At 36.7% G+C, this 72,089-nt stretch overlaps 1 protein-coding gene across 1 annotated transcript; it reads right to left on the bottom strand.

Annotated features, from left to right (window-relative positions):
* Window positions 1-21,209: 21,209 nt before the first annotated feature.
* On the bottom strand, window positions 21,210-54,893 carry LOC108675301 (alkaline phosphatase). Its single transcript, XM_018163301.2, has 11 exons — window positions 54,234-54,893; window positions 49,104-49,349; window positions 46,725-46,951; window positions 35,964-36,138; window positions 35,134-35,212; window positions 30,815-30,914; window positions 29,091-29,298; window positions 28,095-28,235; window positions 27,567-27,761; window positions 24,965-25,127; window positions 21,210-24,165 (listed from the first exon to the last, which is right to left on the bottom strand). The coding sequence occupies exons 1-11, from the start codon at window positions 54,562-54,564 to the stop codon at window positions 23,679-23,681; spliced, it is 2,352 nt and encodes a 783-aa protein (XP_018018790.1). The 5' UTR covers window positions 54,565-54,893; the 3' UTR covers window positions 21,210-23,678.
* Between the last annotated feature and the right edge of the window lie 17,196 nt (window positions 54,894-72,089).

Raw genomic sequence — 72,089 nt, 5'->3', positions numbered from 1 at the left:
CGTTTTTTTGATCGATCCCGCAATCCAGATGCTCGTGATCTGTATTGAAAATATAAAGCTCCTATCGCTAAATCTTCCCCCAGCCAAATCTGCAGGAGCGGAATTAGTTTTCTATCTCCTACTGAACTGGAGCTCGAACTATCGGCTGCTGTGGTAACTTTTTTCCCTGCAAAAAAAGAACGCAGGAAACATATGACATTAAGAGAAAAATGAAGCCAACGTGACTAGGAAACTTTTACAATTAAACGGTAATGATTTCGGTGACCGTTGGTTCTTACGAGGCCATATATTACAGTTCCATGGTAATTAAATTTCATCCATTTTCAACGTGAAGAATTGAGAAATAATCCGTATTATTTCAGAATTTTTGTTATTATTATGTTATATTATGTTTATCTCTGAACATTAATCTAGCTAGCTGTTTATAAAATTTCTTTTTCCGAATTAATTGGAATTATTTCACGCAAGACTGATTTGTTCAAGTTTTTGTGACACTGAACATTGCACATATTTCATTTCTATATTTCGTTTCTATTGTTTCCTCTGCTCTTAACATTTTAATTTCAGGTCCTACAATAATATTGTCATTAATAGTGCAATGTTAAATCCGCATACATTTCACTCCATATTCAATAAATTGATTCAGCTTGGTCCGGTGAGAGTGAGACTCTGTAAATGACACAATATGTCGGCCTTGGCAAACTATCCGAAATGGCTAAGGGTTTTTAATGTCCAGAGGCCGTTCGTCATCGTTACTTCATACCTTTGTTTATATTCTCCTATGTGGCTCACGTTTGCTTATTTTATTAGTGGTTAGATTTATCCTCAGAATAATTTGTGAAGTCTCGAGGAATTACAACAAACATTGGAGTGAATTGCGTTGCAGCTTGCTTCATTCAGTGAAACTTGCAGCCGTTTAAACAATGATGCATTAAATTGCAGGACAATTTATTTCTATCGCATTTGTTGTCCCATGGAATATTCAACCAAACATGATTCCGAATCATGTTTATGTGTTAAATTGTATTTGATTCTTCATAGACGTTAATGATGAAACGGGGAACTTTGACACCACGGTATCGTAATTTATTTCGTTTGTTATGATGCATGGCTATATTTTCGTTAGATGATATACATGATTGTTAAACAATACAGGTTTGGGCAATGATAAACGAGGATGAATATAACCAAACTTGATCATTGAATATTGTGAGACTGAAAGATTTTTAAAACAGCAGCAAGAGCCTCATTAATCTTAAGGCCACAGATGTTTTAAGCTTGACAATTGCGAGCTGCCTAACCCGCAATATATCATATACGGCACGAGAGACGAACCCATATAGAAATTTTTATCCAGAACCAGGGACTTACAGATGTCAATTCTCTATATTTCTCAAATGCGAACCGCTAAAAGCTAAAATCAGTCATTAAGTTGTAAATCTAAGTAGAAGAACTATTTTTGATAACTTTCATTTGACCTAGAACCTTGAAGGGGAAGCGACTTAAGAAAATATGTTTTAGATTCGGCTTAATTGGAACGTCACTTCGATCAATAATAAATGTTCACTCCATAAATTAATCATCAAGCGCTCACTCCTTGTGTCGGAATTAGCTGCAAAACATTAGCACTACAGCCCTGTTGGTGCGTGAATTTCCTTCATATTTTATTTATAAAATATTCATATTATAAATTGTATTGTTCCTGCAAGTTTGAACGCAGCCGTACTGCAGAATTCATTGCTGTTTGTTATCCCTTATTCTCGCGTGAATTTTTTTCAGCTAAGCTAGAGTTGTGCTTATTGCTTATTAATAAAAACCTTCCGTCTCCCATTGGGGTTTCCTCGAAACTATTTCATCAAGAAGTTAATGCATCCAAAATACGCCGCGGGATTGCAGTGGGAAATAGTGCTAGAGCAGGAAGTTAGTGTGTGTAATGACGGTTCATCTAGTGACTATATTACAACAGCCTTGAAGATTTGCTGGTCTCTTGAGACTTTTGAGTCCAGGTTTCGGGGAAATTACGTTTAAACAATGTCTATTACGAGTTGATTGCGTTAAAAAAGCATTTAATCTCCGTTAGTTCTTGTGGGTTAGAAACTGCATGAATATTGCTCTTCTCTAGAATCACCTTAAACTCGCGATGCGATGGACTATGGTAAAGCAATAAAACCTCTTATGAGAATCAAAACCTCGATTCGAATGCTATCTGTCGTAAACTTGTTTTTTAATGCACCAATTGTGCAGGAGTAGTCATTTTTTCAGCGTTTAGTAAAAATAAAAACTCTTTCACATCCTAATGTCAGTGACTTCTGCCTTTCTTTAAACTAACACGCGATAGAGCTTTAGTATTAGTAAATTCTATCCAAATGATAACTTCGTCAAAAAGAAAAATAAAATCTGAATAGATTTTTCTTCATTAACTATTTCCAATTTACGGCTAGAGGGTTCATAATATCTTTAGCAATTTCTGTTTACCCAATACAAATAGGCAAATCAATTCAGGTTAAAAGTATATATTTGATTGTTACATGATTATACCGAGTTCATTTATCATTAACCCCTGCGGACATGATCACAAGTCTGTCCTTCGCATGCTCTGATTTTATGGAATCTCCGAGCAGCTTGGGCTGCGGTGCTTCCATATCTTTCCAGCGATGATCATGTCGAAAGTTTGAAGCGAAAATTAGCAACTTCAGCGTGGGTTTTAAAGCCGTTTGAAAAATGCAGGTAAGTTCTGAAGATGGATGAAAAATGAGCGGCTTAGCCTCGTCAACCGCGGCTGACAAACGAGAGGTCGCTGACATCCATTGCTCGGGGATTAAAGCATCCTGCGAGCCAAAATTTATTCTGTGAAAATTACGGCCTACTTAACAACGCATTAAATTTTATGATATATTCACGAAGAAAACGTTGAGGGAAGTGGCGTTGCATCGAAACGTCCACAAAAAAATAATTTTAAGTAGGATAATTTTACAAGAACAAATATCATTCAAAACTGACAACTGAGAAAACCCTTAGCAAGTTCTTACAAAAGTATTTCTCTTAAAAGTTCGTTTCTCCAAGTCTGTTAAATTGTAATAAAATTCGGTAATATTCCACCCGTTTCTTATTTTCGATGCGATTTTATTTTGTATAATCCGTAGTATTCAGGAAGCTTTTACGAATTTTGATTAGTAGACTTCACGCTTGCCATTGTAAATACTCTACCTCTACAATTTTTTTAACCTCGTATATACGTGTTGTTTTTTAACCTCGTATACGTGTTTTTTTTACCTCATATGTATAAGTGCTTCTCACATGCAGGGCGCTCCAATCAAATAGATATTTTCTTCCTGCGGCGTTCTGCGCCATTATCTTCAGTTCGGTGGATCTGCGGCTAAACATCGAACGCTTGATTATCCGCCAGAATAACTGGTGTCTGTGAAGCGAGGAAAGGCGCTTCACCAAGTCTTGAAGCCGTAAAGTACATCAACGTGCGGTAAAAGCTGCGAGTTAAAAATCAGTAAGGGACGATCACAACCAATTAATCAGGGTCATGGACATCTGAATGACTGAACTTCATCAATTATAACGTTATTCAATTGTATGAATCTTCCCAATTGAGTCTCACAATATCTCTCAACTCAAATATTTTGCCTCTAATTGTTTATGGAATGCTAAGAAAACGCCATGTAAGTTTTTCATATCGTTATTGGAAACTTTTCGGAGGCCAGCTCCATCTACATTTAAAATTAAGATATTTGTTTCATGGATGGCGTAGTAAGGAGCCTTGGTCTCTCCCTTAACGAAGACCATGCATGGTAGCCTAAATGTCTAAATCCAGCAACAACGACGCCTTAACGTTGAATTATGAGAAAGCTTTTCGTTCATCCAAGAATGAGGAGAGTCCAGCTAACAATAAATAACAATAACGTGATCGAGAGATTGTAATCAGGATTTATTGCATAGAAATTCGAACACATGCAGTGTGCATTTTCGACGTGGCTTTTGAACTTTAATACAGATTTTGTTGAAGCTAAGAGCATAATTCGTATTAACAAGAGTCGTATTGTTCTTTTAATTTTAACTAAATACACTTTTCTGAGGGACTTGAAAGTTCAAATACGGTGTTTGCAAGGGAGATTTAATTAAAATTTAATTATAATTATAATATTCAATCTAATTAAATTATAATATTATGTTTGAACTCACATTATTCATCATCGAGTAGAATTTAAGGTTTTGCAACACTCACAATGGAGATTTTAAAAATTGACGCATGTAATGGGCTCAAGTTTATGCACAAAGTTTGCTGATTTAATACCTTTTAATTAATAATCTTGCAATACTTGAAAGTTTTCAAATATTGCTTGGACTTGGCTACAACGAGGCGCAATGAATGCCTCGAGACAGCGATGGCTCAGTTATCTCACCATCCGTCTAAATTTAGGTAATCAACGTATCATTTAATATAACTATTTTGTGTTTAAAATTGTGTATGAAAATTGTGCTAGGATCATAGAGTCCACAGTAAGGATTTGCGTCCTGTTTCTTGTACTGCGGTTTTCGTCAATATTAAGCTGATTTGTGCGCTTATTTTGCTCTAACATAAACTGCAGAACGCATTAAATTTCCATCATCTAAGTACGTGATGCAAACTAATAAACATATATTGCAAAGGATTTTTATTAATCATGAGGGAAATGAATAAAAATTCGATGGAAGTTGACGATAATTTTATTAGGTGCCGTGTTCTCAAGAGAAGTACATCGTGGATATGTAGGATTAATATGACCGATGAAGCTGCAGATATTCTAATTACTCGATAGAGGGGAAAAATAGGTAGGAGGTGGTAATAAAAATATTATTAAATTAGATAAATCAACATTAAAACTTTTATCAACGGAGAACGCACACAATATAAAGTAAAACACGTGCATATTTACTAGCAAGGTAACCATGAACCAGTAGAGCAATCGGAATAGATAATATATCAATGATATTTTTGAGTCCCGGTATTTCTAATACCGTAATTTCGAATTCCGTGATCTTGAATCCCGCCATCCTAAGGTTTATTATTCTGACACAAAAGCGTTATTTGAAGTAAGGCTTTCTCAAGCCCACCTATACGTATATCGTGCATCTCTTTTCCAATTAAACACATGATTAAAAATTTAGATGAAACATCAATTTCTGTACTTTTGAATAAAATTAGCATTATAAAATGAAAGCAATATTTGAAATCTTTTATCAAACCCTACCCTCTACTTTTCTGTATCCCGGATCTCAAGAGATCAAAACCTAAAATAAAGATATGTATCCTAAGTAATATCACATAATATTCCAACATAAATATAGCCAGGGGACAAGCTCATTATATTTCCAGTGCTAGGATTTAAACAGACAAACACATACCTTGCGTATGATGAAATAAATTCACTTCTTTGAATTTGATTTTTACCACACATTCAATAACCGTTATTTCAAATCTTCATTTCGATTGCCTAGAAGAGTATTTAAGAAATTTTTAGCAATGCTAATTAATACTGTTTGACTAGGAGGCAATACCAATAAAGCAATGTTTAAAGATACTTTCAGATCTAAAGGGTATTCATATATACAAAAGGCATTGTCAAAAAATTCTCTACGAGATTGCTTTATTTGAATAAGTAAACAATTAAGAACCAATTTTCTTTGCAAAAGTATCCTCGTATATTGCTGAAATATTTCTTAGCGCTAGTGTACCTTATAAACAGACAATCACATGTTTATTTGTTTGTTATCCGTCGCATTTTTTGTTGGCTCTCACCCGTGCGGCCAGACTTTTATCATACAGCGTGCAGCCAAATGAGAAGAGCGAGCTTGGACGATTGCTTCATAAATTTTCGGTATCTGACACTCGCGTGCGAGTTGCATCCATAACGACTGAGGCCGCTCAGGCTTGTTTACCTCTGCCGCGCATCGCAGAACTCTCAACAAAAGTTCAATAGTTTATTTTGAATAAGCAATGTACGTCAATTGGAATGAGATTGCACTAATAATTGATTTTTTATGATTATAGTGCACTCGAGTCTGAATTGCATCTCTACATGAGCTCAGATGATTTTTGCAAGCGATCTTTAATTGTGAAATAAACAACTCCCGCAGAGTATGCAAATAAAATGGCACGAAAACATAAAAATGTGCCAAATTTTTATGAACACACCCACGTTTTCGATTAATCACAATTCATGAATATTTAAACCAACGCCCGGTTAATGATAATATTCAGGGACTTCGAAATTGACCTCAGAAGCATGGGAATATCGTATAACAAATTGTTGAAATTGTTGTTGCCTGTGAGCAACGACTTAATTACCACGAGAAGTAGCTGAGCAATGAGCAGAGTTTACCGCCCCTGGGAGAAGCCATGATGAACATAATTAGCTTTGTATCTGAGCCCTCACTAATTAGCGAATCTAAATACCGGGGCACGTACACCATTGCATTCATGTCAACTGCACACGCATGCGATTTTAAATGCATTTTAATGTCTAGAACAATATTTTAGCCTTGAAACACGAAATGCACAACAGAAATAAACGAGATTTAAGAAATATAGTGCTCATGAAATTAAATCTGGTGGTTTACTAATATTAAACGGTTGGTCCAACAATTTCTTCAGGATAATTTCTCAAAAACTTGAAAGTTAATCAAGGCAAATTTAGTAGCATATATACATGAACGATAAGTAACTCGACTTTGTTATATAATCTTTACATATTTTTAGCTTCTTACATGTAGGACACATATCGCAAAATAAGTTACCGGATGATTAATTTGTTTGCACGGTTACATGAGCGATGGATTTCTCTATATAGTTATATAATCGATAAATATTGTAGAGTATTTATATGAACGAAACATGTCGTTAAATAGTTAACGGAATGATAAATATCGTTGCACAGTAACTTGAACGATAAATATCGATACTGCGAGTCGTTTTAACTATGATTTTCCACTACAATTACATATAATATGCGTTTAAAAATTACTTTTTAGAGACGACACTTCTAAAGAATCCAGTATCTCTGATGTTACACATGTACAATAATTTATATTTTTTTCGAATATCAAAAAAGTAGTGTTTAAATTTTTTAATATATAAAATTTTTCCAAATTTTCAAATTTATTTATTCTGTCAACTGAATCATACATTGTATCTGACTTTATGCAAGTTTGCAAAATTTCATATCGATTGGATAGGTAGAAATGTGTTAAATATGGATTATAAGATTTGTAGAAGACAAATTATTTTAAAATTTGTATTAATATTGAGAAAAAATTATTTAATTGTTAGAATGATTTATTCTGTCAATTCATTCATGCATTGTCTCCAACTTTAAGCAAGTGTGCAAAATTTCAGATCGATTAGACAGGTAGAAGTGCGTTAAATATCGATCATAAGATTTGTAGCAGACAAACAACCAACAAGAAGTGAAGTTAAAGAGAAGTGTTGTAAAAAAATTAATGAGCAGTGTCCTTCAAACTCGAAACAAAATTATAATACTTTATACAGTGGTTAACTGCAAGGCAACTGCCCATGACAACGCACTCTATGTGATGAACTGCGTGTAGAACTTCATGAAGGAGGCGGATGTGCAATTGGTGCTGTTAAATTGCCCGGCCACGCCAACCATTTATTTTAAAGTGAGTAAATCAAGTTTCGGTGCAACTCTCCTCTCCGGAGACCCCAAAGTTTCAATCTTGTTTCGCACTCGGGAGCAGCAGTGGACATGACTCTAAATTTTGTCACCGGCGCTATAAAGACTGCGTCGCTTCAAATTCCAGCTGTACAAGCGGGAGTATATTGTGCCAAACTTTGCCTCCACAAATAACGGCAGCTCCTGAACTTCTCGACATCGTGAGATTTCTGGCCTCTCGAGCCCAACAATTTGTTGCTCTGTGGCTTGAGCAGACAACTTCAATTATGCGATCATGAGATTTATTTCCTGAGATGACGCCAGAAATCAGGCATTATCTTTTGAGGAATTTTCCTAGCATTATTTTATGTGGAAATTCGACAACGAAAGAAACATAAAAAAGTAAGCATTTGTCATTGTCAAATAAAGCGATGATTAGGAACACCGAACTTGATGCATTAGCTAATTAATTATTTGAATAAAATTCATGTTCATTGTAATGATCGTCAAGCCGTCTAAATTCAACGATATTACATAAGGTTTCCCTTACCTTGCTCTTTAAATTTAGATGTTGTAACAAAATGAATCCATTTCGTCCTGGGGCACCTACATTGGAATGAGATCTTTTGAAGCTTGAACTGAATTTAAGCTCACAATGCGTGCGACAAATCACCAGGCTTTCTCATAGAAGTTGGCTTGGCAGAGGTGCTTGGCCGTCACTGTAGCGTTTCTTTCTTGTATGTTGTAGCTGGTCAGGACTGTGATCGGTGTGTTGTTGGTGACAGAGAAGGGGACGAGTTCTGAATATTCATAAGCCGTTCCGTCGTACCACACAGGGCGAGAAGTTTGCCCTAGGTGCACTGGGATCCACAGTTCTCCTGCGTAATTAAGAACATTTTTTTTGATGAAACATTGAGCAATTTCACGGAGCATCATTGAGCATCGAAGCTTCACGAAAGAGGTATGTTTTTAAATCCATATGAAAATAACTACATACCAAAACTGCATGCATTATCTTTATATATTGTATATTATTGTATGTATACTTTATTATATTGTATGTATGGTTTATTTACCTATTGCTAACATTTTAGATAAAACAGTTTATATTCGACTCTATGCATGATTAAACTTTCGACGCTTATAGCTCTTGCATTAGCGCTCACCATACTTTGCTGCGAGCTCACGGAGGATCAACATGGTGGTTGTAGAGCGTGCGATGGGGCGACGGAAACCAAGCAGTTTAGAGCACAACACTTCGTGTCGATCATACGTTCCCAGCGTGTACACGAACGCATACACCAGACCGTCCTTGAGTACACCCAAGTACTGCATCGAGTCTGCGGGACGTGAGGTGGAGTGGTCCACTTACGGTTAGCGGTATGGTTCATGTTAGGGCTCACGTTATATGGTTCACGGTAAGGTTAACGGTATGGTTCATGTTAGGGTTCACGTTATATGGTTCACGGTAAGGTTAACGGTGCGGTTCGCGTTAGGGTTCACGTTATACGGTTCACGGTAAGGGCTCGTTCATGTTACGGGTCATGGCTGCAAGAATTCAGGAGACCCAATTATCGCCACGAGTGATTTACGCTATGGTTCACGGCTGCTAGAATTTAAGATAACTTATCAGAGCTGTAATATGTAATTGTGAGACCCGTTTTGCCTACTTTTATTTTTAATGTAAGTACTGCGCAATAATAAATAATTTAATGAATAATTATTGGATGCTAGGCCGATTTCATTGAAGAATCTTGAATTGCCTACTGAAAAACTTTACCTAATGCATAAAAAAAATTTGGGTACATATAAAACACATCTTAATGCGATTAATATGAGGACATGTCAACGATACCCAACAAAGAGTATGGATTCTGAATGTGGACCTCATAAATGGTGGGATGGTTTCATTATAATTGGAAGATCGCATCATTAACCTGAGTTTCTGACTGTTTGAAACAGTTCGCAAAATCCTACCACTATGCAACGATAATAATGATGATTGCCTTATAAACCAGTCAACGAATATGCGAGTGTGACAAGTTGTGTTTATTCTAGCTTCAAGCAAGGCTTAAATAAAAAAATATAATTTCTTTCGATATTTTATAAGGCCGAATAAGGATATCATATCCTAGATTAGGATCATATTAAAGTGTATGACCATATAAATAGTAAATATATATAATATATACTGAAATAAAGTACAAGTCACCGAGGAAGTGAGACTGAAAGATTTTTAAAACAGCAGCAAGAGCCTCATTAATCTTAAGGCCACAGATGTTTTAAGCTTGACAATTGCGAGCTGCCTAACCCGCAATATATCATATACGGCACGAGAGACGAACCCATATAGAAATTTTTATCCAGAACCAGGGACTTACAGATGTCAATTCTCTATATTTCTCAAATGCGAACCGCTAAAAGCTAAAATCAGTCATTAAGTTGTAAATCTAAGTAGAAGAACTATTTTTGATAACTTTCATTTGACCTAGAACCTTGAAGGGGAAGCGACTTAAGAAAATATGTTTTAGATTCGGCTTAATTGGAACGTCACTTCGATCAATAATAAATGTTCACTCCATAAATTAATCATCAAGCGCTCACTCCTTGTGTCGGAATTAGCTGCAAAACATTAGCACTACAGCCCTGTTGGTGCGTGAATTTCCTTCATATTTTATTTATAAAATATTCGTATTATAAATTTTATTGTTCCTGCAAGTTTGAACACAGCCGTACTGCAGAATTCATTGCTGTTTGTTATCCCTTATTCTCGCGTGAATTTTTTTCAGCTAAGCTAGAGTTGTGCTTATTGCTTATTAATATTCCAAGTAAGTGACTACAAATGCCAAAAATAAAATTCTTACTAGAATTTGATATCAAGACCAATCTACATGTATTTATTATAACACTGCAGTCAATACACGGGTAAAAATGGAGTACACTTTTCAGCTATATGAATGATTTCTCATTTTCTCATTTTTGAAAAGTTTAAAAGTTGAATGTCGAGGAGATCATTCTTATTGTTGCTAGAAATACGAGTAAAACGACTTCCATAAAACTCCAATCATTCAGGAATTTAAAAGCAAAGAAAACAGCCAGAATATTAACCATTTCTTAAGAATGAAAACGTTTCGGAGTCCAGCTCCATCGTCAGTTCAAAAGTTCAAAACCTATAAGAAAATCAGAATAAATTAGAAAACTTAATTCACATTGAAGATAAAAACGTAAATTTACAAAATAAAAACAAATACACATAAGGAGACAGGCCTATAATCAATTTACAATTTCAAGGGGATAGGAGCTGAAGGCTGCATTTAAACCAGGTTTCTGTTTAAAAATGTACAGGGATTCTAAAATTCGTAGGTCAGTACGAATGAACTGACTGGGTTTTGAACTTTTGAATGAACAGGGTTTTGAACTTTTGAACTGACGATGGAGCTGGACTCCGAAACGTTTTCATTCTTAAGAAATGGTTAATATTCTGGCTGTTTTCTTTGCTTTTAAATTCCTGGTGAACTTGCGACTTAAGCAATCTAGTAATTTTAATGCTTATATCCGATCATTCAAGCATGAAATCATTTTTAAGTTTAATTATTTATTACTAATAAAGCGAAAATACGAGTACGGTTTTCACATTGAAATAGATATCAGGTATAATCTGAATTCTGAAGGTTCTGAATCCTACAACTCGCTGATTTTTCCAACGTGTCATCGTCCTTTAATCTTTTCAGCTCAACAAACCTTCCGTCTCCCATTGGGGTTTCCTCGAAACTATTTCATCAAGAAGTTAATGCATCCAAAATACGCCGCGGGATTGCAGTGGGAAATAGTGCTAGAGCAGGAAGTTAGTGTGTGTAATGACGGTTCATCTAGTGACTATATTACAACAGCCTTGAAGATTTGCTGGTCTCTTGAGACTTTTGAGTCCAGGTTTCGGGGAAATTACGTTTAAACAATGTCTATTACGAGTTGATTGCGTTAAAAAAGCATTTAATCTCCGTTAGTTCTTGTGGGTTAGAAACTGCATGAATATTGCTCTCCTCTAGAATCACCTTAAACTCGCGATGCGATGGACTATGGTAAAGCAATAAAACCTCTTATGAGAATCAAAACCTCGATTCGAATGCTATCTGTCGTAAACTTGTTTTTTAATGCACCAATTGTGCAGGAGTAGTCATTTTTTCAGCGTTTAGTAAAAAAAAACTCTTCACATCTTAATGTCAGTGACTTCTGCCTTTCTTTAAACTAACACGCGATAGAGCTTTAGTATTAGTAAATTCTATCCAAATGATAACTTCGTCAAAAAGAAAAATAAAATCTGAATAGATTTTTCTTCATTAACTATTTCCAATTTACGGCTAGAGGGTTCATAATATCTTTAGCAATTTCTGTTTACCCAATACAAATAGGCAAATCAATTCAGGTTAAAAGTATATATTTGATTGTTACATGATTATACCGAGTTCATTTATCATTAACCACTGTTGACATGATCACAAGTCTGTCCTTCGCATGCTCTGATTTTATGGAATCTCTGAGCAGCTTGGGCAGCGGTGCTTCCATATCTTTCCAGCGATGATCATGTCGAAAGTTTGAAGCGAAAATTAGCAACTTCGGCGTGGGTTTTAAAGCCGTTTGAAAAATGCAGGTAAGTTCTGAAGATGGATGAAAAATGAGCGGCTTAGCCTCGTCAACCGCGGCTGACAAACGAGAGGTCGCTGACATCCATTGCTCGGGGATTAAAGCATCCTGCGAGCCAAAATTTATTCTGTGAAAATTACGGCCTACTTAACAACGCATTAAATTTTATGATATATTCACGAAGAAAACGTTGAGGGAAGTGGCGTTGCATCGAAACGTCCACAAAAAAATAATTTTAAGTAGGATAATTTTACAAGAACAAATATCATTCAAAACTGACAACTGAGAAAACCCTTAGCAAGTTCTTACAAAAGTATTTCTCTTAAAAGTTCGTTTCTCCAAGTCTGTTAAATTGTAATAAAATTCGGTAATATTCCACCCGTTTCTTATTTTCGATGCGATTTTATTTTGTATAATCCGTAGTATTCAGGAAGCTTTTACGAATTTTGATTAGTAGACTTCACGCTTGCCATTGTAAATACTCTACCTCTACAATTTTTTTAACCTCGTATATACGTGTTGTTTTTTAACCTCGTATACGTGTTTTTTTTACCTCATATGTATAAGTGCTTCTCACATGCAGGGCGCTCCAATCAAATAGATATTTTCTTCCTGCGGCGTTCTGCGCCATTATCTTCAGTTCGGTGGATCTGCGGCTAAACATCGAACGCTTGATTATCCGCCAGAATAACTGGTGTCTGTGAAGCGAGGAAAGGCGCTTCACCAAGTCTTGAAGCCGTAAAGTACATCAACGTGCGGTAAAAGCTGCGAGTTAAAAATCAGTAAGGGACGATCACAACCAATTAATCAGGGTCATGGACATCTGAATGACTGAACTTCATCAATTATAACGTTATTCAATTGTATGAATCTTCCCAATTGAGTCTCACAATATCTCTCAACTCAAATATTTTGCCTCTAATTGTTTATGGAATGCTAAGAAAACGCCATGTAAGTTTTTCATATCGTTATTGGAAACTTTTCGGAGGCCAGCTCCATCTACATTTAAAATTAAGATATTTGTTTCATGGATGGCGTAGTAAGAAGCTTGGTCTCTCCCATAACGAAGACCATGGTAGCCTAAATGTCTAAATCCAGCAACAACGTCGCTAACAAAATTCGGGGTATGCTTCAGCTATGTTTCAGTTGCTATGTTTGCGTAAGAGTTATTCTGGGTCAGTTGGCCACCTGATCGCAATCAGCGACTAGTCAGAAGCTCCTTGCCGCCTTTATAGTCTCCGGAGAGTAGGGCATGAGTTGGCAGACCCTATCAAAATTTTTAGTTGGTGGCGAGCCTGAATTAGGAACCGCCTAGGACTCGGACCGAACGTAAATCAGCTTCTCTATGTCCGCTTTTTGGTCTACATTCCGGTCCCCGAATCAGACAGCTACCAGAGCCTTGTGAGGAGACTGAGGGGATTCTGCCAACTCTTGCCCTACTCTAAGGAGACCATAAAGTCGGCCAGGAGGTTCTGACTAGTCGCTGATAGCGATCAGTTGGCCAACTGACCCAGAATAACTTTGCGCCGAGTGTAGTGACTATTCGGCCGAAGCCTAGGCGGTCCCCGAATTTTGTTAGGGGAAAAAGGACCAGGCGCTTGTAGCTGGCTGATTCAGGGACCGGAATGTAGTATTGGAAATTATAAATTAAAATCTTAATTTTAAAATTAAAAAAGTCTATATTAAATTTCCGCGTTTCTTTCTGTAGAAAGTAATAGGCATATTGTGTGATCTTGACGTTTATAGCTAAGTTGAAAAGATACAGACGATGGTGACGCCTTCGTGTATTCTTGTGCAAATTTTCCCTCTATTGCTTTAAATATTTTCTTACGCATGCTATTCACTTCGTTAAGATTGGCCCAGTCAAATTTCAAATTACAAATTAAATTACTAATTGCATGTTAAATACTAATCTTTGAAAAATCTTGAACTTTGGGCTAATCTTGCTTTATTAACCTTATTATTTCACGCGTCAAAAGTCAACAATTCGCTGATAATGGCAGATTGCCTCTTAAGTGGACTTATCACTTAAGGTAAATTGTTTAAATCCAATTAATATTCAAATTTTCCGCATTCATTATAAATTCTATATTTTCTCTGTATTTATTAGGCGATTATTGATTTTACCGTTTCTTCGCAACAGAACATTTGGATGGTGCGGACTCATACGCCCGTGCTGGCGTTGCAGCTGCCCCTTATCTGTACTTACCTGAGGAAGACCTAACCAGCTGATGAAAACTTAGTCCACATCTTGATGCTTAAGACCAATACTTGAGCTTCTTCAAACAATTCCTTATATCAATGATCATTTTTTAGTGTAAATTCTTGAATAAATAATACGGCAAAATCTCGATAGCTTTTGTATTACTATCATTCCCAATAGTAGACCGAAAAGCGGATATGTGAAAGCTGGGCCGGTGGACTATGCTCCCCGAGTCCTAGGCGTTACTTAATCCAGAGCCGCCCTCGGCTCTAAATTTTGTTAGGGAATTGTTCTTTCCTAATTTTAACATTCTCAATAAANATTATCTTTATATATTGTATATTATTGTATGTATACTTTATTATATTGTATGTATGGTTTATTTACCTATTGCTAACATTTTAGATAAAACAGTTTATATTCGACTCTATGCATGATTAAACTTTCGACGCTTATAGCTCTTGCATTAGCGCTCACCATACTTTGCTGCGAGCTCACGGAGGATCAACATGGTGGTTGTAGAGCGTGCGATGGGGCGACGGAAACCAAGCAGTTTAGAGCACAACACTTCGTGTCGATCATACGTTCCCAGCGTGTACACGAACGCATACACCAGACCGTCCTTGAGTACACCCAAGTACTGCATCGAATCTGCGGGACGTGAGGTGGAGTGGTTCACTTATTACGGTTCGCGTTACGGTTAACGGTACGGTTCATGTTAGGATTCACGTTACGGTTAACGATATGGTTCAGGTGTTCACATTATACGGTTCACGTTACGATTAAAAGTACCGTTCGTGTTAGGAGGGTTCACTTACGGTTCAAGTTTCGGTTAAATGTACGGTCCATGTTAGGCTTCACGTTATATGGTTCACGTTACGGTTAAAGGTGGTACAGTTCGTGTGTTCACGTTGTACGGTTCACGTTACGGTTAACGGTACGGTTCATGTTAGGGTTCACGTTATACGGTTCACATTTAGTTCACGCTACGGTTCATGGCTGCAGGAATTCAGGAGACCCAAGTGCCTATTGCATCGAGTCTGCGAGACATGAGGAGGTGGAGTGATTTATGTTATGATTCACGGCTGCTAGAAGTTAAGATAACTTAATTATCAGAGCTTTTTATGTAAATGTGCGACCTGCTTTGCCTAAATTTCATTCTTAGTGCAAGTACTACGCAATAATAACTAACTTAATGATCATGCCATGATGAATAATCATTAACTGCTAGGCTGATTTGATTGAGGAACCTTGAATTGCAAACTGAAAAATTTTACATAATGCATACATAAGATCTTTTGGAAATATATTAAACGCATTTTAATACGTTTGATATAAGGTCATATGAACGATGTTCTACAAAGAATATGGATCATGAATGCGGACCTCATAAGTAGTGCGATGGTTTCATTATAATTGATCGTACCGTGATATAGCCTAAGTTTCAAGCTGTTTTGTAGCGACTCTCACAATCCTAACAATAATAAATAAATAAAATCATTCTTATCTCTGTTTCATCAGACCGAATAAGTTTAACATATACAAGCTTATGACCATATATATCTTTATGATCACACATAAATTTATGATCAAATTTGACTTTATATGTTTATATTTTCATATTTTAGTTTATGATCATGTATGAGTTTATGATTATATTTTAGTTTATCATCAAATTTTAGTTTATGACCATATTCAAGTCTATGATCATATATAAGTTCATGGTCGTATTAAAGTTTTTGATCATATACAAGTTGTAAGTGAAATAAAGTACAAGTCACCGAGGAAGTAAGCTAGGGTGGAGTGGAGGCGGGGCAGCGTGTCGGTCCACGGCGGCTTGAGGAAGGAGAGCTTGCAGTTGCTGGAGGCGTTGGTCTGGACGGACGGCGCGTCGAACGAGAAAACAAAGCAATGGGAATTCTTCTCGCAGATGTTCCGGCATTGACCTTTGAATAAAATTAATTGTTCATTGTTTTATTTTAGTGAAATGATCTATTTTAGTGAACAATTATTTATCTTTTCGTGTGGGGTTTAAAAAACCTATCTAAACATTCATAATGAATTTTTTATCGGTTACTTAAGTGTATTTCACGCGCTAAACATTCGTGCATAAACTGAAACACTTGGTGCACGGGCATAGTGCCAACTACTTTCATCCCTGCGTACTATCGAACTCGGAAATGCTCTGCATGCCACCACTTACTCACATCTCATTCCTATTTTCCTTATTCACGACTCTTTTTCCGTATAATCCCTCTGTATTATCCTTTTTACTATCCCTCCGTATTATCACTCTGTATTATCTCACCTTATAATTCATCCGTATTATCTCCCTTCATTATCCCGCGTTTTTATTCCCCATGGTTTTCTCGCTTTCTAAAAATCTTTCTTGTAATCTTCTATAACTTTTCGAGTTATAAGCCTTTACTTCTAGCAACTTTTTTGGGGTCACCCTGTATTATATTTATTATCCTGCCTTACAATCCTTCCTGCCTTATATTAATTTGTCACCTTCATGACTCACATAGGGAATACGCGCTGTAAGCCACGTCAGGGCTGGCGAGCGTCAGGTTGGGCGTCAGGACCATGTCCCTCCTCGCGTGTCCAGTCAGGAGACTAGAACCTAGCGACGCCAACAGCGCGGAACACTGCGTTGAGAGTGTCGTGAACACCAATAATATCATCACCAAAACCATCGCGCTGACACCAGCAACTGGTGTTACTTGAATATATTTAAGATAATTTTATACAGTAATTCAAGGATTTAATATTCAGTACAAATGGACGTTCCAGATGGGCTGTCAGTTACTAATTTTTTTAGAGCTAACGAAATGAACTGAAAAATGAAATTGCTTTTAATGTTGGTATAATTTTAAGGGCCAGATAATATCGTACTGATGGATCGGCATAACACGAAAAATGTGAGCTTGAAAAAAGTTAACATCTCGATTTCGAAATTCAAAATAAACAAAAAAAAAGAAATAAGTTGCATAAGATATAAGTTAATGTAAGTCGAAACTGTAAATCAGCGCTCTATTCTTGAAATGTTTTGCACCGAATCTTTTTTAAAAACGGTAAATATTGTCAGCACGCTTGTTCATAATATTTGTTAGCTATTCAAGAGTAGTAAAACAGTTCGAGTTAGTGCACAATGTAGTCTGAACTTGGACGAGGTACATGTTAGCACTCTGGTAGTTGCTCTCAGAATGCGACAATTTTTCACGAGTCACGAGAAGCTTGTTTGCTGGGCGCCAGCAAATGAGCCGGCCACACTGCAGCTAATGCGACCCCCATGGATCAATGGCAACCGTGACGGAAACGACAGCGAGCCGCATGATTGATGAGAATTTTTTTCATGAAACCCTGATGAACTTTTAATTCAGCACAGTCCATTTCGAAAAGCCCGATGGCAAATAAATTATTCAGGTTGTTTAAAGTTGAAGGTTGCATGAGTGAAAGGTTATGCGAATTATAAAGTGTTACTTATATACAATGCGCTGGAGGTTTGAGGAACGAATTTCTGGAATGATATTCATCAGAATTTATTCCAGTGAAAATAAACTTTAAGCATGGTGGACACACTTGCATGAATAATCAAGAAGGAATTGATTTGGTGTTTCCGTGCACTGAAATGTGCATTTCCTTGTTGAAATAAATGCAGAATTCCAAAAGTGAAGAGCGATGGTAATTTTCACTTGAAATTCCAATTCAACCAAACTTTTTAGCACTAAGAATATCGTAAAGATAGAAATGATGCAAATTTTATATAATTTTTTCCTTGGCATCGAGATAAATCATACACACAATTACTTTTCGTAGTGTGTATATTATTTCATGCATCTTTAAAAAGTTCAGAAATGAATACTTCTTCTAAGGTTGAATGGCATCTTATGTTCGATTCGGTCGCGAGACATTGTAGAAGAATGTCTAGCTTAGCAGTCAAACTTCACGCGTGTCGTCTCGCTGCTTCAAAAATTATAGTCTCTTTTCAGATCTCAGCTACGATTTTACTGTGACAGTTAAATCAATGCCATCATTAACGATATTGAATCTCCTCTTCACCGTTACGAGCGAGATTCATGCTCTGATATTTTTGAAGCATGAATTGTGTCTAGATTAGTTCATGATTGCATGCAATATTTTTGTCCTATAATATATGTGATAGTATAAGATTTATGCTGCAGCACCTTTGTTCAACATAAAATACAGATGGTTGACGATTTTAAGTACATTCGAACGCGGCGAAAATGAAATCGTTAGAGAATAGCGAAACTGGCAGCCATCCACCGTCGGCCACCGTCGATACGACCAAAAACTTGGAACTTTTACATATTCCGGACTGATGCATGTAGGCCTGGGGCCATACTTTCAAAAATATAACTCAGTACTCACTGCAGTGAGTGACAGCTAGAGAGCGCATTTTCTCGTCAACGAAAACGTGAAGTCACGGACGGACAGACAGACGGACGGACGGACGCACAGACGGACATGGCGAGAACAATAGTGCATTTTTTCCATAAATGAGAAAATGCGCTAAAAATAGTTAAGATATCGTAAGTTCATCAGCCAATCATTGACGGCCTTTCAAGCAAAATTCGCCAGTCATAGATAAGAAAAAGAACGTAAGTACTTACGTACACTTAGCGAGTTTTGAAACTATGGCCCCTGGGCTCCAGTATATAGGCCCGGGCTCGAGGTCGACCAAATCCGATCCGCTAACAAGAATCGAGAACGTCCCACAATCCGATCATCTTGTCAAGCGCTCCTGCCAATGATGAACTACAAAGTTTGAAGCCCATTTAATTTCCTGTATGTTGTCGAAATCAGTATGCAGTTGAGAAATTTCTAAGAAAATGATATATGCGTAATACATGAAAGAACTAAAACTTATCTTGTTCTCGCTATAATCTATGGAACTCATGGATGCCATATTCTAGAAGGTCACTTGCCCATGTTACAAATCTTCCATTAAAGAAGTATGCATCAGGCAGTTGCCCTCTGCAGCATGCATCAAGCAGTTGGGGAACTTGAGAAACCGTCTGTTAGGTCGTAACTGCCTGTTAAGTTGACCCTTAAATCTCCCTCGAAACTTAAAGATTTGTGAGGCAGTCGCGCGACTGTGCTGCTCGATACCACCGCCACATTCCCATCTCATTCCAACTTTGGGAACCTGGAACAGACCTAACGGTAATTAAGGGCAGCTAGCAGCCGCGTCCATGGCCAAAGAGTTAGAGAGAAGTCATCTGACGCAAAATAAACGAGGGCACTTTGTTGGTAAACTTAGGCAATGGTTCTCGATGTATTGTTACGGCAGACGGACACGATAATACGTGCTTCTTACATCGATCTATTCGCAATTGTCTGACCTTTGGGTGACAGAGTACGGGGGGTGGCCCATTTTGGTCCTGTTTGATTTAATAAGCATAAGAATATGATGTCCTTTACCAATTATAAATAAATAAACTATTTGGCAGTGACAAAGAGGATAGTGTCTGCTATTACTGAAATGCAGACCCAGTGCCTTATTATGGCTGAAAATTAACCAGTGCCCTAGAATGATGAGCAATGAAATTACTATCATAGAATGAAGAGAAATAAATATACTATCAAAGAATGATGAGAAATAAGTATACTATAATAGAATGATAAGAAACAAATGTGCAATCTAAATATGAAGAGTAATATACTATTATAAAATGATAAGAAATAAATATACTATTATAACATGATATTAAATAAATATACTATCAATGAATGATGAGGAATATATATACTATCATAGAATGATTAGAACTTATGTTCCTTATGCAGAAATTACTGTTCTTTGCCTGAACATTTTGCTAAACGATGTACGTATATGACTGATTCATCAGTCTGAAAAAGTACAAAATTGTCGGTTATGAATTTATTTCTATAGTTTGATGAAAATTTTCGGAAATTTAAATTGATAGTGTATGAATTGTGTTTACGTCCTCCTTCGCTAACAAAATTCGGGGTATGCTTCAGCTATGTTTCAGTTGCTATGTTTGCGTAAGAGTTATTCTGGGTCAGTTGGCCACCTGATCGCAATCAGACTAGTTGCGACTAGTTGCGACTAGCTGGCTGATTCAGGGACCGGAATGTAGACCAAAAAGCGGACATAGAGAAGCTGGTGGACTATGTTCCCCGAGTCCTAGGCGTTACTTAATCCAGAGCCGCCCTCGGCTCTAAATTTTGTTAGGGAATTGTTCTTTCCTAATTTTAACATTCTCAATAAATATTCTCAAGTGCTTTAACATACATATTTCCTTTGCTTTAAATTCATGACCAGAGTAAAACCCAGTGCCATAAAATAATAAAGATGCAGAGAAATTCACCCTGTGAATTATAAATGTTAAGAATTGAACAGAGTGCTATTAAAAACTGAGAAAAAAAAGAAACAGAACTAATTTAATGTTGACAAAAATACTACAGGAAAAGAATGCAGAGAAATCCAGTTTATGATGTCGAATAGTTAGAAATAGTCACAATGCCATCTAATATTCATATTAAATGCAAGGTTTCCGATATGAATGAATTTCTTGCTCACCAGTATTAAGAAATTTAACTGCTTCGTTGAAATATCCAAGGTCATAATTTGACAATTCCATAAAACGGTAAATTTTCGTTCTAGGCCAGTTTAACCCAAAACAAATGCTGATGGTTGGACAAAGAAACCATTTACCTCCAATCTTGTTTTATTGCAATTCTTACGCACAACAGCAAATTCGATGACTGTAACAGCGTAGAAATCTTAACAGATCGCCTAACACGAATAGGATACCAACAAAGATTTTGTAATAGATGATAGTTGTCAATATCTATAGTGGTCCGAATATAATAAATGAAAATCGCCAATTGTGTTCAAATTAAAATTGAGGCAACATATCGTGTTATTAATTAGCTACCTTGTAAAAATTTTTAATTTCGCATTTAAAAGAGGCCTTAGGCATCACATCAACTTCCAAAGACTGTAAGCATGGGAACTTTCCTCTCCTGAGCTTAATGTTGACTGCGAAAAGTTTAAGAAAGTATAGTTTGCAGGGCTCATTTAAACTCACAATATATTCGGTTGATATTTATAAGGAAGGTTTCCATCGCACCACATTACTGACATGGACAGGATTTTCCACAAAAATTATTTAACAAATTCATTGACAACTTAATTTCTCGATTATTTCATTCTAATTCAAAGAGTTCACATAAACCAGTACTAAACTGCAAGACTAAATAAGTTACCAGGTATTAATACTTGGAATAAATACCCTTAAACCAGAATCTTCAATTTTGAAACCAAAAATTTAGTGAATTACTTAAATTTGGAACATCTAAAGCTGATCTTGAACTGAAGATTCAAGCATGGGTGAGATTTCGAATAAATTATTAACAATTAAGTGACATGAAGATAAAAAAAGTTTTAAGGATTTCTAAACCTCACTTCAGAAATTATGAAAACATTTTGCAGTGTTCATCCTTTCTTCTATTGATAACAATTCAATATGAACTAAAACTAAAATCTAAATTAGTCCTGAGAAAGTACGAGACACTAAAGTTCTCAAATTATACAACTTAAGTAGGAACACATGAACACACAGCGGCACACACAGCGGCGCTCTATTCCCAGGGGCCAATTATCATAAATTGTACATTTAGCGTCCTATATGTACATGTGGCGGTCTGAGTACACGTAGCCGCCTGATCGAGTACACGCAGTGTCCTAAGTACACGTAGCGGCGGTAGTACACGTAACGGCCGATATATCGTCAGTGATTATTGGGTTTAGCTTGAAAATTCTTCAGCGATTTAATGAAAGCATTAAAAACTTTCAACTATTTTTGGCAGTGCGGCCAGTGGATGGTAACCTGGGTTTACGTTACGACAAATGGCGAGCTAAACTCCGTCGATTTTACGACTTTACGACCTCATGGATATTATCCTTCATTAAATTGAGTGAGTAACTCTGGGCGGCAATCATCAACCAATCACAAAAAGTTCTATACGTAGCATGATCAGACAAAATAAATATTCACACATTTTATTATCGTTTATGGCATGACAACAAAGTTATTTGTTCCTTGAGAGATGCGTGTACCACGAAAGAAGGACATTAATTATGCCATGAATGCAGTCTCGTGTGTTTGGTACAGCTAAATATATCATAAAGAGGAAATGTATGCCACTCCTTGCTTATCCTTGTTCAATCAAGCGCAATAATAAATATTCTATTATTAGAGTGACAATTGAACTGAAGAACCAAGCAGGGTTGAACAATTAGTCGATTTAAGCTTAATGAAATGAATTAAATAATATCTTGCAATATTATATCTTATTATTATAAAATAGAAATGCTCGCAAACACTAATCGGTATTAGATTTATTCAGGACCTAACGGGCTAGCAAAATATTTAAAAGAAATTTATTCTTCCATAGAGAACCAAAAATTTGTAATATATTGACTCTACGATAGTCATCTTAATTATTCGATTTTATTTGAAAAATATACAATGTATATATAAACATTTATTCCACAAGCTATAGGTAACATTCCGTACGCGATAGATTCAACTTCTGTTTCAATCATCATAAGAAAAGACGAATTATTTAATTGAATGTGATTGCTGCAACTATGAATAATGCACAACAATTGGAAATTGAACTGAATAATTACCAGATATCCCTAAAAATTGAGCTCCTCATCACAATCTGGTTAACAACCAAAAATCGTATGCTACGCTTGTAGCCTGGCGCATTATATTAAGTCATTGTCCTAAAAGTTAATAATTAACCAAATATCGTACGAAGTTGTTATTTCAATAGAACGCAGCAAGCTATAAAATTCAAACTATAACATTATATTTATTCAATTAGTAACTGTACATTTTTATTTTTATGGGTAATTAATACAAAAATAATTATGATCCAATAGAGTGATCACCCTCCTTATACTTTCATATGCTATCCCAACAATAACGACCGTTCAAACTCCAACAAATTCTTGTCAATAACTAACCTACCCGGCACACGAAATTCAGCTAAAACTATGACGAGGGACTTGAAGATTTTATTAGTTGGCTAGTTTCTCTTCTCAAACTCTTGGAACTGAAATGAAATAATTAAAATAAATATGTACACTACTAAACAGCCGCACAAAATTCTCAACGTAAAATTAACGAGAGAAAGACTGCCGACAACAACAAGGAACGAGGTCGGAGGCTCTCGGCTGCGTTCCAGAACCCAAATTCTCTGTTGAAACCATTAGTTCTACCAGAGTTTGGATCAGGTCCTTGCCCTGGTCCGTACTGGTGGTTCACGTGGGAATCATAATACTTTCTTTCCTCCACAGGAAAAGTCGCAGGCGATTCATGAGCGTGGGGATAGCGACCAGGGTGATAAATGTTCGGTGCCAAGTTAGGGTAACTTGGCGCAACGTGAGGGAAATTCGGGACCATGTTTGTGTGCGGGCTTTTGGCTGCGGACGCGTCGTCGCTGGGCGGTTTTTCACAGTGCGAAGTGTCGTCCGAGATGCAGCTGGCGTAAGCGATAGCGTGAGGAATGTAGCTTTGCTCCACTGTCCCTGAGAACAGGTAACTGCCGGGGCCTGTCGCGTACACTGGCACGTCTTCTCCGCTGTGGGTCTCATACCTGTCACCAAGGTATTGTGTTTGTCAGTGGACACTTGAGATAAAGATGTGATTTTTGATGTAATTTTTTTAAATTTTACACAGTTAATTATTATTTAAACTTCAATATATTTCGTGTTAATTAATAATTCTACTGTGATCCAGAAATATACAGCTAGAACTGAAATGAATAGTGTTTTGGAAAATGTACTTCGATAACCGGATAACAACACAAAGAAATTTTTCCTAGTCGGTATACTTCAAAAATATTCTCCATTCAATAAAAAAAACATTTGATCATTCATTAATTTAAATGACGAGCCGGTAAATAATTATAGAGGACGCTCACCGATTGAGTGACTCTCATACCTACGCAAATGATTACTAATGATATAGTCTGCATAACAAATATATATTTCTCTGATCGGTAAACCAATGGCAATGCAGACAAATAAATTGCAAACATGTTGAATAAATATATATTTTTTCAATTCGCCTCTTTATTAAATATGCTGGTACCAGAAGATAAAAGTTTACTTTCTGAACTTACATCCTACTTGTATGTGAGGAAAGGATGTGAACATCCAAATAAATTTTCTCCTTCGCTCGCTTATCATTTTAACGAACGAGTTCCAAGTCAAAGGTGGGGAAAATCAATGATTTAAGTGCAAGCGTCAGCCACCGCATAGACCGCACCTGGAAATATAGTCCACACAAAAGGCCCGCGGGCTCGGCACTTTCATGCCAGCGCAGAAGTTATTTATCAAGACGCATTTCTGAAAGATGCCGCAATTTTGTTGCAAGGGCGGATCATCACTCACTTCCTAGGTACGGCCGCCTGCTGTACGAAATTGACGTCCTGTGGATTTATAGCCGTGATATTATGACGGCCAGACGGTGTAGCATGAGCATATCCGGGTCCATTGCCGTACAGAAGCGTCGTGTACGGCTTGTAATCCAAGTCTGATACACTCGCGTCAAAACCTGACCAGAAACAAAACAGAGGTGCACGGTTATTCAAAGCTGCGTTAGTGCAGTATGAAACTATGATATGAAATGAGTATGAAACAATTGTAGCTATGATATGTAGGCGAGTCTTTTGAAGAAGCAAAAAGATAATTCCGTCCGGGAAATTGCATTGTCGCTTCTCCTACAAAAATAGCAGAGTCGTAAAAAGTTTTAACTTATCTGTACTTGAAGATTGCAATCATTTCCAAGCGCAAGAGCAATCAATCCGCGGATTACAGACCGAGTATTTAAGTTATTTATCTAGTAAATTGTTCTTCAACGTTTCTGTAATAGACTTCGTAATTCATGTCACATATTTCCATGAAATATTTGATGCAGAAATTTTTCTATTTAGTTCACCTACACGTGGCAGGTGAGCATCTTGGAAAAAAACAACCTTCTCACATTTGTGCCTCCTTACAAATGCAATAGATTACAAATTCATCCCCATATTGCCATTAAATTAGAGCATTATATCTATTGAAACTTCAATCCCTAGGACTGTATCTCTTGTCCACGAGTCCAAGTTTTTCTAGCTTCTTTCCTATACTTCCAACATTATTCATATTTACTTATTGGCGTTTCACTTGTTTGTAACTTCCTATCAAACTGATTTAATATTATCAAGAAATCTGAGCGTATAATTTTGCGCATCATTATTTAGTTTAGTAACCTATACCTTCATCTCTTGTAAATTTCAGAGTTATAAAATTATCTATTATATTTTGTCTCTCAAATCATACGTGAACTGAGGAATCGACTGAGCCATAGACAGTATTCCATTCGAAAGAAAACATCGAGCTGATAATATGTATTTATTTGTGATATAACTTTAGCTTGAAACCTATCAAGTTCCAAAACGCCTCCATTGGATAATATGCATAATCATTCTACTGAAGAGCACTGACACGCATTTTGCGCTTTAATTCAAGGCCCAACACGTTCTATATATTTAATGAATAATTAATTTTTATCACACATGATAGACGAAGACAGAGCCTCATATTTTCAAAGTCCTAAGTATCGTCCACGCTCAACATAAACTATAAAATTATACGATGCATCAAAGCATCTCATGTCTACTTTCTATATGTTAGAGAGCTGACGCAAATATATTCCTAACATTCTTCATCAAATAAAACCATGAGTAATGCCTAAAATTGGAAAAGAAAATAACTCAGACGAAATTAAATTCATTAACTTGTCAAATAGATTGCTGGCTCCCTGAAGGAGCCTAACAAAAAACACGTTTTGACAAATTTTCAGAAAAATAATGAATACATTTTTTGCAGGAGAGATCCTCAATTTGCTCTTATTAAAGTTGGGAGTTCGTTCCCACTTAAAAAAAAGACTCAGTAGGACAGATTTTTCGATTTCTGTGTCGCTTTATACAATAGATACTATAATTCTAGTACAAATTTATTCAAGACAACACATATTCCGGCAGTATTTCCCAAACCCTGCCTTCATCTCGCTCTGATTTAAGAGGCTTAAAAGCACCGCTTCATGACATAACTAAATGAAAGATGACGCAATACGTTATTAATCTGATAAGGATGCGGCCGCAGCATCTATTAAACATGCATGAGACCATCTGCCGACTGTCCGAGGGGATTACCAGAGTCATCAGGTACTCGCTATACTCGGCATGATGAAACTACCATATGGAATGACTTACCACATGGCGATACACATACCAGAGATACATCAGCATGGATCTATTAAATACTAGGAATTGCTGCTTGAGAGGAACGGTTGTTGTCTCTAACGCAGAAGCAGAGAAAATGTTTAAGGAAGCGTGCATTTGGGGTCGTGAATTCACATCTTGATAAAAGGAAGTTAACAAAAGAAGGCTATGGCCTAACAAAATAATTTTAAATTATATCTCTTCGAAGCAAATACCATCACTTCAAATCACATCAAGTGAAAATAAATATCAAAAACAAATTGAAATTTACGTACATGCTCAGACTGAAACATTGACTAAAGAAATTATTCATCATGTAGGTGCCTTCGCAATAAACAGAGCGTGATCACCCATTCACTATAAATACATACACACAAACAAGGTCACTAACGAGATGAAGGAAGCAAAATTGTAACTAACTGAGCTAATTAATCAGGCGTAATGAGGCAGTATTCAATCATGGATGACGTAAGCAGGAATGCTGTTCGTACACAAACCAGTAATAGGAGTCCCGCGAGGTGTGTTGTCACTACGAATGTGATAGCATGACCATGTAATGAGGCGGGATTGCATTAAGCAATATACATAATCAGTAATGATGTTCGACAACTAACCAGTAATAGGAGTCCCTCGAGGTGTGTTGTCACCACCATATGTGATGACGTGACTGTAATGAGGCTGGATTGCATCAAACAATACGTAATCATTAATGCTGTTCGAGCACCAACCAGTAATAGGAGTCCCGCGAGGTGTGTTGTCACCACCAAACGTCATGACGTGGCTGTGATCAGCGGTGACAACTAGCAGCGTGTCGGCGGCGCTGGTGAACTGCAGCGCCGCAGCCACGGCGTCGTCCAGAGCGACCACCTCCTCCAGGGCGCGCCTAGCGTTGTTGTGGTGATGCGCGTGGTCGATGCGCCCGCCTGCACCAGCATTAAAACGCCCCCAGGGACAGAAAAATTGCTGTTAGAAGAGAGTTTCCGTATGTTCGTAGGTGAGTTTCGAGGAGAAAAGAAACACATAGCTTCAAAATGGCTTGAATGACTCTATTCTAAACGTATTTTCTTTAATTATTTAATTCCTGTCTTCAATTATTCGTCTACGTCCGTAAGAAACCTTTAACTTCTCCTTGTCATTATACGCCTTGACAGGAACTGTGATTTGGCAATGCTGTAATCCAATTACCTGGTCATTAAAGACAAAATTCATCTCACTAAAAACTGTGAAATAATACGATAGCAACAATCCGCCATTACCTTCAACCATGAGGAAAAATCCTTTGCTATTTTTCTGAAGGATTTGGATTGCTTTTATGGTCATCTCAGCAATAGAAGGATCACCGCCGGCCCCTTTGTTGCGGTCCACTTCAAAGTCCAAGTGAGAGTAGCCGAAAATGCCTGCGTGGTGGGCGGAATGCGGATTCAATTAATTTAATTTCTTGCGGATTTTAATTTTATTTATTTAATAGGATATTTTCAGTATTCAGTTGTGAGAAAATCACATGAGGAACAAATTTTGTGGATAAAATATCAGTTTGTCAACGATGTTCCTTGTCAACATCGAGGGATCTTATACTGTCGATATATACTGCTCACACAAATCACCGAGTCGCGGTTCAAGATCCAAGTTATAATTACTAAACAAAATCTCGTGTTTGAACGAATAATTCATTATGTTGGAAAAAAATATTACGATAATAGAAATTTGCGACTTATATTTTCCACACATTATGGTTTCAGTTCTGAACCTGTCGATTCGCTCTCATTTATTCCATTATTGCCAATCGTGTTTTTTTTTAGTGTGAAATAACGAAAAACATTTCCCTTGCATTGTTAAAAAGTCGAAATCTTCGGTGACGGTTTGTTCACTTTAATTCAGTGTCATACCAAATAATTAAAGAAATTAGATCAGTATTCACTGCAGTGAGTGACAGAGAGCACATTTTCTCACTTCCGTCCGTCCGTTACGGACGGACGGACAGACGGACAGGCGTTACGGACGGACGGACATGACGAGCACAATGGCGTCAAGTCCGTCCGTCCTAGACTGTCCGTCCGTGACTTCACGTCCTAGACTGTCCGTCCGTGACTTCACGTCACGGACGGACGAGAAAATACGCTCTCTGTCACTCACTGCAGTGAGTACTGATCTAATTTTTTCCATAAATGAGAAAACGCGCTAAAAATGGCCCAGCTTTGTTCGTCCTGCATCCCGCACTTGCCTAGCAAGTAAATACTGTATCCCGCACTTGCCTAGCAAGTAATTCGTCCTCCTGGGGTCGATCTGATCGAACTGCCCTTTGTTCCAGACGTATTCAGCGTGAAGGCTCCGTTGCTTCTTGTCGTGCACCCACTCGTCTATCAGATGGCGGCCATCTGATCGCCTGCCTCTCTGGTCTCGCTCTTCCTTGTCTGCCTCAGACTCCGGCAGGAGATGGCGTCTGCCACCTCCTAGCAACACCTAGAGCATAGACAATTTTTAAAGTACCCCTTTTTAGCCGTTTTCTATGAATTTCACGTTTTCTATCAATTTTTTCGAAAAATTCATAGGAGCAAAATGTTTTTTTTTTTACATTTTACGTATGTATGTGAAGTTTCATGACAATCGGATAATAACTGTAGAAGTTTTCCGTTTGCTAGGTCGGTCCCCTTAATGCTTTGTTCGCTTAATAGTTATGAGCCGAGCAATGTTTTTGAAGTTATCATCCATGTCATTTTAATTGTAGAAATTCTATCAATATTTGGTCCATGAATCAATTCTGAAATCTGTGGATCGACATTCCATCTATCGTTTACTCACTTGGAATTGTTATCTCAGATTAACGATGGTGATAAGAAATCAGTCTCAGAGTTAACTTTCACTTTTAAGTCAGTATAATCAGTTAACATTATGGTTTTGATAGTGAAGATTTTTGCCGTCGCAATTACAGTCATTGTACCTGATATTACTTAGCATGTCAGCCTACATGCTAATTAACGGGTAGCAATTGCTGTACAATAAACATCACTTGATTACGAAGTGTTGAAAGTATGAAACCAAATTTTTAATTGAGAATAAAAGTTCACTCTTAGCTTGACTGTTTTTGCCTTTTTTTTTTTTTTTGGTTAAAGAATCGTATCCTGTTCTAGACCTCATCTTATTTTCGTGTTAGATTAAACTTTAATGAATGAAGCAACGTTGGATTCTACAGAAAATGTAGTAATGAATGCTTAAAAGAACTTTCTTTTTCTCATTAACATTCAATCGTAGCCAGATTTGCAGTAGTATCGAGGAAGTCATTATTTTTAGACGCACTAAATTAAGCTCTTAACGCGAAAATTATTCTTTGATACGTACAGAGCATAAATAATCGTCGACTTGATTAGTTAGAGAGCAAAGATAGCAAGTTACTTCTTTTAATTACTTGAGTAAACCACTTTTTTGAAAATTTAAGATACTTGTATTCCAAAGCACGTATTTTGCCCATAATAAAAAAAAAAAAAACGGAGAATCGTGAATTCAACCGAACAAAATTTGATGTCTTAAAATATTCTGAGCATTTGTGAATATTGTCCGGTTTCAATCTGGCATCTCATTTTATTCAATATAATTATTGTGGATAGAATGAGACGCCAGATTGACACTGAACAATAGGTAAGCAAATACAATCTCATCAGATTCTATCCGAACACAGATGTAAACAGACAGCTTTTTATGACAAAAAGACATTGTGATGTATAGTTTAGTTTTAATTTGTCCTAATAAACTGCTTGGAAAAATCACGCATTGAATAGAATCACTAATTCGTCGAACTCATGATAATAATAATAGTGAAATGTATAAAAAAAGAAATGAAGCTCAAAATTATCATGACAGCTAACCGCAATAAACATGTTCGCCTTTTCTCTGTATCAGCGGTCTGTCCACCGCTTAGTACAGAGTGAAATATTGGTTAAAAAAGGCTAAACTGTTCTTGTAAATGCATTTCAGAGCTTACGTTAATGTTTCTGCCAGGCAGGTCCTCGATGAGTTGTCTCGCAATATCTTTACACACAGCCTTGGAACGCATCCCCATCCTAGAGTCGTCTTCCCAGTATCTGAAAAATTAAAATCACGAAGTTAAAAAAATCTCGCTGGTTAAAAAAAATCATGCGAATAGAAAAAATATAACTCATTACTCACTGCAGTGAGTGACACAGAGCCCATTTTCTCGTCTACGAAAACTTGAGGTCACCGACGGACAGACGGACAGATAGACAGACAGACAGAAGGACGGACATGGCGAGCACAATAGTACATTTTTTTCCATAAATGAGAAAATGCGCTAAAAAGGCTTGAAAAATAATAAAATTTGTAAACAGATCGCAATTCAGATCGTTTTGAAAAATTCACATGGCTTAAAGAATTTTGTTACCAGTTTAAATTAAACACATTGGAACTTTCACGGCTTGAACTTGACAAACTAATTTTACGCCTCCTTTCCGAAATGATTGATTTGGGAAATTGGCGGCTCTTATTGATAAATCCTCACAGACACAGATTACCGTAAAATTTATAGTAAAATACAATGTACACTTAGTTTCACGAACTACTTAGACATAAATAGTCAGATGAATTAATTTTACTGAACGGAACTGATTATTTTAAATATGTATTGGAACATGAGGCCTGTAAAAATTAACCAGCCTCTTTCAATTAATTCCAATTCCTCAACTTTAAACTTAAATTTGCTAGGTGAAAAATAACGCTGCTGTGCAAATGAAATGGAGCTTTCGTTTCATGCATTCGAAAATCTACATTTCAGGGCTTGAAATGCGCGAGCAACAAGAGTAAATAAATACTTTCGATGATAAATATATATGTTGATAAACTAAAAAAAATCAGTATGCTCCTTGTAATTCCTGTTGAAGTAACGAACATTTGTACCGCAGTGATTTTAATGCTATGCTTTATTAATACACACCATCAATTACTGGAGGGAACTGAAATTAAACATTTGCCATTAATAGAATAAATTTTCATCCTAAATTCACGTACACAAATACGAGTCGATGGCCAAGAAACATTGCATTAACCCGAGCTCTGGTTTTTATTGAAGTATTTTGGTAACAATTTCGTGTGTGGCTGAACTGTGGAGTTTTGCGTTACTTGATCTTCCGCTTCTTTATCCTTTCGAATTGCAGTATATTGGAGATGCTTCGGATATTGCAACGGATTAAACCCAAAATATTGAATGTTTTCTGACCTCGACACCGGGTGCAATATATTGCATGTGGTCGCATTCCGGAAATGTTAACGAACAGGAATTGAATTTTTCAACTAGTCAAATAACATTGATCAAGTTCAGAGTTTATAATCAAAGTTACCCAATTGCTGAATATGTTTTCATGAGTGAATGGATAGTTCAAGTGATAAGGGTTTTATAGATCTGATGTCAGCTGTCAATTGTCTTGGGTCAGTTTTACAGGAATTCGACAGTCGATTTAGTAAACGAGATATATAGGTTGAAAAGAATAGCAATTCATATTAACAATTAACGTACTTGATGGCCGTACGATAGAATATCGAATAAATTAGCATAGGTATAAAAAAATCACTGCATCACATCCCTTTGTGCTGAAGGCCGCGGCTGGCAGTTGATGAAGAGCCTTATAGGATAGCACCAAATAAAGCGCGGGCCACGGCTAGGCTGGATCCACTGATGGCTTACAAAGGACCATGTTTTAACGTTTAACAAGCTGTGGGAGCTTTGTGTCGGTCCACGTATCTTGTATGCAAATTGCGTAGCGTGAAGCCAGACAGTTTCGACATATTCTTTTGCCTTTGGCAGTTCTGGATTATTGAGAACCTTTTTATTTCCTGGTAACAATGTTTTTCCCACACCAACGTATTTGCTGGTGCCTATATATTCCCTGGCATCCATGTATTCCATAGTACCTATGTAGTTTCTGGCACTTAATTATGCGTTTCACTGCAAAGGCTAAAATTCGGCACTGCACATAAAAATGTTTTCTGCTCAAAACATTAGCCGTCCGATGAAAAAATCCATCAGGTGAGTGACGTGCCAAGCCAGAATATGATTTATGATTAATTTTACATGTTTTTTAATATCAATACTAATTATATATATTATGAGCAAAGAACTTCATTTTTATTTTACTGCAAAAAATTAAATATCTATTGAATTGGTGATTTTATTGAAATACCAAAACAATGTAAATTCTTCTTACATTTTTTAAGCCAATAGGTTATCAATCAAATTACAGGGAACCATAAACTGACAAATAAAATTAACCCCCTTCAGAAGGTGTATACAAACAATAAACCCTTCGGTTAAGAAACCCTACAAAAAGTATTTCAATCATTTAAAATAAACTTCATTAGAGCAAGCAATTACAGTCGCAAGTTAAAAAAGTTGAAATTATATGTAACTTATCCAATGTGACAAGTACATTGTTCGAAAAAAAATTCTAACATGCCTTCTTATTCAATTTGTGCATTGACCAGACATTCATTAAGCTTCCTCCATTACCACAATGCATGAATACTGTAATTCTCTCCACTAGATCACAAGGTGCATTGTTTGAATCACTAAAAGAAGCGCTTTTGCTAACAAGTTCTGTGGCCGAGAAGGTATAAAGTCCCCGTTATTATACGGTCTGTAATTCCAGGCTTTGTTCAATGCATTACCCGCAGCCGTCATCGCCCCCAATAAAGAAGTCTCATATCTGAGGGGTCGTCAAATGGCGGACTCATAACCATCGCTGCCACTGAATAATGAACGCTTGTGATAAGTGAGCAGTCAGGTCAGCGGCACGCGCTACCAGCTCTCTCTTCGCCAAGGTTATTGCACGAAAATGCTTTTTTATAAATAAATCTTTAGGAGATTCTTCAGGTTTGTCCATGTCAGTAGGAGAACAAGTGATTTCTTGATGCTTATTAACCGGTTTCTACGGATGAATACAAAACATAGTCTAAGTAATAGAACCAGAAATTTATAAAATTATGTAATTCATATCAAAGTTTCCACCTATAATAAAACAATTATCAATTATTTTATCGAATTACTGAAGGTTCGGGATACGCAAATAGCGCAGCAGACAGACAAATGGTGACTAATCGAGCTCGCCCAGCTAAACTTCGTCTTCCAAATTTTTTATCAAGTCAGCTTATACGTGATACGGAACGAAGGACTTTAACAGCTTTCGTTTCATATGTTTTAATTTAAAGCTTTTGCACCAGGTAAATTCATTGTATTTCGTTCTGACACCGAAGACAAAAATTTTAACATGTATTTCATTGACATTTTATCATATGTTTCTTTCTAGATATTTTGCTATTGTGTCTTCTATGAAAATTTGATCGGTGTACAAGTTGTAAGTCATCGCAAATAAAATGTTTCGTTTCAAAGCAACTACCGGGTCAATGTGCTACCTGGATCAATCTGGAACGCTGTGTTAATCTTCTATCAATTATCATATATATGATCAAATCTAATTAGCTTCCTTGCGATTTTAAAAATATTCAACCCCATTATTACCCCTACAACCAATTATTGATTAGAAGGCGTGTAACTGTAACTCATAACTGTATTATCAACCCACTGGTGTGCATGTTCCCACCCACAGTTAGTTGGTGATTAACGGCCTAAGTTTAGAGGCAGCGTATTGAATTAGATAATTTGTAAAACTTCTGCGGCGCCGTCTTATAAAAAGTCTTTCCATTATTAATTAGCGTCGGCAGTTATTGGAAGCTTATTCGGGGAATGAGCAAACTTTAGCAGCGACATTGAAGGCAATTATGGAATGACTGGGATAACTGAACGTTCGATTTACACGCTATGCAGCTGCTTGTATTATAGTAACTTGGTATATTCTAGCGACCGAAATTCAGTTCAAAGTAGTGTGATTAGTATTTGTGGGAACCTTAATTTAGTACAGAGAGATTAAATATTAACATATATAAAAGTTATGTTCGTCTGCCAATATAGGAAAACAATTACTGCGATAAATTTCGACGAAGTGCATGGAAAAAGAATAAATTTTTCAACCTTGTCCAACGTATGATCTATGAGGAAATCGATCGAACAAAAATGAACGTGAAGCTCAGCATTTGCAGAAGCAAGAATAATTATACTAGTACAAAGGTAAGATGGATACTTCTGTATATATATGAACATAAAACAAGTATGTTGATTACTTATGCGCAAAATGAAACTGATGAAAGGTAAATCGATTTCATTTCACCAAATATCGTTAATAGGGAAAGTGAGCATTATATTATGGGTACAGAAACATATGAATTACAGTAACTCACCTGCTGGCTGAATGAGCGTACAGGGCAGATGGCGTCCCGTGTGTCAGTCTTGTGTTGGTGACGATGCCGGTGCTTTTGCCTAAATAAAATATACGATTTGCATTCATGCGTATGATTTTAATCTGATTACCCATACGATTATGAATGAATTATATCTTAAGCCTTTCTAATGATTCAGGAGAATAATAAATTAAATAAATGATATTATATAAACAGGATTATTTTCGACATTCGCGTTTTTTTTTTTTTTTTTTTTTTTTTTGAAACTGTAACATAATTCTAATCCGCTCAAGTGGTCTAGATGAATTTTCTGTGCATAATTTTTTTTCAGTTCTCTGCACCTGTATAATTAAAAGCCTCCACGATTCACCTAATATATTTTCAAAATTATCGATCGTGTTGTCCTCGCTTATTATATTTTTATGCACAACTTTAAATTTTTTCTTGCGTGGACTGAAAAACACTCTGACTCGCAGTATTTGTATACACAGTATAAGTTGGTAGGTTAACATAATACTTAATAGTTTAAAAAGATTGTGTTACCAAAATAGATCGTAGTGTTCTCTATCATCATTTATTCACTCGCAAATTTTAAAGTAACCTTTAATAATAACAATTTCCGCTGCACGCCCTACACTGAAAAAAATACAACTCGGTACTCACTGCAGCAAGTGACAGAGAGCGCATTTTCTCGTCGACTTAAAACATGAAGTCACGGACGGACAGACCGACAGACAGACGGACAGACTTACGGACGGACGGACATGACGATCACAATAGCGCCTTTTTTTCCATAAATGAGAAATTGCGCTAAAAAGCGCGAGTCTCACCGTGTTTTTGTGCCCAGTCAATGAGCGAAGGGACCTGCGCGTTGAAGGAGTCGAGGCACTCTTCAAACTTGACGCGGTGGTCCACACCGACGGTGTTAACGTTAGCCTTCACACCACACATTAGTGCCGTGGCGCACCCTGTACTGTCGCCGATCTGGGAGTCCGTCGTGTATGTCTGTGGGGGAGATTTAAGTTCCTTTATTAAGTTAAATATGCATGATATTTAATTATGGGTCATGGTTTTATTCCTTAGTTGGTGCGCCGTTTAATCAGTGACGAGCGAAACAAATATTCAAACAAAAAATTGCAAAATATTTAATTTTATCAATTAGTTTTTTAGTGTATGATTGAATTTATATGCAGTTAGTTAAATATGCCTAATGTAGTTAGTTGACATGTAGTTATGACCCCATGTAGTTAGGTATGCCTGACATTTAATTAGGGGTAATGATTTTAGTTTTTAATTGGCGCGCTGTTTACGTCAGTGACCAGGAAAACGAAAATTAAAAAGAAAATTGCGGAATATTTAATTTTGATAATGGGTTTTTAGAGTATAATTGAATCGATCTATAGTTTCTATTCTTGCATATATCGCGTTAATATCACAACAAGTGAAGAAATAAATAGCATGCCTACTTACTAATAGGCAAAAACTTTTATTAGCAATGGGAATAATATTTTTGCAGATGATATCGGAGTTTGAATTTTACTGATTACCATTTACGTCTGAAGTTCTTTCGTTCAATAAATCCGTTTATTCTTTCGCGTGCACTAAGTCTTTCGTTGTGGGAGTCATTTTTTCCTGCAAGTCTCTCGTTCTGCATGTCAATCATTCAGCAAATCGTTTGTTCTGTAAGTTTCTCCTTCGTTAAATCTTTCATTCTGAAAATCATTTGTTGTACAAGTCTTCTTTCTGTAAGTCCTCGTTTCTATCAGTCCATTCTCATGCAAGTCCTCTTTACTATCAGTCATTCGTTTTGCAAGTCCGCTATTTCACAAGTCATTCCCTACTCAAGTCCTCTGTCCAATCAGTCATTCGCCACGCAAATCATCTCTTCTCTCAATCATTCGTTGTGCAATTCGTCTATTTTATAAGCCATTCGTTATGTAAGTCCTCTTTATATCAGTCATTTGCTTGGCAAGTCCTCTGTTCTATCCGTAATTCGATATGCAATCCTCTGTCCTATTAGTCATTCATTATGAAAGTCCTTTGTGTTCTCAGTCATTCACTATTCAAATCCTCTGTTCTATCAGTCATTCGTAAAGCAAGTTCTTTGTTATGCAAAACCTTGAGAGAGCTACTGTAAAAATTAAGAAGCTTCTCTTGTGTTACAGGCGAAAAACGAGAAAATACGAGTTCAATTTTTCATTAGGAATTTTTAATTTTGACCTCGGAAATTTATACTTTGCCAGGAATGATTTAAGAAAATTCAACCCTGTACCTACGATTATGCCATTACAATAATTTTTTTCTGTAACAATAAATCATTATTCCATTTTAGCGAATTGCGATACAAACTTTTCACAATGCAAGCTTCCGCGATATTATAGAAGTTTCAATCGATTTCCAAATGAAGATTTTAAACAAAAATAATTTGTTTATCTATCAAAATATATTTTACGTACGCTATGTAATCGAAGCTTTTATAGAAACTTTGCCAATGAAGATCTTTGTTCGTTCTTTGTAAGAAGTTCTAGGAACTTGGGTTATAGCGTCGTTCTGCAACACCCACCTCAATATTTGTTTTGGATTGACTTTCCGAATGTAATCGAACTTGTGCGCGTTTGCCGGTATTGTACAAAAAACTTATTTTCACTGGCAGCGCAGACCTCGGAAAATTGCGTACAAAAGTACAATTCGTTGATGCGTGCACGTACAAAATGCCGCGAAGAAAATCTTAGCATAAAATGTTTTGTGAAAAGGCTGCGGCCGCAAGCCAGAATCATCGAAAATTAGAATGCAGACGTCAGAGGGCTTTTTCCTTACCTGGACTTTTTTGCGGTTACATGCATGCAAATTCTTAAGTGAGGGAAATAATTTTGTTTTAGATATAAAAAAACACTGAAATTTACGTTTTATTTATTTTTCTGTGTTCCTATTTCAGGTTTGTCACTCCATAATTCTCAGTGACTAATTAATACTCATAGATTTATATAAATTATAATGTAAATAGTGAATGTTGTCAACTTATATTATTACTACAAGCAGCTGCATAGCGTGTGAATCGAACTTATATTAGGCCGGCAATGATAATTTTTATTCAATTTTAGTACTTTTGGAAAAAGGTCTCGAATCAATATCAAATTTATGTTACATGTCTCTGCAATCCATAAATTTTTTCTCAACTAACTTATTAATTCTTAGAATTGAAATTAATAGTGAAACATAAAAAAATTGAGATCTGATCTATTCTGCTATGTAAATGTTCACTTTTCAACTTTTATTTACGGTGAATTATTAGAATCAATAAATTTTGTGAAGCCATCATGTTCTAATGTGTCATGTATGTTACGACTCATATGTTTGGAAGACATTGATTTAAATAAAAATTGCGCAAATCGCAATGATTTGAATCACGATTAATAACAATTCATAATTCAACTTGCCAATCAACTTGGAAATGCAACGAGTAAAAATGTATTATAATATGTATTGCCAATTATGCAAAAAAAATTGCCAAAGTATTTTAATGAAATGCAGCACGTAAAAGTGAGTTTAGCACGAACACAATTCGTTTCAACAAGAATGCCAATAAATAAAGTCATATAAAATTTCAATTAAAATCAAGCCAACATAGAAATAATTCCTTATACTTTCTAATTAACAGATAATATTTAGGATGGAATAAAGGCAAACATTTTTATTTTTAATCTCGAAGATCAAGAACTGCGATAAAATTTTTATTCTAGCAATCATAAACATTTATAGCCGAGACATTCCTTGGAGCATAACACTGACCTTGTCCTCACTGATCTATTAAATGATGACCAGCAATAAAACTGCCATTTAAATTATGTCATATAATCAAATGAAATGAGTAGTCAGGAGATGAATTTACATTACATGCATTCACATCACTAACGCCAATAAGGACTCATGAATTTGAATACTTTCAATATTCTGGTCTTGATGAATACTCAAAGATTTGCGTTAGTCTTGTGCGTCTGTTAGCCCTATAATATGAACAAATTTTGGTTTTCTCATTTATCAAAGTGCGTTAACATTTTACGCTCGGTAATTTGAAATTAACAGTAAATTATTGAAAATTTGTAATTTTTAGACGGAAATTTTAGAAGCAGAAGTGGGATAGGAAAATTGTTGTTGTCACGTTTCTTTTAAAGATATTCCCTCACCACGGCTCTGTCGAACTCTGATAAAATCATATAGAAAGCATAACTAAGGGAGTAACTAAGTCTCTTTCCACCAGGCATCTGACGTTGAAATAACGTCTATCTCACTATTTTTCAATGAAATCAACTCGTAATAAACATTGTTGCAACGTCATTTGCGGGGAAGAATTTGCCTTGTTTGGTCTCCTGTGATTCAAATAATTTTTGATGTTGAACTCATGGGCTGAATATCATTCAACGTTTCTAGCAAACCTTTCGAAATCTTCCGTAGATACTAGTTAACGTTCTAATGAGTTTATCAACGAAATCAAATAACGTCAACAAAAAATTTACCTCTCTCTCGTAATTTGACATCATTGATCAATATTTGGTAAGCACTGAAACGCCAATAGTTGCGCATTCAGAAGTTGGCCCGAGTTCCCATGCGTGAATGATAATAATTTCGTACAGCAAGTTTTGAGGCCGCACAGTAAAAGAGCTGTGCCATATAGCGAGCTGATCGGTGGGGTCGTTTATTGCAGCAGCGCTAGAGCTCTGCGCCGCGCGGCTCTCTATGTCACTCACGGCTAATTAGGGTCGAGATGCTCGTAAATTTTCCACGAAAATTCTCCATCAGAAGCAAGAAAATCTAGACTCCGAAGAGCTTAGAAAGTCTGATTACCACAAGCAGAGTCCGCATGTTTCCACGTAACGTAAACAGAACTTAGGGCCCTTGTCTTCGGCTTGACGTAAAAACTGGCAGCATTAATTTGAGCAGATAAACCGAGTGTTGAGAAAAAGATGTTTAAGAATTGCGTTCACGCCTAATCTGGTCACTAACTTAGCCCTATCAAGGAGAACCATCCCATTACTGCGTCCGCTTGCATATTCTCTCATTAAGAGACGATTAGGTAAAATAAATTAGCAAATATTTTTAAATGTATTTAAATTGATGAACAAAAAGACCCAGATATTTGAAATTAAGTGTTGGACAAGAATAATTATTCATCATGATTATAATAAAATAATGTTCTATTGTTTATTGTGACCCGAACATTGTCTAGATCGCGTTTAAACTGAGTCACATCTACCATCTTCAAGAACTTTTTTCCTCTGTACCTCTGGTAGTTCGTGTAAATTAACCCACTCTCACAATTGCTATATTGGGTGCCTAAGCCATGTATAAATTATAAACGCAAAATTCCTAAGCACTGGAAATACGGTCTGTAAAACAGGCCAATGCGTTCTTGTCCAAAACTGTCATAACCTTAAGCATGAAGGCATTACTTGCCCGTCCTGGCATAAAAACCACAACTCTCGCAATCCCGAAGAGAATCCCGCTAAGCCGCTAGGATTTGCATGCCTTGCATTACCGTCGCAAAGCTGGAGTTTTTGCGCACTGAATAACAACAAGAAGAAGGCCTCAATTGTTTAGAATAAATGCAAAGCTGCGCGGTTGTTTCCTAATCAAAAAGATTACTGCAAATTAACAACACCGGGAATACAACGACTGAACAAACGTCTGCTGATTTATTAAACCGCTTAATGCTGTAAAAAACATTAAAGATTACGCATATTAAATTAGTGTATATAACAATAACGCTTGACATTTCAACTTGGCTTGAACGACAAATAATGATGCTACGTGATATGAATAACGATGATGTGCTGGAATATATTTGTACGAGCAAAACAAAATGTCACAGCAATTTAGCTGACTCAACTCAACACCCCCTCAATTAAATAGAAATTTTATGCTCAAGAGGGACCGATTTAGCGTTACGGTATATTGGAAGCATCTATGAATAGAAGGTACGTAAACCTATCAGACCCAATTCCCGACCAAAAAACTCTATATTCTTGCAACCGTAAAAAAAGGTCAGGTTTTTCAGATTCGTGTTTAGAATGCTTGCTCTGAATCAACGCCCACGAGTTCACGGAACGTAACTTCAAAGTCAAGCGAGCGCTTGGAGTTTATTCAAGCAAACGCAGGCCGAGGAACCGCAGGGTTTTATGCTACTTGTAATCACGAAAGTAGTCTTTGGATAGATATTTTCTAACTCTGGAAACAGCCAAAGCTTTTGAGACTGCGACCCCTTTAGCCACTGTACAGGTCAATAGATGACGCACTGTAGTGAATATTGCAGTTTAAACGTAAGCAAAAATCGAACCAAGTCGAACTATCATTTAGGTTGACATTCACAGCTCAATCTATCTTCACAAATTGTCAACAGTAAGATATGTGAAACGTAGAATGTATGATGTATTATGATATTTAAACATAAATAACAGTTTGATAAGCTTATACAGGTTTTGAGATAAGCTGGCTAACAAGTTGAGATATTTATGATGCTCACTAACTATCATATGAGAGGTTCGAGATATGGACAAGGCCCTGCTAGTGGAGTGGAGACGAAGCTTCACCAATTAACGCATTAGAGATTTAAGACTAGGAGAAGGTCCTGCTAGTACGAGTGGAGACGAAGCTTCACCAATTAACGCATTAGAGATTTAAGACTAGGAGAAGGTCCTACTAGTACGAGTGGAGACGAAGCCTCACCAATTAACGCATTGGAGATTTAAGACTAGGAGAAGGTCCTGCTAGTGTGAGCAGAGACCAAGTTAACCAACTATCACATCAGCCGTAACCGGCCGCTCAAGTCAAAAGGGAGGAGAAGTCTTGCCCCACAGGGAGCATATGGCACTTTTGGCAAGGAACTCAGGTGCCTGACATGCCACTGGTATAAAACTCAGATGTAAAGATAGCATCTTAAAATATGACTCGTTGCTACGTTGCTAGTGGGAGCCGAGCCGCGGACCTCGAGCTCGACATGAACGCAACAGCTGCACTAGTACCAAATTCTGTTGAATTCGCATTCTTGACGTTTAGCGAATCTCCGTGATCTGCTTAGTGAAGAACGACTCTGAAAGAATATAAACTTGATTCATAAAACATGCGTCGATGTCAATGTGCTTCAAAAGAAATCCTATAATACACGAACATTTTGAACATGAATAAATTTAAAAGTTGTGTAAGAATCGAAAGAATCCTTCAATTTTTCGACACATCTAGTCTTTTAGAAACGTCTTGTGGGAAAATTGAGTTTCATTTTACTTTAGGAGCAGTTGATGTTAATGAACTCAGTTAGCTACTCGCATCTCACGCTGACTTCATGCATGCACTAACGAAGACGAACAACAAATCCCTTCTTAGGGTTGGAAATTTGGCGCGGGACGTTAATTAAAGAGGAATCTCCAGCCTCGAGGTTACCATTTTTTGCTGCAGCTCGCATCTCTCCCTCGCTCGTGTAGGGGGAGCTAAACTTAGCAACGTGCCACCGAGAATGAAGAGTCACGACGAAAGTGCTACGAGGTAGGAAGGGGGGGGGAGGTCATAACTTAGTGTTCTCGTAAGCTGCAACAAAATCTGGGAGAAGTGAGTATTTCGTGCTGTTTGGTCCTTCCATCTTCTGTGTTTTGTAACTTCATTTGTGTTATCCAAACATTGAATTACTGCTGCCTTCTCGCGCACATTCTCCAGGGTGTGGTTTTTTTGTATTATCAATTATGGCTAGGCTATTTCAGCACTTTCACTTTCTGATATTTTTATAAAATCATTGATTTTTAACTTCCGTCGTCAATCCCACGATTTTATCAATACCTGCATTACCATCAAAACTTTATCTATGCTTTAAAAATCAGTAATTGAATATTTTTCGAATTCTCTGCAGTTAAATAAATGCTGAGATTCAAATCTGAATGGTATTTCTCATGCAATGTTATGAATTTTGACAACAGTCTACCGATAATATTAATTTGGGAGCTCTATCGAATTCCACCAATACGGCGATGATTTTCTTCGTGATAATCTAACGATAGAAACATACTTTACATATTCTTCATGCAATATAAGAGTAGATGGCCCAGAATTATGTTCGGTGCTGTGGCAAGATGCTCAAGTTTTGAAGAAGCTCCTGACAGGTTACGACTTCTAAGCAAACATCGTAACGGCTCAAAGCGCACCTTCAACCGGAAACCTGCAGCTTACGTTGCTAATAAAATTTCACGATGCTCGTCTCTTAGATATGATTCGTCGTTGCTGTTGAAGGAACTCCTCGTAATGTGAAGCTTCTTGAACGTCTTTTTTAGAACTAGCATCATTTCGCATGCCATTTTGTTGTATTCTTATGAGCGGCTATTACAACGAACGCACGGAGATAACGAAATAAAAGCTGGAATAAATAAATAGGAAATTTCTAACTAGAAATGAATTTTTCTGCTGGCTGCATTTGAAATTAGAGTCGCCCAATTATAACCTATGAAATAAAAAAATTAAACTAGTTATAGAGATATCGTGATCTGAAAAGTGAAAAATTGTAATTCGATTTTAAACTCAAAATATTCGAAGCTCAACGTTATTAATTAGCACCTCTCGCAATACCCATCAAAAAGTTCTTGTTTGATAACGCTTTAATATTAGATTAATAAAAAGTTGATAAATTTATCTCGTTTAACAATGAATTAGGATAATACGAATATCAAGGATATTGAAGCGAGCAAGCACTTAGCGTTAATAGACGCGACCGTGGGAGCGGCGATGGCGGTTGGACAATTCTTGGAAGCATGAGTGGTGTAATTTGATCACAGGAGTTATCTAATTGTGGAGCATTAGACTCTTATGGGACGGCGACTCTCCTAGCCATGAGAAGAAACTCAGGGACAAGACTACGGCGACGCGATCACATCAAATAGGATTGGTTCGGTCGAGAGAAAATGGGATGGATTTCACACTTTTTGAGCACAGCCACGTTAAAGGATCAAGTTGAAGGAAGTTGGAAACGCTATATTCAAAAGATGGAAAATGCATATGTTACGTGGAAAATGATCACTATGCTGGGGAAAAAGGGAGGAGTAAGACGAGTAATTTCATTATCTGACAATAATTTATTTAGGGAATGCGCAGGTATGAAATGCGTACAAATAACGAAATTCAATATTTAAATTACGACACAGAATATTAGACTCCTGCGTTTGGCATTTTGTTTATTCCGAGACGAGACGAGACAACAGGCTCTGTCCCGGTTCGCAATAAAAACCGGGACAATTTTCAGCCCTCCTTAAGAATTCCGGGACGATACCGAGACGAGACGAGACATCCCGGTTAAAATAGGCCCCTTAAAATTTCCCGGAATTTATAGCCATTTTAACGAGACATAAACTATATTCAAAAGATGGAAAATGCATATGTTACGGGAAAAATTATCACTCTACTTGGGAAAAGAAGAAGTGTAAGACTAGTAATTTCATAGCCTGACAATCATGTATTTTGGGAATGCGCAGGTATGTGATGGGTACAAATATCGAAATGTGTACCCATCAGCGAATGTGTAGTAAGTTTTCCTGACGAGCTCAAATTAAAAGACTGGTACGAGGTAACTCGCACGATGCAGACGAGAATTGAACAACAATAGAAGTGCTTATAAACATTATAAATATTTATATAAGTAAGCATGGAAATAACGTTCTTGTTTAAAATATGCCATTGGTCGCGTAAAAATTGCCAAAGTTAATGAAAGAATGCCTTTACCTCGAGTGCAATAAATAAAACATAACTTGTTTTACGAATATTACTATCGAGTTCACGTTAAACCGAAAAACTGAAACGTAAAATATAACTATGAGAACTTATCTTTTATTTTAGCCACTATTCAAAGTGGATTCCCATACAACATTAAAGCGAGACAGCGAATTTCATCGTACAGCCAAAAGATGTTCAAGAAAATTCACTAGCCGAATTTCTAAACGAATGAACTCGAGTCTGGCGGAAAAACGTCGGTGATTTATAGCTTCCCTCACTCCTTCCGACGCGCTTGCTGGTAAAAACTGCAATAAATTCATCATGATGTTTGAAGATCAGGGGTTTGAATCGGAGGATATTGCGTTCAATTTCTAAGGAGAAATTTAGTGACTTATTTCAGTATCACAATCTTTTGCTTACAATAGAATGAGGCTCCAACTGAAAACAAAAAATTCATGGTAACTTCGTTACTTTAGATAGCTTTAGACATTCAATGTCCCAGTTTTACCGCCAAGTTTAATTAAATCGTTTAAAACCTTCATTTGCCAAATTCGTCGGGAATTTTGACATTGTTCAATACAATATTTAAGGCTAGATTAGTAGACCTAAAATTACGAGTATATTCGCAGCGTATCCCAAACGACTCCTAGACTAATGTTCAGATAATATATGTTATAGAAAAGAATTTACACCCATGATAATTATCATGGGTGTAATAAGCCCACATAATTCCAAATTAAATTAAACTTTCAGCCACGACAAACCGTCCTTATTTCCCTCCCATGTATTCACCCAGGAAATGAAAGAAGATTGCAAAGGAAATGTTTTGAGGCAAAGCTGGAGTCGAGCCGGTCTACTCGGTATCAAAGCTGGTACATTGAAGGTCTTTAGAGCTGCTCGTAAAGTTGTAGATAGCGCCAGAATTTCCGACGACTAACAAACTTGTGAAACGCTGTTTTAGGCCACAGCGAAATTAGAGGCCATATCGCCAGCGTTTGTTAACACTTTAAAATGTGCTAAAATTTGCGAGAAAACATGAATAAAGTTTCGTTGGCAAGTAATTTTATGTGAACCCTCGAATTAAGTGTTTTGATTACACGACTTTAAGGACATAGAAACTTTCGACTGTTTCTCCAGGCCAGTTTTCTTGGTGAGATAGCTCCAGATTGCATCGGTTGGCCGAATACATATGAAATAGTTTAATTAGGATATTTCAATCTGGGTAGCTCCAGATTGCATCGGCTGTCCGAATAGCTCCAGATTGCATCGGCTGTCCGAATACTTATGAGAAATTGTTTAATTAGAATATTTTTAATTAGCATTACCAAAAAACTGGCTAAATGTGCTGTGCGGGGCTATGAAATATAATATTCCTGAAAAGTGCCGTGACTCTCGGCGAGTTTCGGAGAGACTGCCGAGTGAAAAGCCTGCCATGTGTGTGGCAGTGTTCAGTTACATTGCAGCGTCTTCCCTTCACTGATGCACGGATATTGTAGTTTTTGGTGGAATTGAGGCTTTCATTTCGGAGAAAGTGGTCAAAATTTAAATAATTCACCAATACCTACCATTACCTGCAATTGGCACAACATTTATTTCATTAGTAATTCGCATTTTATTTTATTTCAATTTATAACACCGTCCTTTTAATATGAATGTTGGTTTTGGCTCATCTTATTAGATATGATTGTTTTTATTTGTGCAATTGTTTCTGAGTACCACCGTGTAGTAAAAATTTGTTGCCACCTAACTAAACATGACACTAAACCGCTACCTCTGTTGAAGCCAAACTAGGAAACAATATCAAATGAGATTGAAATAAAGATATTAAAAAAGATAAAAAGAGATTTACTCACCTTGGCCAAAGCAATGTGTGGGAATTTCTCGAAGGTCAGCTGATGTTCTTCACCCGTAAATCCCAGTTTCTGTCCCTTAAGGATGCGTCCTGCAGTGATGGTGGACATGCCCATGCCGTCACCCACGAAGAGAATCACGTTCTTGGCGGGGCCTTTGATTGCATTCAACCGCTCCTGCAGCACCTGATCAAGCTGCTCTTGGGCCTGACGATACCAGTGCTCTTTGTCTGAGGAAAAATAAAGAATTTATAAGTCATGACTTATAATTATGGCCTATACTTTCAAAAAAGGTTAAGAGATCGTAAGTTCATCAGCCAATCATTAACGGCCTTTCATGCAAAATCCACCAATCATAGACAAGAAAATAGAGCGTAAGTACTTACGTTCACTTAGCGAGTTTTGAACGTATGGCCCAGTGTTTTAGTGATTAATTACAGTGTTACATAATAGTCATCCTTAGCAATATTCATGGAAGGCTTCTTGTTGAGGAAGAGGTAAAGAATTTTCAAGTTAGTGCCTTCGTTATCAATGAAACTATAGCATTATAGTTATCCTTAACGCTGTTCATCTTTCAATGCGTTTGATCTGGAAACCGATAAATGAAATAAATAATGCATATATAATTATAAAATAATTAATACGGTGTGTGTCCGGAACTCTCGTCCTCATGACAGAATACCAAAAATGAAGACTCAATAAAAATGAAGCTAATGGCCCCTTATAAGGGGCCATTCATTGTGTGTTATAGCTTCTCTTAACGTTCAGAATGATAATAAAAGCACAACGTCATTTATAAACCAGCATCGATTCAAATCTCCACCACGAATCACTCCTTTCTCTTTTACACAAAAAACTTTCCAGCCAAATGCCCCGTCAAGCGACGATTACATCGTCTATACGGGTCATGGAGACGTCTATACGGGTCATGGAGACGTCTATACGGGTCATGGAGACGTCTATACGGGTCATGGAGACGTCTATACGGGTCATGGACTTGTTCCATTGCATCACCATTCCGCAGCCACAAACTTGTAACGTGCGCCTTGGAATTATTAAACCTTATAGAACGTTACGCACGCGTAACTAGATTTAACACTGTTATCAAGTTTCTAAATAATAGTTTTGTAGATAAATATGAGGCAACGATTTAACAGTTACAAATACGTGTGCAAGAATCACTTAAAGAGAGCCAACACTCTTTGATTTGAGCCAACACTCTTTTTGTTAACCTCGATATACTGTGCGTGATAATTTTAATTAGAAAAAAAAAATAATTAATAGAGAGGCTCATCGGGAAGTAAATGTTACCCTTTTTAAAAAAAACGGAAAAATAGCTTATAACTTGAGACATGTCTCAAGTAATCCTTTATTTGATACAAATGATTGATTTTAGCAAATGAAGAACAGCCGTCCATCAAAGTCGACAATCCGATACGGCCTTCTTGGTTCGAGTTCAATCGAGCTGAAACCTACCTCTTTCCCGTTATTTTTTTCCCGGAATTTTCTCGTCTCGTTTCGTCTGTCCCGGTTCATTTCGAGAAAATTATTTCGAGACGCAGGAGTCTACAGAATATACTCTCTAGCTGGTCCTTCAAGGCTTTTCTGTGATTAGGAGCAGGAATAATCGACCAGTTTATGGGAAAAGATAACATCAGATCGACTGGATGTGATGACTGAAATGAGCAGCGCTTGGAATGTGTAGTAAGTTTTTCCTGGCGAGTTCAAATTAAATGACTAGTACGAGGTAACTCGTACGATACAGACGAGAATTGAACAAGAATAAAAGTGCGAATAAACATTATAAATATTGATATAAGTAAGCTTGGAAATAAGTTTTTTTTTTTAAATATAAAATTGATCGCGTAAAAATTGCCACAGTTAATGAAATAATGCCTTTACATCGAGCGCAAGAAATAAAACATAACTGTTTTACGAATATTACTACCGAGTTTACGTTAAACCGAAAAACTGAAACGTAAAATATAACTATTAGAACTTATCTTCTATTTTAGCCACTCTTCAAAGTAGATTCCCATACAACATTAAAGCGAGACAGCGAATTTCATCGTACGGCCAAAAGATGTTCAAGAAAATTCACTAGCCGAATTTCTAAACGAATGAACTCGAGTCTGGCGGAAAAACGTCGGTGATTTATAGCTTCCCTCACTCCTTCCGACGCGTTTGCTGGTAAAAACTGCAATAAATTCATCATGATGTTTGAAGATCAGGGGTTTGAATCGGAGGATATTGCGTTCAATTTCTAAGGAGAAATTTAGTGACTTAGATTTCAGTATCACAATCTTTTGCTTACAATAGAATGAGGCTCCAACTGAAAACAAAAAATTCATGGTAACTTCGTCACTTTAGATAGCTTTAGACATTCAATGTCCCAGCTNACCTTGGCCAAAGCAATGTGTGGGAATTTCTCGAAGGTCAGCTGATGTTCTTCACCCGTAAATCCCAGTTTCTGTCCCTTAAGGATGCGTCCTGCAGTGATGGTGGACATGCCCATGCCGTCACCCACGAAGAGAATCACGTTCTTGGCGGGGCCTTTGATTGCATTCAACCGCTCCTGCAGCACCTGATCAAGCTGCTCCTGGGCCTGACGATACCAGTGCTCTTTGTCTGAGGAAAAATAAAGAATTTATAAGTCATGACTTATAAATGGCCTATAAAGTATAGGCCTTATGGCCTATACTTTCAAAAAAAGTTAAGAGATCGTAAGTTCATCAGCCAATTATTGACGGCCTTTCAAGCAAAATCCACCAATCATAGACAAGAAAATAGAGCGTAAGTACTTACGATCCCTTAGCGAGTTTTGAAAGAATGACCCAGTGTTTTAGTGATTAATTACAGTGTTACATCATAGTCATCCTTAGCAATATTAATGGAGGGCTTCTTGTTAAGGGAGAGGTAAAATATATAACTCAGTACTTACTGCAGTGAGTGACAGAGAGCGCATTTTCTCGTCGACGAAAACTTGAGGTCACGGACGGACGGACAGACAGACAGACGGACATGGCGAGCACAATAGTGCATTTTTTCCATAAATGAGAAAATGCGCTAAAAATTTTCAAGTTCGTGCCTTCGTTATCAATGAAACTATAACATTATAGTTATCCTTAACGCTGTTCATCTTTCAATGCTTTTGGTCTGGAAATCGATAAATGAAATAAATAATTTATATAATTATTAAATAATTAATACGGTATGTGTCCGGAACTCTCGTCCTCATGATAGAATATCAAAAATGAATACTCAATGAAAATGAAGCTAGAGGGCCATTCATTGAGTGTTATAGCTTCTCTTAACGTTCGGAAAGATAATAAAAGCACAACCCATTTATAAACCAACATTGATTCAAATCTCCACCAAGAATCACTCCTTTCTCTTTTCCACAAAAAACTTTCCAGCCAAATGCCCCGTCAAGCGACGATTACAAGGGTGCTCTATTATGCGTGCAAATTAACGTCTATAGTTTGTTCGAATGCATCGCAACTTCAAACTGCAACAATGATTGCTGATTTTCCCCCGACCGGCAAATTAAAATTTTTGAAGCTCAATTGCAATCGGGAACAATTTTAAAAATCGTTTATATTTTAACTGGAAGTCTGATTGTTGTTTGAAGCTTAGTTGAGATCATTAATTTGCAGCTGCAATAGAGGGATATTGTTCATTATTAACTGAAAGATAACGCTGCGATCTTTGTTTTAATAGTATTTATTATACTCATCAATTCATTTTACTGTTCAAGACCGTGTAAATCCAGTGAAATTAATCCATCAGCTCGGCCATATATCGTGCATGGGGTTATATCGTAATATAACCCCATGCAATATATCGGCAATATATCGTGAAAAATGGGGGTTTGAAATTTAAAATTAATATTCGAACCACATTATTAACCAGAATGAAAACTGCCACAAATTTTAATGCCAGAAAAGATAGAGCACCGCGACAGTTTCATATATATTCCTGTATCACCTAAAATACAAGGCATGTCGGCATGGGACTATTCATTCCTATGGTTTTCTCGAGATCAGAACCTTCCTTCAAGTTACATTATGCGCTCAGAAATGCGTCTTATGTGCTCGTAAAAAACATTTATCGGCGCACCTAAGTGATGGTTATTGCACAAATGCATCACTTGGCCACTCATAGCCATCAATGTTCCTTCAAAAGAGTTCAGAGAGCAAAGTTGCGATTACGAGCTTTTCGATCATCGGCCGTACGCCGGTCCAAGGGTCGTAAGTGTTCGTGACTAGGGCTTGATTGATCTGATATTAAGGCTCTAATAATAACTTTCTACCATAAAATGAAACATATTATCGTAATTAGAGTTATTTATTATTAATAAAATGAAAACGATCGTGTTAAGGAAACTAAACAGCTCATTCATTATTCTACTTCAATTTTTCAAGATAAAACGCTGTGCATTTCAATAATATTCTGCCTCGATGATTGGGCAATATCTTGACTAACTCGTAAGCGTTTAACGCGCTCAGTATTTTCCCTCCGCTGTTTACGCTCCATAATTCCCATCATGGTTCATTTTATACGAAGTAATTATAGATTTTTAACCTCTCCTGAATTAACGCCTTACGTTTTCTGTCTGATAATAAACTCATTATCGCTAACTCAGCCGCTGATTCCTGGTATTTAGAAATGCGTAAACTTGGAAGTGGTACTTGGTAAGAGCGAAGCCTCGGCTGCTAGCTTTCATGACCCTTTTTATAGTTTGATTTTTTTGGCCCTTATTTGCGCTCACCAGACCTTAACATTATTGCAGCTCACCCTGCACAAATTTTTAAGGAAAAGTTTACACCGCTAAGAATGCTGCGATATTAAAATTTGCTGACATGATTATATAACTTTGCTTATTTCAGACAGTAAGAATGCATATGTTAAATGTTGGGGAATACTTTAAAATTTTTCTCAAACGTTGTGGATTTTCGTTTTAATGTTCACGCATTGTAGGAAGAAATGTAGGGCCCAGCATCAAAATATTTACTGGGCTTACCAATATAAATAATTTAATCACAGCACCTATATTTATTTGGAAAGTGCATATCTAAATTTGCGACTAAATTTTAAGAAATTTATCGACACGGAGGCCAACTCGTAATTGAAGACGAAGAGTCTTACTTGGATAAAAAAATCTTCTACAAAACACGAACGATTGAACTTATTATATTTTTTTGTGAACGTATTTTTTCATAATAAAATATTACTTATTTTTTCCTCAACTGAAAGGTCGCATTCATCACAAATTCACCTTCACTCATCGCAAATTCAACTCTTTCTCATTATCATTACTCTATGTCGGTGCTCATATTCACACAAGAGCCAGACACACAAATTCCCAAAATGCAGCGACGCGTTTGAAGCCAGCAACTCCACTCAACGAATCCTTTATTAAGGAAGGGCCGAGCACAAGCCGGCCGGTGAGCCGCTTTTTTGTGGCACTTGAAGTGTTTTATGGCCGCGTGTTACCCCTACACTGCATGCCGCACTAACCTGACGCCTAACCTGACGCCTAACCTGACGCCTAACCTGACGCCTAACCTGACGCCTAACCTGACGCATAACCTGACGCCTGAAGCTCAGCTACGGCCCGAGACAGCGACAATTTGTACTCGTCAAGCGACGAGCGTAACTGAGATACGCAACGAACGATCATTAATCAAGACCAACCTTGTGCCCTACCTAAATTTTGTCCTGCAACTTCGCCGAGTTTCTAAAGTTTCTGATAAAGAATTTCTTTCTAAGTGTGTTGCATTAAATTCTAAGGGGAAAATACTTTCTGTAGTTATTATTGACGACCTAAATTATTCGAAATTAGCTAATACTGCAATTCAAGTTTTCACGCATTCTGAATATTTCTTATAAATTCAAGGCGATCGAGAATAATTGAACAAAAAAAATAAAAAAATAAGTTAATCAAGCATGAAGCAAAACACCTTAGAGAGTTTTTCTGCTTAATAAAAATACCATAATTTTGATTTCATTATTCAAATATGCTTGAAACTTTTTCATAGCAAATAATTTACTGAGCAAAAAAAAATTATGAAAAAATCAATTAAATTTGGAGCTTTGCTTCCCCGCAACTAAATTTTCCACTATTATTTTCAATATAAAATCTTTTTGGTGTTAGGTTGTAAATGAAATGCAAGAAGCTGAATTTCCTATACGTTCGCGAGCGTAGACGAATTTTTCTTCAACAATATAACTACATCTAACACTATATTTTACATCTATTTTTAACTCAGATCAGTCAGTGATTTTTAGTTTTCAAAATACTAAGAGACAGTCGTTGTAAACTTGTAAGTAAAAATTTTCAAAAAATTGAGAAGCGAGCATAAGCAAAAATTTTCAAATCTCGTTAGTTTGATTGCTTACTTAGTCTTAAATCGCTTTAGTCTTGGAAAGGACGCAAGAAACAACGCTGATCTACATATACCTCAAACATCCATGAATAAATTAGATAACATATATAAGATTCGACGATTTTTAGCGCATTTTCTCATTTATGGAAAAAATACACTATTGTGCTCGCCATGTCTGTCTGTCCGTCCGTCCGTCCGTTCGTCTGTCCGTGACTTCACGTTTTCGTCGACGAGAAAATGCGCTCTCAGTCACTCACTGCACTGCAGTGAGTCATGACTTATATTTTTCTGTTTATGTTAGTCACATAACCAGTGTTTCGAATATTAGTGCGATGCAAGCAAGCCAACAAAATGCATGTTTTCGTCAAAATGAACTTCCTCCACTGCTCATATTGCGTGATAATTTGTTCAACGAAAGCCTATTGCAGAATCAACCTCCTTAAAATTATTTTAAAAAATTTTCCGGTGATATGGAGGCAAAATTAACATTGATATTTTTACGAAAGTAGCCAATATTACGAAACATCAGGGAAAAATTATTCTACCGTCTCTCCATACGAATTCCTGTAGGATGTTGAAAAGACTTTGACTTCTGTTAAATAGGAATCTTGGGCTGATGCACATACTCGTATGGTTGAAAATTACACATTTTAGATTAATATGGTATTAATATTACATTGAATGGTTATGTGATGAAATATGTACTTCATTTCAGACTATTAAGATCATATAGGTTTTGGTTACGTTAAAAATGAGGATATTTATCAACGAAATAAAATCGAGATTAAAGCAAAAAAATCTGAATAGTTTCATTATCGAATGAGATAAAATGATGAACCCTTGCTGATGCAGGCCGTTCTCTGACCTTCACTCATAGAAATGGGCGAGACTTTGTCCCAATATCGATGCACTTCTAGCGCTTGAGTAGATAATCCGGACCCAGTTTAAGCTAGGTCATCTCTAGTGTCTCACTTTTTGGACATAATGACCCATCCATTTATCTAAGTGCGTGATATACCCAAGAGTGCAGCCGCCCCAACCCAGTGAAAATTTACAGACGCGTCAGCTTCTGATTTGTAGTACCAGAAGCTGGGGCGACTCTAAATTTTGTTAGGGAACCAACCTTCAGTGCGCGGTGCGACTTCTGGCGCAGTCTCCTGAGCGTAGCATAGATACGGCAGCAGCAGCAGACACCAGACCGTCCAAGTCCAAACAATAGACCACTTAGGGCGCATATTCCTGGTCTGTTTCAGACCCTTCACACCAATAAAGTAACTCGGTGTCACATTTCCTCTTATAAACGAAACATTTTCTTTATTTTCCATCCACTGCATATTAGTTACATTTTGTTTTACATTTGAATTGTGCTGGAGAGAAATGGAATTTCTCTGAAGAAGATCGGAATTCATTTTTCTTAAGTTTAGTCGGGAGAGCTTAATTTCATCGGAGATCATTTTGTTCAATTTGTCGACTTTATGAATTACACTTCGGACTTGATTTCTCAGACATAGTTTTTCTGCAACACTATTTTTTTCACTCACTAGAATCTCACATTTTTTTCACTAGAATCTCACATTCTAGTACATGATCAATTTTATAGAAATGACGGAAATCTAGCCATTGTTGAAAAGACACGTTGAAGAAACGACGTCGTTTTCTATTTCATTAGAAGTGATCAAGCAATGAATTCGAAATACTAGCATCTGAATGGCATGGCAGTTGATAACTCTGATGTGAAAATCATTCTCTGAAACAAAAAAGAAACGATTATTAGATTTAGATTTTAATTAGATTCAATCCAAATTATCACTTGCTGAGTATGACAAATATATATTAAAAAAGCATTAGAATTATTCTAAAAATTACGTACTATACATTAAAGATTTGCATAATTTACTTTATATTTTTTATAACTCTATAGATTTATAACCCTCAATGAATCATAATATGCTTCTTACATTTAAAGCCACTTTTTCAGAGACCTTTGATCACACAGGAACAACATCACTGAACCAACCAGCCTTTACCACAAAAAAATAATAATAACTAAAAACCAAAATAATGGCCAAAATAACTGACATCGCCCTCGTGTTTAGCTACGATGCGATCTGGTCTACTCGCTGGCATCCATTGAAGATCGATTAGAATTCCGTAAATGCTGCTCGTTTTCAGCAACTATTTTACAGTTAGTGATATTAAAATACTTGGGATTCCATCCATTTTGAATAACTGCACACATATTTCTGTACGATGGAGCTCGGATATTGGAGTTCGAAATTTTCCAAAAGCATCTTCGGAACGAAGGTTTTTTCGAGTGGCACGTGTTACACTTTGGATGAATTGTGATTGAAAATGAACGTGCATTTCTATAGGTTGCCGAATTTAAAGCGTGAACTTTTATAAATTATTGTTGGTGGTTGTCAACCATATAACTTAAAATTTTTAATGTGAATTTTTCCCAGTTATTCGTGCAAGTTTCAAAAAATCAGATTTTTTATTTAATGTGGCAAATGATTTCTCAAATTCAACTTGAATTTTTATTCCAATAAATAATAGATTTTCATTGAAGTAAAATAATGAATTACCAATGACAAGCACAATACGATGTAGATGGAATAATATATATAAGTAATTTATGAGTAATCAATTCAGCAAACTGGAAGTGGCCTCAGAGTGCAATATAGTTTCTTATTATTTCCTAATATTTTGCACTAAAACTCAAATCAAATTATCAAAGGAAATAGTGAAAGGAGGAAACAGTAAATGGACACAAAGCTGTAAACTATTAAATTGTGAATTCAAACGCAGCACATCAGAAGTCCTAACCTCGAGAAGAAATCTGAAACATTACATATGTTTCATAATCACATAATATAAATCTCGGAATTTAGTCGCAATTTTCTTGGACCAAATGCTGTTTGTAGTTTCTAAAGCTAAAATTCTTTTTCAAACATTGCAGCACAACTGATTATTTGCGTACAAAATTCCGCTCATATATTCACGACGCTTAATTTCAAAGGCCTCTCAAAGCCGCTTATGAGAGCCCCTGGTGAATGGATCGTCTTTAGCAGCCTCCTCCCTCAGAGAAGCTTCATAATCACGCTCAAGTCATTTACTAAATTAAAAAATTATGTTATACGACACAGTTAACACAGTCATACTTCATAGTCTCCTGGAATAAACGTAAATTTGTCTGTTCTAAATTTTAGCAAATTTTTTAAGCAAATTACAACTTTAACTGTTATAATAAGCGTAAAAGATGATTATAAAACCAGAACTTTCGCTCGGTTCAAAAAAATTGCCTTTCAACTAAGGAACTTTTATAATCCAGTCTTGCTCTCATACATTTATAACGTTTTTAATTAGTTGAAAGCTCAAATGACTTAATTTTGCGATAATATATCAATATTTGTTTCGATCATCCGAGCATCGAGCGCTGAAGCAGCTTCTAACTATTCTCGTAAGTCATTGGAATTCTTGTACGAAAGTGACGTCGTAGAAATCTTGATATGCAGCTTTACGGGTAGTTGGAAAACCTTTCAAAACTTTCACTGGGGCTACCTCTTGGACACGACCGTACGGCTAAGTTTTGAGATTCCGTTATTTTTTGCCTCGAAAAGGAAGAGTAAGACTTTGGATTCCTTGAATATTTTTGATGGTTGAAAGAGGCAAATTCAAATTTTCTACCATTGTTTTTAAAATCAAAGCGTCCGTGTTTTCCAGTTAATAATTAGGAGCGTAGACATAATTTTTTATCCCGTATAGCAACTCCGAAAATTCTCCATCTTTTGCTTCGTACTTGAATTGAAGATGAACTAATCAACTCCCGGCTTTTTCCTCAAAAAAAATAAGCGAGGGAAATAGAATGGCTGCCTTGGGAGAACGAAAAGAACGGACTTGGCTTGTCCACAAAAGAACTGCAGGTGATTTTTTTGCGATGAAACTCAGGGCATTCCACCCCTCATGCATGTCAGAGCACGGGAAGCAACTTGAACGAGAGCTTTTTGAGCTGAGTATGAACTGAGACGTCTATACGGGTCTTGGAGACGTCTATACGGGTCATGGAGACGTCTATACGGGTCATGGAGACGTCTATACGGGTCATGGAGACGTCTAAACGGGTCATGGAGACGTCTATACGGGTCATGGACAAATGATTGATTTTAGCAAATGAAGAACAGCCGTCCATCAAAGTCGACAATCCGATACGGCCTTCTTGGTTCGAGTTCAATCGAGCTGAAACCTTAAGGAGACTTGACAAAGAAACGAGGCATCTCTTCCCGGATCGCTTCTCATTTGAAACAAGCGGCAAATGCTGCCGGGTTTTAACGATCCTCCCTGAGACGTCGGCTGACTTGAGTCAATAAGTTTGACTCCTGAGTCTGCGGAACTCGGAAAAGGGTAAGGAGAATTGCATGGAGGATGTAAGGCCAACCATGTTGAAGGAATGAACACCAGTAAATTTAATGCTATTCAATCAAGATTTTTATCTCTTTTAATTGTAGGGTACGAATGAAAACATTAAGCCCCAAGGGCATCGTTGGCTTCTATAACATTTTTGTCACATCATTTGCTTGACTCAAGAAGAGAGCTTCTTGATTTGGGTTGAGAAGAAATGTTAATCAATAATATCAGTACGAATACCCAAACCGAAAACTTTCAGTTAGGTGAAAATCTGGAATTTCAATGGTATTCTTTTTAATCGTGTAGAAAACTTATTGTTAATAATAAAAAATCGTGAAACCCGCGCAATGCATTCATTTTCCTGTATAAATTTAATCCTTTTTTTAAATGTCTCTCGTAGTCTGCGCGAACCATGAATTTCTTATGGTTAAAAAGTTTGTGGGAAATTTGCTCATGCCCCGAAATAAAAGTTTACAATAAATAAATAAATATTCGTCTCCTTCATTTTACATCACAAAAAAGTTTTTATATCTTCTGGTCGTATCAATAATAAATAAAGTGTAAAGAATTGTTATTAATAAAACATTGCGAAACCCGCGCAATGTATTCATTTTCCTGTAAAAATGTAATCCTTTTTTTAAAAAATCACTCCCGTAATCTGCACGAACCATGAATTTCTTATGGTTATAAAGTTTGTGGAAAATTTTGCTCATGCCCCGAAATGAAAGTTTACAATAAATAAATAAATATTCGTCTCCTTCATTATACATCACAAAAAAAGTTTTTATATCTTCTGGTCGTATCAATAATAAATAAAGTGATCGTCATATATCACAAGCAAAATATTTGGACAAAAATGAAAATTAGCAAGTTCTACAATAATTCTCTTTTCTATGAGTAAACGAGTATGGTAGAATTAGACATTTTTGTTATGACTTTTTGTTGTGATTTTTTTTTTGCCATTTTCAAATAATATTTAACATTACATGCGTTAGATAATATAAACGTATTAGGCGAAATGTTCATTTGCACTTATTTGATTCATTACTCGATCTGCAAGGTATCCAAAAGGTCTTAAAATTATTTATCATTGCATTACGGTTCGAACGTTGCCCAGCTATTGCAGTCTCAGCCAATTTATTGAAACTCGCAAGCTCTGTTGACAGAATACCATTAAGCTACAGTGCAAGACACTAACACTTTAAATAAACTGGCTTTTGAGCCACAAATATACCTCCAAGTTTCCTTTGAACTATTATTCTCCTCTACGACAATTAGGACCATGACTCGCTCGTTACTTTCCTATTGACAAGACACTTGAAGCTGGAGCCACATTTTCGATATATCGTGTTCGGCTAGTGACAAGATAACGTGTAAAAAAGAAAGACGTAGCATCGCTATGTTATTTTGTGTCATAGCTGCAAACGGCACGCGATAAAATAAAATGGATGCGATCGTTAGGATCTATCGGGGAGCTCTAAGGAGGGAAGACATGCGATGAAAGGCAGTTTAAGACTATCGTCAATACAAGTTATATATAAATAACCCTGGCTTGGATGGTTATTTTATGACAATAATTATTAATGTAATTCTCTAGTGTTAGCACCGGGATGATTTCTATACGTGGAGAACAGCCGGGTGCCAAGTGCGCGATAAACTTAATTTTTCAAATGAAAATGTTGAAAATGGACCAAAAAGATCGAGGGACAATGCGACAATGCAGTAAAATCTAACACTTTATTCCACGTATTGTATCACGAACATCAATAAATTCTGAAAATTAGAAAAATTCGTTGGCTAGTCAGTCGCATTCTCTCATTTATAATCAATTTAATTGGTTATCATAGTACGTGAATGATGATGCATCTTGAATAGAACTTGAATAATACGAATACTTTGATACTCGCTCTAATTTTCTAAAAAGATGTAATATTTGAATACTATAATCCTTTTATGTTTCTGCCTTGCGACTTCGCTGAATGCCATTTAATGTAAGTATCTGAGTCACTGGCCAGTAGCTAGTGCATGTAAATAAAGCATGTCATTATTTAAGTCTCTGTACGAAGCAACATTACCTCGCCGTTAGAACTGTCTCTGTGCATTAAACTCTGCACGCTTTGAAGAGGCTCTGGTAATTCCCGTAGCAGATTCTTGAGTTATGAACGTCAAAATGACGACATTCGCTTGAAAGTTCGTGTGCGCGTGTAAATATGAGCTCATTTTATATGTGATAAAAAAATTAATGTAAACTTGACGTAAATCACAGCAGATGTTAATTTTCCTATTCTGCTCATAAGTTTATGATAGATGTGGGTGGTTTTTTCGTTTCTTGAGTTAAAGCTGATATGTTAGAATACCTCGGATATGAATATATATATAGAGGGTATATGTTCAGAAATGACGCTTATGTGCCGTAATTAAAATGGCATCTCCTGAGAATTCCATGACTATACACATAAAACATTTCAATGGCAAATCAGTTTTTTAATGTGCATCATAACTGCGCTTTACCTCCAACCCTGCAACTCAACTAATAATATTTATTTTCTTTAGTTCGCGCGCGTGTAAACCGAGCGCTCTGCAGCGGTAACGCAGCAAATTAAATATTTGCTCAGGTTACTTCAGTAAAAACTCAAGCGAGGCTTCCATGGAGTTTTGGTCCCGCTTCACTGATTGCATTTTATGTGCACAACTAAGTTCCTACGGGCCGCTGTTGCTTCATGTCAAAATTTGTGGGATAATTTTATAATATTTTTCTTCTTGGGGCTGAAAAAATTTTTAAGAGTTAATTGAGCGAAATTAATGATATGCGGTCTTCTTATGCCGAATTAACGGCAAATATTTCTTACGATAACCGTTGTTCATAAAGAATTCGTGGCATATTCTTTTATTAGGGAATTGCGACCCTTCACTTATCTTGTGAATTTCTGATTTTCTTTTTATCAAAGTTGCTGCTCACTGATGACTGAAAGTGGGTTGGAAATATAATCTAACATTGGCTTATTGTAGGAGTTAATTTCTTGACATTCCTTCCATCGGAATAACATTTAAATGAAAGGCCTGAAAAATGATAGGAATATTCTTTTGCACTGCCTTTTCGTAGTTCCAAATTTCTTGACATTTCCTTCCATCGGAGCACGTTTAAATGAAAGGCTCAGAGAATATTAGAAATATTCTACTGCAACACCATTTCGCTGTTCTGCGTTTCTAGATATTTCCTTCCATAGTAATAACATTTTGATGAAGGGTTCAAATAATATTGAAAATAACCTCCACAAGTAATTTGTTGTTCACCGAATATGTTAATAATCTTACTACTTGCTTTCAACCTCTGTATCCAGCTGCAGGCTGAGTTATTCGCCATATCAGGTTAACTGTACGTCAAATGGTGCATGATATACTCCATCACGGTCCTTTCCGGGATCGATGGATGGTCCGAGCTCCATTTCTCGCAGAATAGTCAATGGTTAATATGATGCATCCAAGACAAGAAGGATAGTTCCCACTTTATTGATGACTAAGACCAGCGGCATTTCAGTGAATGATATCGTCAGGATGCTGATCGTAGCGACGAAATCCATGGATTATTCATATTGTGTCTTGAGACATAAGGAATGTCTGAGACATAAGGAATGTCTGAGACATAAGGAATGTCTGAGACATAAGGAATTATGTCTTGAGACACAAGGAATTATGTCTTGAGACATAAGGAATTATGTCTTGAGACATAGGGAATTATGTCTTGAGACACAAGGAATTATGTCTTGAGACATAAGGAATTATGTCATGAGACATAAGGAATGGGATTCACTGCGAATTCAGCGAAATAATTCCTTGCACTGACGATGCACTTATGATGAATAAGACAGACTTTACACCGAACAAATTTAAATTATTAATATGTACTTTATACTTCACTTTTGTATTGTTAATGAGCCCGTAGTGTCTCACGCATCCTGAAAAAATATTAACTAGTAACGAGAAAAAACGAGCACCTGCAGGTGCTGTAAGAGCATAATAATTATAAATACAATATACATCACTACGCTTTTATTTGAATTTCATAAGGAATAAGGCTTAAGTTACGATTCAAGCTTCAGCGAATGCACCGATGTCGTAACGAAACATTTGTTAAATTATTCTCACTCTCATATTCAATTAGGCTTTCAATGCAGAATCAGAAATTTCCGCCATTAAAAATGCTCTCAGTAGGTCAGGTTTAGCGGGGATTTGGTCCTAAAAGGTCAGCTCATAATCATGAATTCACTTTGGCGGAGGAAAAATGTGAATTTCAATGAATGAGCATTCGATGAGCTTAGTACGAGCTTAGATATATATTGATGCTCTTCATATGCAGCTTCATTTTTACAAATCACTTTTATTTCTAGTCGTGTATTGAAATACACATTCATGATTATCATCGAAAAGATTTGCTGAAAGGTAATTTTTTTAAATTTTCAAGCATATCTGATACCCTAGTCTTTAAGAACAGTCAGTGCTAAAATTGAATAATGCCTGAGTGTAGAATTTTGAATTCGACAGACACAAAATTTATTTATGCGGCACCAACTTATTGCTAATATTATTTGATTCCTTTTTGACTGGTTAGAATCCTTGATGATAGTGAATCATTTTTTAAAATATCAACAGTATGAACACCATTATTGAGTGCGTTGTTCTGCATTGATGAAGATCGTTGACCAGATCATGACTGATATCATAAAAAATGGGGAGTCTAGGAAATAATTACTGGATCAAAATATGATTTTTTTACAACAGACATGTGGCTAAACCAAAGTAAATAAAAGTTTGCAATGAAATTCTAGGTCAAGGTTTACTGGAAAAAAATCGAGTTATATTGCAAATGATTCACTCCAAATTAAGTCCAAAGATGAAATTTTGTGTTGGCGTCTAAGCCATACGCAATGCAGAATGCTTAAGAGAGGAAGCTAGCAAATGGCGAGTTCACCGTTTTACTTTCTTGTACTTTGAATTATATTTCAGTCAAATCTCTCCGTTTCCGGCCACCAAAAAATCTTGAGTGTCTTATCGACGGCCGGACATTTGCAGCATCGTGGCCGCCTGAGATCAACCGACTAGTCTACTGTCGATCAGACATTGTATCCTCGGTATAACGTAACTCGACCATCCATATGTCATCGTAGCCATCACCATCCCAAAGGAATTATTTTAATTCGCGTGACATAATAACACGCTATGATGCATAAAGTAATTTTTTCCATCTTCTTCATCACGTTTATTTAAAGAACAATGTCAATAAATGTGAACGCCATCCTGACACAAGAGCCCCATCGGTTCTTGTCTGCTTCCACGTAAAGCCAAAGAAATACAAGCCATTCCGACGACGTGTTTATTTTTGAAACACATTTTCTTTTGAGATATTCGAGTCCTGGAGGCCGTGTCCTAAAATCCTCCACGTCGCAGGCGTTGCCGGAATTTTTTATCCACCGCTGAGGCCTACACTATACATTAACCAAACATGAGGCCTACACTATACATTAACCAAACATGAGGCCTACACTATACATTAACCAAACAGATGGATCATGCAGGATCCCACGCGTACACAATTCTATTATGAGCTCACAATTCTATTATGAGAGACATCAAAACTATTCTAGGACTCGAGATATATTTCTAGTTTTCCGGAATTTTCACTATATTTTCACAAAACTTTATACCTGCATCTTCTTCATTTCATACGCACAATATATACACAACATTCGGACACGGAGAAAGTTTGTCGACATTTTGCTGCTACTGATAAAAATGAAAAACATTTCATTCTCAATAAATTAGTCAGCGGTAATTCCACTTTTTAACAGAAAAATAAAACGGATCTATTGTTGTGAACGAAACAATATCGAACTTTTATTGATTTGTCATTGGTGGATAAACAAAGGAATGCTTCTTGAATTGAATTCAGTTCACGATTTAGAATTCATTTCAACTAAATACATTGTTCGTTACAATCCATAGCCTGAATGAAACAGATTGAGGGTAAATAACCTTTTACCTGAAGATAAAACTGTGTAAAATAGCTTCTAAAATTATCATTTCAAATTCCGCTCTCTCGTCTTTTGAAGTCGTCTTAATTTTTCTGGCACACCCTGCATGGATTAATTAAAAGCGTATAAAAACCTGATGCCTAGTGAAATTCTGTGCATGTGACCTTACGTATATCTTTGTGTGGGAGACTAACTTCAATTTCATTTGATTAAATATTGAATTTTTCAGAATATGATTTCATTTTGTTTTGAATTAAAAACGCTGTTTAGCAGTTAATCAATCCTTTGAAGTCAAAAACGCTTGCAAATACGTCCAAATTCTGTATATGCTATTGATAATGTTCATCGACTTCCACACAATTTCCTGACAACATTTATATGTAATAAAACATACGAAGCAAAGCTCAAGCTCCCTGATGAACGTTAATTGTTTTATCTTTTGGTTAATTTCAAGCTATTTAGTAGACTAGCGTCGTTAAATTTTTCTTTAAGGCCTCGTGTCGTCTATGGTTGCCAGAGCAGCTATTAATGAGTCATTAGCCTGCCCATATCGCGCTATACCCTCACTCTGCCTGCCTTTTGAAGGCTAACACAAAAAGAGTGTTGGAGAATTTTCCAAGCAGCCCAGACATTAAAATCTAACTTGGAAGCTTCCGAAAAAGGATAACACGTTGTCGCGGCGGCTGTATCCTACGTTCCTACCTTCACATAACATTGCTTCTGTGATAAAAATTGCCGTTATTAGACCATCTGAACACGAGAAAATTGAAGCAGCTGCAAAAATATTGCCAAAACTTAGGCTTTTTCTTTCCTTCATATTCTATAACGTCAGAAGTTTCAAAAATCGATCATGTCAATCATGATCGTCGTCACACAGCGCAAAATTAGGCTTTAAGTCAAATCTAATGGAACAACCTCGGGGTTCGATAGTAGATTTGAACAAAATTTGATATGCAATAAATTTCCTGGTTCATTTCCTTATTGAATAAAATGTCCCACAATTAAATGGGAAAATAAACGAACATTTCACCTGACAAAACTCTACGGATAATGCAACCAGCAATTAACTAACGCTCATTCTGTAATAAAATCCGGATCTCATACACCTCGGGCACTAATTTAGGTGGGATCTAATAATACCTAGAAGCTCAGTCCAGGACTTAGCGGGAGAACGCGATATTAGGTTTGTACCGTGACAGCGTAAACCTCCTCGAGCGATAAAACATTACCGTGCTAAGTAGGACTAAGCCTCTTAAGCTCGAGGCAAATATTAAAAGGCCGCAGTAACATCATGCAAGGCCGCAGACAGTTTCTAATAAACATCAGATGAGAGGAACGCAAATACAGGAAGCAGTTTGAGGTTCACAAGATTTGCAATCTGCATGCGACTAATGCAAGCGAGAGTCCAGGATTAACTTCGGGGTCCAAGTGTGCAGCTAACAAACCGACTACATTGCATACATACTAGTAATAATTCTAGCTTAAATATATATTCTAAAATGTTGATATGCATTTTGAAACACTTATTAAATACAGAATTCTCACCAAGTCCTAATAAATTTGTTAACAAAGTCATGGTTTTATTTACGAAGAAAAAATTTTTATGACCCAACGTCAAAAAATGAACTATTGCTTGACTGTTACTTTTTCAATAATGCACAAGAGACGTCAATATTTGATTATAAATTAATAAAAATTAATGATAATTAATACTCTAATGAATAATTAATAACATTGAAGCCCTGGCTATTTTATTAGATTTTTCACTCCACGTGAGTAATTTTTTAATAAACTGAGCTATTATTTTCTGTTCGCTGATACAAAAATTGCTTATAAATTTCAAAATTTCTCAGTCCACCTATTATAGTAATACAATATTTGATTGATATACATAATATATAATAAACCTAATTTATCATTTATCGCCGATTATCCCACTAACTCACCATGATAGCTAAACTCTAATTGACCCCATATATTTAATTGAAATATACTAGCTTGCAATATCAAGTTCTTCAACATACATATTTTCAACACATATAATTTGGATTCCAATCAAATCATTTTTATTGATATTAGTCCCGCTGCAGTTATTAACTGAATTTAAACAGGTCTTTATGATCCGCATTTGTGAGCATTAAAATTCGGTGTATTTAATTTGCATAAAATAACAGTGTTGGAGTGATGTACACAGCTCTTATTGTATGTTGATTTTATATCAAGCTTAAATTAATTCACAGTTATAATCAAGCAGTGGAATGAAGCCTGCTCACGCCTCTTGCATGTGCTTCTCGTGAGCATAATTCCTGCTCATGTCGCCTGCATGCGCTGCTCGTGAGCATAATTCCTGCTCATGCCGCCTGCATGCGCTGCTCGTGAGCACAATTCCTGCTCATGACGCCTACATGCGCTGCTCGTGAGCACAATTCCTGCTCATGACGCCTACATGCGCTGCTCGTGAGCATAATTCCTGCTCATGACGCCTACATGCGCTGCTCGTGAGCATAATTCCTGCTCATGACGCCTACATGCGCTGCTCGTGAGCATAATTCCTGCTCATGACGCCTACATGCGCTGCTCGTGAGCATAATTCCTGCTCATGACGCCTACATGCGCTGCTCGTGAGCATAATTCCTGCTCATGACGCCTACATGCGCTGCTCGTGAGCATAATTCCTGCTCATGACGCCTACATGCGCTGCTCGTGAGCATAATTCCTGCTCATGTCGCCTGCATGCGCTGCTCGTGAGCATAATTCCTGCTCATTCTTCTGCATGCGCTGCTCGTGAGCATAATTCCTGCTCATTCTTCTGCATGCGCTGCTCGTGAGCATAATTCCTGCTCATTCCTCTGCATGCGCTGCTCACGACGCACTCACTGTAGCACTCATTCTCCATTCAAATTCGTTGAGCTTTGATGAGCGATTAGTCAGTCACCTTACTTCTCAGTAGGAGAATTTCTGTAGAATTTCCTGCACGTAGCCGAACCTCAAATACTTATACCATTAAAACATATATCATTTCTTGTGAGTTACCAAACCCCCAAAACAAATACGTTTCAAAAATAAAACTTTTGTTCACTTCCGAACTTATAAGAAAGGATTATGCAGGAGTAATTTGTTATAAAACAACCGACTTTGTTGATAATAATCGTCAAAATTTAGTGTTTTTAGGTTTCTATCTTGAGTTATCAGAAACTTTACTTGGTTCAGAAAGTTCTAAAATTTGCATGCGTTACTAATAATAAATCCAATAAAACTTAATGCATATTTTTCGTCTTGCCGAAGACTGGTGTTCAAGGACATCAATTATTAAGCATAATTAAATGTAGAAATTGATGAAAATTCCGGCAAAAAGCAGCACAAAACCCTACACTTTTATTTAATTGCACTCAATGAATGAGACAGCATACAAAATGCGAATTAATTTGTTTGGATTGTTCACTCGCACACCAGCTCCGTCCTCTTCAAGGTGAAGCGACTTGATCATTAACACGCTAAGGTCTGTTTCATAAAGTGAGATATTCACTGAACTATTGAACAATAAAGTCGTTCAAATATATACATCAGATATACAAATTTTTATCCTTTCTTTTAGTTGCTTCCCAATCATTTTCCAAATGAATGTATTGTATATTTGGTAAGTTATCCTTTAAATACTCGTAATAACTTGATTTATAAACTCTCGTTTTTTCTAATTGCAACACTAGTCTACGTTGCTCTAATTATATTGTTTTATAAGAGCAATATAAGTCTCGTGTTTCTTCATTATTGGCTTTCCATTGAAGATACAGAGGACATCACCAGCCTACTGAGCGCTGCAGCGCCACAGCGAGAGCGACACACGAGCACACACCACGACCAGCAGAGCAACACTGAAGAGAAGCTACAGGACACGGCGGCTAAAATAAAGCAGGCCTATAGCTCGTTTGGCCTCGGGATCGTCTTGTTTACAGTGGCCCAGGGCTGACCTCGAAATATGCAGGCAATTTCACCGCTGCAAAATGGCTGCACACACGCCATGCAATGCCTGCTCTATTTCCCACGTGTGCTTATTTTTCGACATTTATTCAGTAAAACTTTTAGGTTTCTAAATTTTTCAATTCAGAACCCCTTTTTTGTCATTCAAGATTATTGCAGTCACATGGTCGTATATTTCTCTTTCNATTCGCTTCTGAAAATAAAGCAAATTAATATGCTTGATTGAGGCTCTGGTTTTTTTTTTCATTGAACACAGACTTCAAAATCTAGATTTTTCAGCTAAAAAAACTTACTTTTCGAGAAATAAAATCTAGATTTTTTCTCGAAAAGTAAAAAAGGTAATTTTCCGCAATGTTTCTATTGGCTACGTAACTCGATTAAAGTTCTAACAGGCAATTGAGGGATAGGAAGAAAGCTTCTCCTCAAGGTCTTTATTCCTATAATTCTTCTCGTTTTTGTTTGGTCTCTGGAGACGTCCCAATCAAGGCTCTTGAGAAAACACAGCAACTATTGCGCCAGCTTCTCTTTTCGTCATGGGAAATTCTGGGATCTGCTGCTGGAAATTCCCAGTACAGAATGAAGAAAAACTTTCTCGGATACAAAGATTTTTTACGAGTACCCGTAAGGACATCGTGGTGACATATTTTAACTAACAGTCGGTAGACATGCGTCTCATTTTTAGAAGAAAATCCCTGCCTGAAGATTTCATTTCTTGAAAGTGCTGTCCTTCCCATCAGGGAAAAAATTTCTCGCTGATAAATGGTTAACAGTTTCATCAAAGTCGTTTGGACGATACTGCATGCAAAGTGTGGCAAGACACGCTTAGAGAAGCTTGTTATAATCGTAGAGCGTGTTGAGCAAAAGATGAATTTCTCATAAACTAGAGTGTGAAGGCAAAAGAGCGCCTTGAATAGTTGAATATAAGAAACTGACGAAAAACGCGAGCTGCTAATTCACATCCTGATTACTTGACAAATACATTTGCTAAAAAAGGGTATAAGATCGGATTGAAAAATGCTTTTCGGCCCCACATAACTTTTTATTTTATATTTTGCATCCTATTTTTTATTTTTTGCTTTGCTATGGAAACTCCTGTGCGAAGTCATTCAGGAGAGAGTTTAGCACTTTAGCTGATATCTGTATGCATGGTGAGCTATTTAGACTTATCATCAGATAGCAACAGAAACAACGCTACCATGTTTTAGGATTTAAATGATAGAACTAAAATCCATATGTAATGTGTATTTGTTAGTTTAGAAGTATGAATTTTTTTATTATTAAAATTAATTTCTTTTCGACATATTAAAAATCAATTGACACATGTAAAAAATAATTGTTTACGGAGTCGGAAATAGATTATAGTTAGACTATGAAAAAATTTTGATCCGATAAATTGATAAAATACGTATTTATAATACCATTGTGAGAAGATAATTAGTAATTTAATTTCGCATATATTTTATTAACGATCTAGCATCGGTAATTAAAAGACTATGAAAAAGTATTAATTTTTCATAAGCTACATCAGATCACCACATTTTTTCATTCATACGCGAATAAAACTGATTTTTATTTGCCTGCAAAAATACGACTGAGGATATACGTCATTCATCGGAACAGCAACGAAACGATGGAAGAGTTAAATAGACGTCGCTTAGACGCGTTGTTCATCAATCATAATTATTGACCCCTGCTGCGGGATCCACCGGCATCCCATCGCGCCGCTACTAGCCACATTTTTCCTACTAGCCACATTTTTTCTACTAGCCACATTTTTTCTACTAGCCACATTTTTCCTATTTCATGAAACAGCTCTGCCTGGGTCTCCTTTTTTTGACGTCTAGAATCTCTGTAGATTGCGCAAGATCTCACCAGTAATGGTCATATATGCGCAAGGAATTTTCATGCATCGCTTATAGGATGAGACCATAAATTCCAGCACTGCCACGGCATTTCGAGGGGGCAATAATTGGCAATAAATCGACACCTTGGCGATGGTCGCTGAGACTCGACGCTACGAAGGCGGCGCATGGCCGGAGCATATGGGCATCACTCAGTGAAATGGGTGGAATATTGTCAAAATAGAGATGCACTTCAGCTCTAATGTAAGTCATCCAGATATATTTTGGCACGGTAAAAGATTGTGTAAATTTATGCTACGTTTGGGCTCTGCTCCTGCTCTGTGTGTAATAAAATAGTTTGTCGCAATTTGGAGACTGTTCCAGTTCATTTTCATTTAGAAGTCACCTTATATCGATCCTGATTTCCTGAAAAAGATTATTCAAGTGGTGTGTTTAAGAGCCAAGCATAGGGGAACACTGATTAGGAAGAGCGAATACACTCAATATATGATGCAGGTATTCATCAGTATACGATATTCTGCTGTAATATATGTAATGCAGGTGTTTTTATTGGGCGAAATGAGCGAAAAAGTTTTAATTTCAACGAGATACTTTAGCCGTTCACCCAAACGAATGTCAAGATGTTTCATACGTTCTCCTAAATTCCTACGGATTTTTCATACGGTCTGGACTTGTGCTGTTTCGATGCACAATGGACTCAATTAAGTCAAGCTAAAATTTCTGAACAGTCCTCGACTTGCAAGCTTTTATGGTTGGCATTGTTCGCGATAAGCGACATTGCAAATCTTTATTTCCGTCTCCGAATTTTCCGAAGCCAACAATGGCTAAGCCCGCATAAGAGTGGCGCCTGAGGAGTGCAGCCTAAAAGTATAGGCTCGTGCATATACATAAATTTCGTGGCTTAACTTTTCGAAAAATCGTTGCTTTGAAATATCTTTTTTATCTTTTAGATGAAATTTTCCGAATAAGCTTCAACTGCCCATATTATCAGACATGAATATATTTTTTTAAGTTTTTCAAAGCAAATCACATCAACGCAATTAACCTACACTGAACGCTTCTATCATTCTATCAAGTGCCACCGATCCTTAAATCCTCAATAAACAGAAAGAATCATTTTCTGGCATACAATTATTGCAACGTTTTCCTCCTCTCCAAATCACTCCATTACATTTGCTAAAAAACTACTCATAAATCCTGATTCGTTGATTAAGTGTCGTTGAATTTTAGTCAATTTTTCAAAAAAAAAAAACCATAACTCTTTAAATGAGTTTCAGCTTTCCGTTCAAAAACATTAATGCTCGTTCAAACAACGGGAACTTGAGAATCACTCTCCCCTTATTATAACCCTAACCGTTTCATTTCATATTCTTCAAGTGAACAGTGCACAATACAGAAAATATTACAGCTAGTAGCATTACAAAATGCACGTTGAATTCATGGATCCTTCTCAGACATCTTCTATTGCTGAATTATATCGAAGCAAATGTACGCCTGAGATTGAATATGCGAGCCAGCTGGTCATGGATGCCAGGTATGTTTATTCAAGACTTCCTTGGTAAGAATAGCACTAGGAAGTTGTTTCAAGCCTACCTTGGTAGGAATAGCACTAAGAATTTCTCTGTTACTCACGAAGTAAACATACAAGCGCATGTTTGCCTGAATGAGATTCATTTTGAGGTTGAACGTTGTATTTTAATGCCGCCGATATCAACAGATAGAACCTCGTAATTGTATTCTATCGAAAATTATAAGCAATTAATTGGCTTTGCGATCCCTTACGAACTGTAGTTGGCAATAAATGCTGCGATGGATTACTGTGAGTAACTGCACAAATTGTATGTTATATTTCCATTTACACAGAAAATAGGATACTGAAAGTAATTATTGCTCAGCCTGGACAAGCCAATAAACTATAGAACATCAAATTTATTGTGTCCTCAATTTTCATCTTCTAAGTTGTTTGCTGTTAAATAGTTGTTTCCTAGTAGCAGAATTTCCGATAATTTCGAAATAAATCCTGCAAATTATATCCTCTTTGAGTTAACAGTACTCCTGTTTCCATCATAAAGATAACAGTGTTCCTGTTTCCTGTTGCTGCGAGCTCATGTTTGGGGCGATTCAACCCACGGTTATCCATCGTGCATGAGGCTAAGTTTCAACTTAGGTAATCCCACGGACTGACAGACAGTCTGCCGTTCGCACCACCAACTTTTGACGGACTGGCCTAAAGTCCGGCACCAGAATCCAGCGCTATCCACAACTTGCGCAAGCTCTGGTGGAACGTTAATTGATTCATTTGCATCGGCGCTAAGCTGACGCTAGTTTAATAATTTTATTATGAAGGTTTGCAATGTAGCGATTGCGCTGCACAGAGCATGAAAATTGAACATGCGAAGCGCATCTGCAACAACACAACTGATCTCGACAACAAATAACTAGTTTATATTTAATTAAATACATTCATTAATGACAATATACCCTGAAAACAAAACTGATCTTGAGATGGATCTTAGCAATGAAAGCATTGTGATGGAGATCTTACCAGCTCCTTCAACAGCTGCTTGATTACATATGTAACAAAGTTGCATGCTTGAAGAAATAAATGACACATGTCGGTAATATTGACAAGCTAGCAAGTAAATGAAGACTTTGCAGTCGACAACATTCTGACCAAGTTTTTGTCGACTCCTATAATTGCTATAG

Source organism: Hyalella azteca, unplaced genomic scaffold (assembly GCF_000764305.2).
Source record: "Hyalella azteca isolate HAZT.00-mixed unplaced genomic scaffold, Hazt_2.0.2 contig3326, whole genome shotgun sequence".
Lineage (NCBI taxonomy): Eukaryota > Metazoa > Arthropoda > Malacostraca > Amphipoda > Hyalellidae > Hyalella > Hyalella azteca.
This window is presented reverse-complemented; position numbering and strand designations above follow the sequence as displayed.